This window comes from Carassius auratus, chromosome 28, assembly GCF_003368295.1.
Source record: "Carassius auratus strain Wakin chromosome 28, ASM336829v1, whole genome shotgun sequence".
Lineage (NCBI taxonomy): Eukaryota > Metazoa > Chordata > Actinopteri > Cypriniformes > Cyprinidae > Carassius > Carassius auratus.
The window spans coordinates 12,937,668-13,001,235 of record NC_039270.1 but is presented as its reverse complement, the minus strand read 5'-3'; the positions used below and the strand labels follow the sequence as shown (position 1 = coordinate 13,001,235).

The 63,568-nt window shown below is 37.1% G+C and overlaps 5 protein-coding genes and 1 long non-coding RNA gene across 8 annotated transcripts; 2 read left to right on the top strand and 4 right to left on the bottom strand.

Moving 5' to 3' along the window:
• The first annotated feature begins 3,099 nt into the window (after positions 1-3,099).
• On the top strand, positions 3,100-16,547 carry LOC113047360 (transmembrane protease serine 9-like). The gene is made up of 11 exons (XM_026208723.1): positions 3,100-3,209; positions 5,474-5,494; positions 5,593-5,764; positions 5,844-6,106; positions 6,206-6,345; positions 6,903-7,179; positions 9,473-9,493; positions 13,389-13,557; positions 14,650-14,918; positions 15,015-15,154; positions 15,397-16,547. The coding sequence occupies exons 1-11, from the start codon at positions 3,155-3,157 to the stop codon at positions 15,679-15,681; spliced, it is 1,812 nt and encodes a 603-aa protein (XP_026064508.1). The 5' UTR covers positions 3,100-3,154; the 3' UTR covers positions 15,682-16,547.
• Positions 16,548-20,057: 3,510 nt separating this feature from the next.
• LOC113046836 (trypsin-like) lies at positions 20,058-28,658 on the bottom strand. Its single transcript, XM_026207881.1, has 6 exons — positions 28,553-28,658; positions 27,503-27,523; positions 27,225-27,396; positions 24,034-24,302; positions 23,804-23,943; positions 20,058-20,700 (listed from the first exon to the last, which is right to left on the bottom strand). The coding sequence occupies exons 1-6, from the start codon at positions 28,605-28,607 to the stop codon at positions 20,416-20,418; spliced, it is 942 nt and encodes a 313-aa protein (XP_026063666.1). The 5' UTR covers positions 28,608-28,658; the 3' UTR covers positions 20,058-20,415.
• Positions 28,659-34,707: 6,049 nt separating this feature from the next.
• On the top strand, positions 34,708-36,875 carry LOC113046835 (uncharacterized). 2 transcript variants are annotated; one of them, XR_003276178.1, is made up of 4 exons: positions 34,730-34,768; positions 35,086-35,196; positions 35,467-35,694; positions 36,046-36,875. It is a non-coding gene; the product is annotated as an uncharacterized LOC113046835 (long non-coding RNA). The 2 variants fall into 2 exon arrangements; XR_003276177.1 differs by lacking the exon at positions 35,086-35,196 and having other exon boundaries at positions 34,708-34,768.
• Positions 36,876-40,498: 3,623 nt separating this feature from the next.
• On the bottom strand, positions 40,499-42,161 carry LOC113046834 (telethonin-like). Its single transcript, XM_026207879.1, has 2 exons — positions 41,883-42,161; positions 40,499-41,417 (listed from the first exon to the last, which is right to left on the bottom strand). The coding sequence occupies exons 1-2, from the start codon at positions 42,029-42,031 to the stop codon at positions 41,027-41,029; spliced, it is 540 nt and encodes a 179-aa protein (XP_026063664.1). The 5' UTR covers positions 42,032-42,161; the 3' UTR covers positions 40,499-41,026.
• Positions 42,162-43,477: 1,316 nt separating this feature from the next.
• On the bottom strand, positions 43,478-57,557 carry LOC113046833 (synaptogyrin-1-like). Of its 2 annotated transcripts, none has more exons than XM_026207877.1 (4): positions 57,141-57,557; positions 48,767-49,004; positions 48,236-48,381; positions 43,478-46,541 (listed from the first exon to the last, which is right to left on the bottom strand). In XM_026207877.1, the coding sequence occupies exons 1-4, from the start codon at positions 57,234-57,236 to the stop codon at positions 46,350-46,352; spliced, it is 672 nt and encodes a 223-aa protein (XP_026063662.1). In that variant the 5' UTR covers positions 57,237-57,557; the 3' UTR covers positions 43,478-46,349. The 2 variants fall into 2 exon arrangements, with proteins under 2 accessions (XP_026063662.1, XP_026063663.1); XM_026207878.1 differs by lacking the exon at positions 43,478-46,541 and adding an exon at positions 46,903-47,527.
• Positions 57,558-58,422: 865 nt separating this feature from the next.
• Positions 58,423-61,846, bottom strand: LOC113047359 (protein FAM171A2-like; the record flags this gene model as incomplete). Its single annotated transcript, XM_026208722.1, has 3 exons — positions 58,423-60,999; positions 61,317-61,443; positions 61,669-61,846. Coding segments are annotated over 3 exons (1,851 nt in total), but the record flags the coding sequence as incomplete, so codon positions are not given.
• Positions 61,847-63,568: the final 1,722 nt, after the last annotated feature.

The window sequence follows — 63,568 nt, the reverse complement described above, 5'->3', positions numbered from 1 at the left end:
GCCTCTAGAAGCTTGTGTTCTGCAAGTGAATCATCTCCTGAGGCAGATAGTGTAATGACAGTTTTTTGATTAATCACCTCAATAATTTTCTGATTGATTACATTAGATATAGGCTGCCTGTTTGTTAAGAAATAATGTTACAAATTTTTATGAATCGTGTTATAGTATGATTTGTTGGTAACACTTTACAATAAGGTTAATTTATTAAACATTAACTAATGTATTAACTAACAATAAGTAATACATTTGTTACAGTATTAATCTTTGTTAATATTAGTTAATAGAAATAAAGCGGTTCATTAATTGTTTGTTCATGTTAGTTCACAGCGCATTAAATAATATTAACAAGATTTTAATAAAGTATTATTAAATGTGGAAATTAACATGAACAAAGATGAACAATAGCTATGACGATATGACTTGAGTTGTGATGTAGAGAGACTGAGTGCATCTGTTCACACTGATTTCAATAGCAGATATATTTTTATAATGCCCATGTTTCAATCTTAATATTTTTATGAAAACATGTTTTAAGTGATTTACCACCACTGGCACATCATCGGACCTGTGGTCATCGTGGCCCCAAGGGGTGTCCCCCGCAGGCCTCCCTTATTTTTCTGTATTGAAGGTGGCAACCCTAGTTACTAATAGCCTATATGAATTAATTTATTTGAACTATTATTCATTTTCAAAAAAATAAATACAAATAAAATCAGTTCAATATCCAAACATACTTTATTGACAGGCAGGTACATAAAAATGTGTCACGTACGGGAACACAGGAGACCGAAGATCAAAGTGCAGTGTGGTTTATTAAGGGTAATCCAAATCAGAGTCAAAAACAAGCCGGGGCCGTAACCAACATCAATCCAAACAAACAGGAACAAGAACTCAAGGACTAGGAAAACGCGAGGAAACTAGGTGACGGAAAGTAAGGACTCTGTAATATACTTCCTAATCATCGGGAAGAAGGAGGCGGGAACCGGCGCACAATCAAAATGAAACTTTAATGACAAAAATAAACACAAAACAACGCACCAGCCCCTCACGGACGACTGGTGAGCAGTCCTTCACGGTCGTCGCTCCAGTTTTTTATCCTTCCATCTCCTACGTGGGACTCGAGACCGGCGGTGGGGCGCAGGTGTCGCTGATTTCCCAGTCATTCCGCCGGCCTCACTCCTTGTTCCCACGTCCCTCGGCCCCGCTCCACTCGCCACAGACTCCATGACAAGAACAGAATGGTTTAAATAGGCAGGTTAATGACTATGAAAGTGAAGACACCTGAGTGCAATTAACAGGTGTGTAATTACCGTGATGAAGGGACAAGGCTTTGTGGGAATTGTAGTGCCTGCGGTGAGGTGCCAATGGGGAAGTGAGACCCCTAGTTGACACCCAGGGAAACAGACCAGACAGCGTGACAAAAATTTATACACTGAGGCCAATGGAATCAATAATAAAAATGTCATTACCAAATATAAACAAAAACAAAACAAAAGTAATTGAAACTGTGACCTGTGAATGAGCCATAGTTTATCCTGAAAGAGAACTGACAAAGTCATGTATATTTTCATATTTTTATGATTTGTCATCTTATAAAACAATTCATGTCATCTTATAAAACAATGCAACTGAGTGATTGATGTTGTATTATGACTGTTTGCAAAAATAATACAATTAGATGTTTTATTGTACTATACAATTGGAACCTGCTAAATAAACAAAAAGTAAACAAAACAAAAGGATAAACCAGAATACTTTATACAACAAAAACAGTTTCTCTTACAAATTGATGTATTTGCAAAATAAACACATATTTATTGAACCGTACACAAGAGAATGGTATATCTGGCATGAAATTAGCAAGATTGGTTTTCATGGATGTCAGTTTAGAATTTTTGTAGTGTGTACTTATGACATTGCTGCTATAGAGATGATCAACAGTTTGTAAGAACTCCTGTTAACCATATCCATTGCCTTTTAATGGTTTATTAAATTCTTTATGAAGAGCAGGTTTATAATTGGTAAATATCTAATTTCTCATATTAAGAAATAATGACATAAAGTCACATGTGAATGTGCAGTTAAAGAATTATACACGAGTTCATCACCTGAGGCTATTTAGGTTTTTCCATATAATAAAACTGGTAAAACTAGATGACTAAAGCAAGTCATTATCAATGCAAATGACACTTGACACTTAAAATTATATGAAACTGCCACTTGGTTAGAAATAGTAATAATACAAATAACTTATTTTACATTACATTGATTAAGAGATGTCAGCAACAAGCATAAAAAAAAAACATTTTTAGATAGATTTATATCCGTTTCTTTAAATACTTTTTTGTAGTCCATACATTATGTTTCTCTCTCTCTCTCTCTCTCTCTCTCTCTCTCTCTCTTTCTCTCTCGCTTGAATTTATTAACATAGGCCTATAACTCTGAAATACAACATAACATTCATATACAAATATAAAATAACAAATTCTGTTATTTTCAACTTTCTATTTATCAAAGATTCATAAAATACATTTATCAGTTCTCACCAACAATATTAAGCTGATTTTAACATTTCTCATAATAATAATAATAATAATAATAATAATAATAATAATAATAAATGATTCTTGGACACCATCATCTTATTAGAATGATTTCTGAAGGATCATGTGACACTGAAGACTGGAGTTATGTAATGAAATTTCAGCTTTGCATCACAGGAATAAATTACTATTTAAAATATAATCAAATACAAAACCATTATTTTTAATTGTAATATTTGAGTGTAAGAGTCTTTTCTAAATATGTTCACGGACGTGTTCATATGTATATTTATTTTTTACTATAGCACAAATTAATTTTAAGATGTTGAATAAAATAATCAAAGCAGAGAAGACCAAGATTCCTAGACTTACTGGATGTTTTATTTTTTTTTAGTGCATTGACCTTGAACTGGAAGATAAGTAATCCTTAACTTTACCTGTAAAGGTGACTGGGACATGCAGTAAATACACAATAAAGAAAAAAAAGATGAGTCGCACAATCATGCAGGTTGGGCAGAGCTTGGTAAACACAGCAACACATGTATGCTTTATGTCTCATTAGAGACGAGAGTTAAGGAAACAGCCGTCAGGTCACAGAGCAGAGCAGAAGCATGAAGTTAAACACAGCTTTGAGTGTTGCTGGAACCATACTCCTCAACATAGCAGGTAAGTCTTGGTATTGGTTTTGGTTAAGTGATTTATTGATGCAATAATGTTTAAATGGATTAATTATGACAAATCAACTGAATTCCTGTTGTTAATGAACTCTGTAACTAAACACACTGATACCTGATATGCATAGGCGGCGGGTGAACCAACTCCAGGGTAAGACTGAAAGCAGCCAAGTGTATTAAACATCATAAACCCGTCTTTTTAGCCAACAACCAGACACGAATTTGTATTTAACGTGATTACAATTTAATAAAAAAAAGATTATTGATATTTAGGCTATATAACGTTTCCCTTACACGGTTATTCGAAAAGCGAATAAATTTTTAGAAAGTGACATTATCACTAACATTGATCTATTGCGAGTTTAAGCACTCTCAAAAAAAAAAAGAAAGAAAAAAAAAGAAACTATCTTATAGTCACTGAAGCTGTATACACCGTGAAATTAATATCTTAATAACAATGTAAGTGCATCTGTGCGTTGGTGTTTATGATGAGAGAATTCGCGGAATTCAGTCGGAGAGTGAAACTGATGAGTTTCAGCGATGACTCATCTGAACGCCTCTGATTGGTCAATCTGCATTCCTAAGCTCAGCATAATTGTGTGTGATTGGTGTAAAAAATGGCTAAAATTAAATGCGGTGCGCATGAGCAGATCTTTTAATGTGATGCCATAATCGACACCGTCTGTTCATTTTCACTTTGTTAGCAACAGACGTAATAGATTTAAATTGTTTGTACCGGAGCATTTTTGTCCAATTTAGTGGCATTTTTGCTCCAAGTCCCCAGGGCCAGGGGAAGACGTTCTGGCTGATATGGCAATTAGTGAAAACCATAGACAATATAAAAAACATGTGGAAACACATAAACTACGTGTTTTTCATTATTGTAAACACCTTTTGATTTGAAAATGTATGTCTAAATGACTGAAATTAACAATAAAATGGGCTGCCGACTTTTAACTAGTTATAAAATTCGAAAAAATAGAATGTTTTTAAGCATTAAGCGTACCGTTCACGCCTATTTACATTTATTCATTTAGCAGACCCTTATGTCCAAAGCGACTTACAAATGAGGACAATGGAAGCAATCAAATATCAACAAAAGAGCAATGATATGTAAGTGCTATAACAAGTTTTAGTAAGCTTAATGCAGTACACGTAGGCTGGCAGGTAGCACGTAGCGTAAGTTTTAAATAAATAAAAAGGCTAAAATAACAAGCGTGGAAACATAATTTAGATGTATTGTAGCCTATATATTGTACAAGATTTTTAAATGAAAGCAAAGTTTTCAGAATAGTAAACAATCGTCACAGATTGAAAATAATGAATAAAAAAAAAAGTAATAACGAATTTGTAAAAATTATAAGTATGAATCAAAACTTTAAACACGTTTAAAATCATATTGCACAAAATTTAAATAATAATGCAAATAATGTCTGACTTGGGCACAAGATCACGTTTTCCTTGGTTATATTTTGGTTGTGTTTTTATCTGCTCACAGGCACTTCCTGCTTATATTTGTATTTTTTGTATGCTTTTTTTCCCATTCGCTCTTGTTTCCATGTTCTGCGCTTGCTTTTCCAAATGTTGCGGATTGTTTCTTGGAAAACAGGGCGGGTTTAAGCGTTATCATTGGTCCACTAGTTTTAGATTGACAGCTCCTCCTCTAGCCAATCAGATGAATATGTGACGTCGCTCTAACGCACCTCATTAGCTGCCAAATGCTCAGTGTTGTTCATTTGTACCGGTGAAAATGGACAGCCTTCAGCTGGGAAACATCTTTCCATATCCATACAGGACACAGTTATATGTGTCCGCCTGTCACTGCTTTATGCCTGCTTTATGAGCCGTAGTGAACCTTGGTTAACTTATATTCACCTGTATTTCGCCTATTTTATTATCAATATTATTATTTTACTATATATTGCTCGTAGTTGTTAACTGTCTGTAGGCAATATTTTGACATTTTTTGTCATGTATTGTTTTTGCAAACAGCTTTTCAGATTTTTCTTTCATGCACAGTATGTCATTAAAGTTGGTCTTGGAAGATTTATGACATTTTGTGTTACTCCTGAGATTATAAAATGACAATGAAATAATTTCACAACCAGGCCAACAATCCTTTAACACTACAATCCACGTAAAACTATTATCTTGATCCACGCCAATGGGATGTGCCAACATTTATGTAAAAGGTGAAAGAGTGAGGTTGCTCATCAACTCCATGCATCCATCTAATTGTTTGATCTCTGTCTCCAGGTTTTCTCTGCCAGTTAGATGGTAAGCTGTCATTGATGTAATGACCATAAAACCATCATTCCACATATCTTGTGTGTATTATATCATTTTAATTGTCACATTGTCTTTCCTCTCATCAGAGTGTGGTCAAGCCCCCCTCAACACCAAGATTGTTGGAGGGGAGGCTGCAACGGCAGGGTCTTGGCCGTGGCAAGCCAGCCTTCATATCTCCTGTGATGGGGCTATGTGTTACTGTGGAGGGAGTCTGATCAATAAAGACTGGGTTATGTCTGCAGCGCACTGCTTCCAGAGGTATGAAGTTTAAATACAAATCAAGACACTATTCTGAACTGATGCTAGTTGAATTAACACAGACTTTTCTTATGCACAGCACCCTGGGTACCATTCAGATCTACCTGGGACTTCAGAGCCAGTCAGGATCGAACCCTAATCAAGTTCTCAGGACAGCCAATGTCATCGTCCATCCTGACTATAAAGATACTACCCATGACAACGACATAGCACTGCTCCAGCTCTCCTCCTCAGTGACTTTCACTGATTACATTAGGCCAGTCTGTCTGGCAGCTGCTGGTAGTGTATTGCCTGCAGGGACAGAGACCTGGGTCACCGGCTGGGGAGCACTACAGTCTGATGGTACAGATTTGCTTGCAAAACAACAGAAATGTAAAGCTCAACAATTTACTATAACTGGCCATTAAAAGCACCCAAAACATCCTCTGATTTGTGTCGCAGGTTCGATTTCTGACATACTGCAGGAGGTGATGATACCAATTGTGAGCAACAGTGACTGTGATAATGCGTATGGAGGGGGCATCACAAGCAATATGATTTGTGCTGGATTGTTAAATCAGGGAGGAAAAGATTCCTGTCAGGTAAGACATCAGTCGTTCATGTGAACCTTTATTACAAAACCCTAATTAACATATTTTGTATCACCTGCATGTTTTTCATTACCATCAACAATCCATCAGTGTTGCAAGATGTTATAAAAAAACAAACAAAAGTCTAACGTGCAATCACCACTAACCCAGTGACCATAGCCCAAACATTACAAGTCTAAATTTGCCACTCCCAAAGAATTTCTGTTTGTTTCCCTTATAAACAAAATTATTTTATTGTATAGTCAAATCAAAATGAGGGAACAAATGAGTGCATTAATGAACAAGTCAATAAGAGCAGGTACTGAAGTCGTGGCCATGATAATATCATTTTTTTTTCACCCATGACTTTGAAATGCGTCAGCATGACATCAGAGCAAGACAATAGAGCAAGTCAGATGACATTTGTACATATTTCCAACTGGCATGCATCTTGACCAGTTGATGATTGGTTCTGCACCGATTTTAATAGTCAGTTTTTAGCAGTTGTTCACTTAATATGTTCAGATACATAAATGTGATATATATTAAACTTGTGTTAATCAAAACAGGGAGACTCTGGAGGTCCACTGGTTATGAGGAATGGCTCCTTGTGGGTTCAGTCCGGCATTGTGAGTTTTGGTATTGGATGTGCTGACCCCAAATATCCCGGTGTGTACACCAGAGTCTCTCAATACCAGGACTGGATCACCTCTACCATAGGCAGCAACCCTCCTGGATTTGTCCAATTCAACAACAATGGATTCAGAAGCTCACCCAACCTCCTTTTAATTCCACTTTCTCTCACATTCTCCATCATTCCTTTTATATGTTCCCTATATCTCCTTTCTTAGAGATCATCTGAATGACACTTCTCAGGGTTCTTTGATTAAGAGCACAATTGTGCTGTACATGTTTTCATAAATATGTGAAGTAGGTGCATAGCCATATTAGTTAGTTCTTTATCTTTTTTAAAAATGTACTATTCTTGAAAATCTCTTCATCTTCTTTCCTGCACACTAATGAAGTTCAGCAAGTTTTCCCCTTAGAATTCTTGCAAAATGAGGATGCACTTTCTGATATTTGGCCTAAATAGGAGTCATAAGGGATACTTGCAATTATAATGCATAGCTAATTATTGTCTTCGCTTTAAACAGATTTTTTTGAGAGACTATTCAATTTGTATTGTCTGTATGTAAAAAAAGGGCATTTTGTGTATTAAAGTTTTATATTTTTACAGTAACATTTAATCTCAGGGTCTGAATAGTAATTAACGCATGTGTGCTTTGGATTGTGTTTAGAGATACTGCTTATTGAAAATCGAAACAGTAAATACAACAACAAAAACAAACAAACTTTATGTGACTTCATATTTCTCAGTGTGATTTAAGTCAATAATGGATGATAAAATAATTGATCTCTTTCATGACCTTTACAATGGTAGACAAGGGAGACCAGTCATGTAATTGATTGATAAACCATATAAACCTTATAATCATGTTACAATGTGAGTATCAAATACTATACATGAAGCTTCTGTTGATTGTTTAATTGTTCATGTCTCAGTCATAACTGTATTGCATTGCATTATGTTTTGCCTCTCACAATAAAAACTACAGAGCTTTAATCATAAAACTAAACAATCTGAATATTATTTTAGCAAGACAAATTATTGGGAGATATAGAGTGATAATTGAAATGTATCTTCATTAAGCATCTTCTGCTCTGGTCAGGCTTCTGAATAAAAATGAGTTCCATACATAAAAAAAAGTGTTTCCCTAAAAGTGAGGCCTATTCCACAGATCATAGGACTGATGGAGTCTTGTGGCAACATAATATCCACACATAAACTCAACATAGACAACTATGTTGGCTGGAGTAAAACATGTAACGATTAACTTTCCCAAGGTGCATTAAGTAGTAACATATGATTGGCTTGTGTATGAAACCATTGTATAAAATTGCCATTTAATGGCAGCAGGTCGCAAAGTGACTTTCTGTTTCTCAAATTAGAAGCATGAGAGAAGCATCCAGACATCAAAGATAAGCAGGGTGTGTACTCAAACCACCAGGACCAGGCTGAAAGGAAAAACAAGGTGTGTCAGAGGTAAACTAAACAGGGTCCTGCTGAATGCGGCAGCACTTGCTTTACTTGTCATTAGACATTTCTCAGTAAAGGAAACGGCAAACATTACACAGAAAATTTCACGAGGATGACGTTGTGTAAAGCTGTGTGTTTTGCAGGAGCTATACTTCTTAATATAACAGGTAAGATCCGATATGACATTGCAACAATCCTAGGTTTAACCTTATAACCACCTTAAAGTTGTATTTTGGTTGTAACTATGTAGGCATATTCGCCACAAGATAATGGGACACCTTTTGGTAATTAACTTCTATAATATTTTTTGCAACACCAAAAATGAATACTTAATTAATGTTACTACTTGGTTAAAAAAAATCTGAATAGTAAAGTGCAATATCATTATAATATTAAAAGCAAATGGAATGAGTTACAAACATTTAGAAATATTTTTCATAGCTTGAAGAGCTTAATTATTTCTGATGAAAAACCTTTAGAAAATAATAAGAGTACAATGAAACTGGCTGTTGGCTTATTTCTTTTCATTTCTTCTCTGAATAAAATGAGAGCATTTAAGAGCTGTTTATGAATCACAAAAACACAATTTTCAGGTACAGATATTCTTTTGTTGTAATAAACTTGAAAAATAAAAGTGAGCTCAATCACTGGTAGGCCTACATGTCCTTAAAGAAAGATAGCTAATGTTCAAAACTGTATAAATAAATATCTCATTTTTGATTTTTCATTATATATGAAAATGTATAAAAATAGATGATTCCAATTATCTCCAGTCATGCTGTTTGAAATGACATTAAGAGTAAATGATTTTTATTTTCGGGTAAAGTGAGTCTTTAATGATAATAACATGAATGAAAAGACAGATATACACCACTCAAAGAACAAGTTTATCAGCTCTGTGTCTGGGCATCTACGTCCGCATATCTCTGTGTGAACCAGTTCTGAACTGAAGTCATTGTCTACAAAACTGAAACACAGAATACCACTCTAATCCCCTTTAAACTCAAAATATTTGTTATTTCTCTGTTTGTCTTATTACAGGCTCACTTTGTCAGCTAGATGGTAAGTTTCTGTGCTCTTAATGCCCATACAAACACTTTCAACAAAACATTTGAGTTTAATTGATATCATTTGTGTTTAGATTTAATTTATCTGGAATTTATAAATTGGAGCATTAACAATCTTCCACAATAATAAAGATATCATTCATAATTCTGTATATATATATATATATATATATATATTTACAGTTTTTTTCAGTCGCTAACAAGCATTTGTCCAAGCAGTTGTCACATTTTCAAAACTCTAAACACAATTAGCACAGCATCTGTCTATTGTGGCCATACCATTCACACATTTCATGTCGTTTTCATACAATATGGAGTCATTGAACACATTCCCACAATGCTTACATTTTCTGAACAGACAAGCTATACCTCCCAACAAAATTATGGATCGTTTTTGTAGTATTTACAAACGTTAACACACAACATCCCACAATAGCAAAAACAATGTTCCAAACCTTAGATACAGTATAAAAACCTCTGCTTCTGCAATGATATCAGTTAAAAAACAATATATCTTAGCTGATTTATGTTGTGTAAATTGGGCCAACCACAACTGATTCCAATCTGGCTCAGAGTCAATGGCAGGGGTTATTTTTTTCTATTACATTGACACTTATACAATAAAAGGAGGACTTTGAAGAGTGATATTTTTGGAAACAGAAACAGAATTGTAATGTATGGAACGAGGAAGAGTAAGAGCAAGGGGCCCAGGGAGAAGAGCATGAGCAGTGAGAGGAGCATGAGCAGTGAGAGGAGCAGTGAGAGGAGCATGAGCAGTGAGAGGAGCATGAGCAGTGAGAGGAGCATGAGCAGTGAGAGGAGCAGTGAGAGGAGCATGAGCAGTGAGAGGAGCATGAGCAGTGAGAGGAGCAGTGAGAGGAGCATGAGCAGTGAGAGGAGCATGAGCAGTGAGAGGAGCAGTGAGAGGAGCATGAGCAGTGAGAGGAGCATGAGCAGTGAGAGGAGCAGTGAGAGGAGCAGTGAGAGGAGCATGAGCAGTGAGAGGAGCAGTGAGAGGAGCATGAGCAGTGAGAGGAGCATGAGCAGTGAGAGGAGCATGAGCAGTGAGAGGAGCAGTGAGAGGAGCATGAGTAGTGAGAGGAGCATGAGCAGTGAGAGGAGCAGTGAGAGGAGCATGAGCAGTGAGAGGATTATGAGCATGATCAGTGAGAGGAGCATGAGCAGTGAGAGGATCATGAGCATGATCAGTGAGAAGAGCATGAGCAGTGAGAGGAGCATGATCAGTGAGAGGAGCATGAGCAGTGAGAGGATTATGAGCATGAGCAGTGAGAGGAGCATGAGCAGTGAGAGGAGCAGTGAGAGGAGCATGAGCAGTGAGAGGAGCATGAGCAGTGAGAGGAGCATGAGCAGTGAGAGGAGCAGTGAGAGGAGCATGAGCAGTGAGAGGAGCATGAGCAGTGAGAGGAGCAGTGAGAGGAGCATGAGCAGTGAGAGGATTATGAGCATGATCAGTGAGAGGAGCATGAGCAGTGAGAGGAGCATGAGCAGTGAGAGGAGCATGAGCAGTGAGAGGAGCAGTGAGAGGAGCATGAGCAGTGAGAGGAGCATGAGCAGTGAGAGGAGCATGAGCAGTGAGAGGAGCAGTGAGAGGAGCATGAGCAGTGAGAGGAGCATGAGCAGTGAGAGGATTATGAGCATGAGCAGTGAGAGGAGCATGAGCAGTGAGAGGAGCAGTGAGAGGAGCATGAGCAGTGAGAGGAGCATGAGCAGTGAGAGGAGCATGTGCAGTGAGAGGAGCAGTGAGAGGAGCATGAGCAGTGAGAGGAGCAGTGAGAGGAGCATGAGCAGTGAGAGGATTATGAGCATGATCAGTGAGAGGAGCATGAGCAGTGAGAGGAGCATGAGCAGTGAGAGGAGCATGAGCATGATCAGTGAGAGGATTATGAGCATGATCAGTGAGAGGAGCATGAGCAGTGAGAGGAGCATGAGCAGTGAGAGGATTATGAGCATGATCAGTGAGAGGAGCATGAGCAGTGAGAGGAGCATGAGCAGTGAGAGGATCATGAGCATGATCAGTGAGAGGAGCATGAGCAGTGAGAGGATCATGAGCATGATCAGTGAGAGGAGCATGAGCAGTGAGAGGAGCATGAGCAGTGAGATGATTATGAGCATGATCAGTGAGAGGAGCATGAGCAGTGAGAGGAGCAGTGAGAGGAGCATGAGCAGTGAGAGGAGCATGAGCAGTGAGAGGAGCAGTGAGAGGAGCATGAGCAGTGAGAGGAGCATGAGCAGTGAGAGGAGCAGTGAGAGGAGCATGAGCAGTGAGAGGATTATGAGCATGATCAGTGAGAGGAGCATGAGCAGTGAGAGGAGCATGAGCAGTGAGAGGATTATGAGCATGATCAGTGAGAGGAGCAGGAGCAGTGAGAGGAGCAGTGAGAGATGCAGTGAGAGGAGCAGGAGCAGTGAGAGGAGCAGTGAGAGATGCAGTGAGAGGAGCAGGAGCAGTGAGAGATGCAGTGAGAGGAACAGGAGCAGTGAGAGGAGCAGTGAGAGATGCAGTGAGAGGAGCAGGAGCAGTGAGAGATGCAGTGAGAGGAGCAGGAGCAGTGAGAGGAGCAGGAGCAGTGAGAGATGCAGTGAGAGGAGCAGGAGCAGTGAGTGGAGCAGGAGCAGTGAGAGATGCAGTGAGAGGAGCAGGAGCAGTGAGAGGAGCAGTGAGAGATGCAGTGAGAGGAGCAGGAGCAGTGAGAGATGCAGTGAGAGGAGCAGGAGCAGTGAGAGATGCAGTGAGAGGAGCAGGAGCAGTGAGAGGAGCAGTGAGAGGAGCAGGAGCAGTGAGAGGATTATGAGCATGATCAGTGAGAGGAGCAGGAGCAGTGAGAGATGGAGTGAGAGATTGTTTTTACCCCCCCCCCCTTTTTATCTCGGCTTTTTGCTGTTGTTGTTTTTTTGTTCAGAATGCTCTTATGTGTTTCATGGATATTTTGTTCACTGTAAGCAATACTGTCGAGCCTGTTCTGTTCTATCATACCGTATTTCTACTGTACCTACTGCAGTAAACAGTAAAGAAAAAAAATAGCTTTTTACTGGAATGCTTTTGAATGTGAACATTACTGTACATTTGGACATACAGTTCCTAACCAAGAAATTTAGTGTAAAACAGTGAATTGCATGTTTTGCATGCAAATACCTGTAAAACTGAGACTGGAAAGTCTATGCAGTTTTTGTAATGTCAACAATAGCCAGTATTTTGAAACCTGGTGTACTTTGATTGACTGCATGTACCTTGTGAGGTGAAAAAAAGTGTTATTCTTTGACAGAATAATTTAATTTTGAGTCAGATTTCCAGTGTTTTGGTAAAGTTGGTGTGTGCAGAGAAAGATGTGGTCTATTTTGAAATGAAAATTTAGTATATATTTAACAAAATGTGTTTTTGAGAAGAAAATTATCCATTTGGCCAATTGTGTTTTGTAAGTGTGAGTCTGTGTTAAGAGTTTAGAAAAAGTATCTGAAGTATGGTTAAGCGCTTGTTAGCGATTGAAAAAAACTGTAAATTTAAATTTATGCATTTAGCAGACGCTTTTATCCAAAGAGACTCACAGTGTATTCAGGCTATCAATTTATGCATTTAGCAGACGCTTTTATCCAAAGAGACTCACAGTGTATTCAGGCTATCAATTTTTACATATCATGTGTTCCCGGGGAATCGAACCCCCAACCTTGCGCTTGCTTGCTTGCGCAGTACTCTAACAGTTGAGCTACAGGAACACTATATATATATATATATATATATATATATATATATATATATATATATATATATATATATATATATATATATATATATATATATAATTTATTATTATTCAGAAAGAAAATTCAATTCATTTTGAATCAGAAAAATCAGCCTTCTTTCCTGTCATCAGTGTGTGGTCAGGCTCCTCTCAACACCAAGATTGTTGGAGGACAGGCTGCAGTTCAGGGGTCTTGGCCCTGGCAAGCCAGCCTTCACAGAATTACATCTGGAAGTCATTTCTGTGGTGGGAGTCTGATCAATAAAGACTGGGTTATGTCTGCAGCTCACTGCTTCCAGAGGTATGAAGTACTAATTAATATCCCTTACGGAAAATAAGTTTATTCAAGTGTGCTATTAGTATACTTTCTTTTAAACTAAAAATAAGAAAGTATGCTTTTAGTTAACTTTTTATGTACTTCTCAGAAATATACTTAAAATTGCATTTTAGTATACTTGAGTTATACTTATAAAAAGTCTAAATATATTTGAGCTATACTCCTAGAATCCGTGTTTTCATTGTTCATACAGTAGAGGGCACTAGTACACATCTTCTGCACAGAATTAAAAAAAAAAAGAAAGAAAACATAAGTGAAGAAGAAAAAAGAAACAACAGATACTAACACATGTAATCTATAACGATCATCTGATTGATGAAGAGGTTATAATTACAGTCAAGCTTTAGGGTGTTGATCGATTTTCGATTATCGTTCTGAATCAAACTAATAGTTTTTCACTTTTTTTGTGTTAAAAATTTAATTTCTTTCTTTATTTTTTTTAAGAGACTTACCACAATTAAAGTGTTTAAAAAAAAATGCATGAAGTTAGAATACAATGTTTTTGTTTACAAGCAGATACTGTTCTTTCTTGGGATGTTTTGTATGCTCAGATATTCATATAACAAAATATATACACATTAAAACCTAAATAGGGACATAGTAGTATATTTAAAGTATGATGTAAAATTCACTTAAAGAAAACGTATGAGCATACTTGCAGTATAAAACTACTAAACTACTAGTTTACTGAGACTATACTTCAAAGTGTACATTATTTAATCAGTAAACCTGTAAGTTCACTTTTAGTATAATTGCAGTACAAACTACAAACATATAGATAAACTAGTTGTGTACTCAAACAGTTTACTACCGTTATCCTTAAAGTATACATAAAAGTATACTTTTATATACTAGAAAGTGAGCCAATTTAGTCCCACGGAGTATTGAAACAGTAAATTTACAAGTATACTACTAGAACACTAATATTTGTATACTTGAACAATACTTAAGTATATTTAGTAAAATAAACTTGAAGTATAAAACTTTTTGGTAAGGGATAACACTATATAGATAGATGGTAGAGGAATTAAGACTGATATTTGTCTCTATTTACAGCACCGCTGCATCTAATGTAAAAATCTACCTCGGCCGTCAGCTCCAAACGGGCTCAAACCTGAATGAGATCTCCAGGACAGTGACTCGGGTCATCACCCATCCCAGCTATAGCTCAACTACCCAAAACAATGACATAGCACTGCTGCAGCTCTCCTCTTCTGTGACGTTCACTGATTATATTAGGCCAGTCTGTCTGGCGGCTGCTGGCAGTTTATTTGGTGGAGGTACTAAGAGTTGGATCACTGGATGGGGCAAACTCAATTTTGCAGGTGAGTTTAATCAAACACGTCTGTGATTCAAACATTGTATGTAACCACCCAAAAAATTCTTTACATTTTTTTTCCACCATGCAATTTATGTAAAAGACACCCAGATTCCAAACATACTGCAGGAGGTGCAGATACCAATTGTAAACAACAGTGAATGTAGTAAGGTCTACGGAGCAGTCATTACAAACAACATGCTGTGCGCTGGACTAAACGAGGGTGGAAAAGATTCATGCCAGGTATAATATCACTTCAACTTTTCACACTGGCTTATTCCCTGGCTTATCATCTTTCTAAACCTTGCTTTTATCCCTGGGTAAAGCAATCCCGGGGTTATGAATCCTCGCTCCGGACTGCAGTGTCAAACTTTGTGCAGTGAGAAATGAGTGTTTGATTCGGTTTAGCCCTGTTGTGAGATTAAATTTGCTTTACCTTGTATACTGTCAGAGATATTAACATTACATGATCTTAATCTATGCAGGGAGACTCTGGAGGTCCGATGGTGAATAAGAACAATTCCCAGTGGATTCAGTCTGGGATTGTGAGTTTCGGTCGAGAGTGTGGGATACCCAAGTTCCCTGGTGTTTATACCAGAGTTTCTCAATACCAGTCTTGGATCAGCTCTCAAATAAGCAGCGATCTACCAGGATTCGTCTCATTCACCTCCACTGAATCAAGCTCAGGCGCACCCAGTCTCCTCTTATTTTCCCTTTCTCTCACATCATCAGTCATTCCTCTGATTTTCTCAATATTTCTATTTTCTTGATTTTTTATTATTTCATTTTGGTTATGCTTTACAACATTAGAGTATTAGTACTCTTTAAAATAAATACTATTAGTATGTATATGTGTGGTTAGGCCTATACACACACACACACACACACACACACACACACACACAGCCGTTGTCTATTAGCACTGTGAACCAAAAATTGTATATAGACCCTTTGTTAACATAAATAAGAACAAATGCACTGCGGTCACTTAGAATTTTAATAAAGTTTTGCTCAATTACAATTACCGTGTACTGTAATCTAATATTTTGCCCTTAATAAATAGGGAAGTGTAACTAATGCACACTTATGGTCCTAGATGTAGAATTTATCTGAAATCTGTACTTGATTTTCTCTTTTTACATTTTATATAAACCAAATAAATGAGAAAATGCTATTGAGCTATGAGATGTGGGTCAAATTGCGTTTAGTCAGAGCCCGTCCACAGAGAGCCTTCCCACTCTCTGTAATATTAAGTCCAATTGTACAGAATTTTATGTTGCAGTTCCACCAAGGTTCCACTGGGGGCGATCGCCATGAGTGCAAAATGAATGGGAGTCTATGGGGCTAGACGGCTAAATTTGTCCCTTTCACCCGATTGCTGTTGAGAAATCTCAGATCTGATTGTAGCTCTTGCAAGTTCAACAAGGTTTATAGGTCGAAAGTTGAATGAACGAGTACTTATGTCCTTTCGATTTCTTACAGGTTGAGTTGTTGTTGCCCATAACACGCTAGCATTCTGCTAATGAACGCTGATTGGTCAGTGAAGGACTGATTACGACGACAGATTCTTCTTTTCAACGCAGGAATTTTTTTTTTTTGGGTTGCTGGCACTATCTGCCTATTGTTATGTATTTACTGGAAAATAAATAGAATTTGAGTACTTGTTGTGTTAAAAAAACACAATCAAATGTCACGCCCAATAGTGCTAAATATCAATAAAAATGGAAAATGGAAAAAAATGCCTTGCAGGAGTGCAATGATAAATTGGGCAAGGGTTGTCCTATTTCTCATTTACCAAGGATGAAAAAAGGTAACCCATGTGGACTGTGTTAAATGTCAATGCCTACCTGAATTTACAATGGTTCAGGTGGGAGGGAAAGTTGGCCAAATGCAATGTCCAAAATCGGCCAGGTTGCGCAGACTAACGCAGCACAGATAATAATAATAATAATAATAATAATAATAATAATATATTTCTTTTGTATAGCACCTTTAAAAGCAACTTTCTCAAATCTCTTTGCAGACAAGCATAACAGCAAATGAATAAACACAATGTAAGTACAAGAAAATAAACGCATTAAAATCAAGTTAATGTAAAAGCAATCCTAAAATAAAATGTTTTAAGAAGAGATTTAAAAGTCACTAATGAATTTGCTTCCCTGATGTTTGCCGGGAGAGAATTCCAGAGCTTAGGAGCATAGACAGAAAATGCTCAGTCACCCCACGTATGAAGCCGTGTCTTTGGAACAACCAAAAGACCACTCTGAGAGGAGCACAGATTGCGACGTGGTGTGTAGGGGATTAATAAATCAGTTAAATACTCAGGTGGCAGATTGTGTAGAGATTTATAGGCCAGCATAAGGATTTTAAAATCAATACGGTACCTAACAGGTAGCCAGTGCAGGGACTCCAAGACCGGAGTTATATGGTCCCTAGCCATGACCCCAGAAAGTACTCTAGCAGCTGAATTTTGAAGATATTGCAATTTATCCAGTGATGATTTAGATACCCCAGCTAGAAGAACATTGCAGTAGTCAATGCGCGAAAAGACAAAAGAGTTAATCAACTTTTCAGCTACTGAAAAGGATAACATAGGACGTAGCCGGGCTATATTTCTGAGGTGATAAAATGATGTCTTAACTGTATTCTGGACAAAAGGCTCAAATGACAGCGTGGTGTCAAATATGACACGCAAATTTTTTAATTTGGACTTAAACTCCAGTGCAACGCCATCAACAGACAGAGTAGGAGACCCAACCTTTCGCAGTTGATGTGAAGATCCAAGAAGCATGACTTCTGTTTTTGAGCCGTTTAGAGATAGAAAATTATTGGACATCCAAATCTTTATCTCAGCAATACAGTTAGAAAAATGCCCAACGTTCACTTGCTGACCCGGTCTAGCATGGATATAAATCTGTGTATCATCAGCATAAAAGTGATAGTTAAGGTTGAAAGATTGTAATAATTGACCAAGTGGAAAGATGTACATACTAAAGAGTAGAGGACCCAAGACTGACCCTTGTGGAACACCCCTATGAACAGAACCAACCTTGGACCTATAACCACCCATAAAAACAAATTGACTACGGTCAGTGAAAAAGGACTTGAACCAGTCAAGAACAGTCTCTGACAAGCCAAATACATGTTTGAGGCGAATAAGTAGTAGGGCATGGTCAATAGTATCGAAGGCTGAACTGAGATCCAAGAGAATGAGAATGGACGTGGAGCCGGAGTCGGAGGCAATTAGTAAGTCATCAGGGACTTTCACCAACGCAGTCTCAGTGCTGTGTAATTTTTGTAATCCTGATTGATGTGGCTCAAATAGTTTATTTTCAATAAAGTGTTTGTTTTATTGAGCTGCAACCACACCCTCCAAGATTTTAGACAGAAATGATAGATTTCATATTGGACGATAATTTGACAGATTTTTCACATCAGAATTTTGCTTTTTTTAAACGGGAGTAACCGCAGCAGTTTTGAGTGCTGCTGGCACCTCCCCAGTTGACAAAGAGTCATTTATTATAGCAAGAACTGAGGGACATAAAGGACCAAAACAGGCTACCAGGCATGGGATCAAGTATGCAAGTCGTAGCTTTCATACAGTACCAGAAACCTGGTTGCAGAGCATCTCAGGTTGTAATAAAGTAAATTTGGATAAAGTAATGCCAGAGAACCTAGGAGTATTAACTGCTAGATCTGCAGAATGGATATTTGTGCGAATATTGTAAATTTTTTCACTGAAAGATTTGAGAAACTCATTACACAGCCCGTCAGAGAACTGACCCCATCTGCTTTAAGCAGACTGTTAATTGTATGAAAGAGCTTCCTGGGATTGCTTTGATTATTATCAATAATGTTTGAGAAATAGGCAGATCTTGTAGGCAGAAAATAGGTTTCAATGGCATCGTAAAGATAAGTGTTGTTGGGAGGGGGACTCTTCCCTTACACGATTGATACATACAAATTGTTTTGTTAATATGTTAACTACTTCACTGAATCACCTTCTACAGACTGAATGGTTTTTTTTAGGAATTACCCAACGGCTCTGGAAATCACCAAAGTGACTGAAGAATTGATGTAACGCAGTATCTCTGCTCGTACGATGTGTATGACGTCATCGACACTTTAAAAGACTTTTCAAAGCAAATAAGTGACTCTAAAAAATCTAACACCCAGCAATGTGTAATTTCTTTGAATCTCCTTTCGAATACAACATTCAAATTAATAGACAAAAAATTATATCCTGAGAAAAGTGGATTTTGAGGGGTATACCGCCATTGCCCTCCATTCATTCTGCACTCGTCCTGTGAGTGCCCTCATATGGAATCAGAGTGGAACATGCAACCAGTTCAGAAGCCGGAAGTGTAGTGAGAGTGAAACTTCTCGCCATATTACACATTCTACGGTTTAATCTAATTGTTGACTGGCAGATGACGCCTAGCTGATTTTGCTTGGAGTTTAGTTAAGACTGCCATCTAGTGCTGTGGCAGAGGACCTGCAGGCTAAAACTCATTAACTTTGCACATGCAGGAATGTTTGCTTTGATAAGAATTAATGTTTCAGCCTCAAATTCTGCCCATGTTATCACAATAAAAAAAAATAAAAAAATAAAAAAATAAAAAACATGTCGACATCATTGCTAATATGTGAAAAAGAAAACCAAAAATCAACAAATTATACACACACTTAATGTATTAATTAATTAAAACCATTTAAAGCCATTGATAATGTCTGTTTACCCACCTTGTGTTTGTAATTTTTATTTCTGTTCTAGTTTTGCATAGTGGGCTGAACAAACACACACACACACACACACACACACACACAGAATAGATTTAGAAAAAAGGTTTAGAAGATACACAAAACAGTTCTCCAAACATACAAACATTTAAAAGATCTTAAATATTCCAAACGTTTAACACACACCAAGTCCCATTAAAACATGAAAAAGCAAAGTGTGTGTCAAAAGTTCTGAATAGTTAAGATCTTTTTAAATGTTTTGTATGTATGGAGAACTGTTTTTTTGGTATCTTCTAAACCTTCTTAATCTTTTTGGAAATTTGTATGTATCAAATAATCTTGAAAGATTTTGTATCATAGCATATCACAAAAATAATGAGTCAGTATGAAGAGAGAGACAACATGATAAAAGTAATTAAAGATAATTTAATTTTTAATAACCACATTCCCTGATCACATTGCAAAGCCTCAGACACTATACACTGGATCTGCATATTGATTATCAGACATATAAACATACAAATAATTGTTATAAAAAATCTATATTGGCTGATCAAACATCCTAAATCTCACAAGCTGCAAGCATGCAACTTCATTAGTCTATGCTTTTCAATGTCATTACCATCAGCTTTTCAAGATTTTTTAAAACAGAAAGAGTAAAGGGACAAAATAACAATATAACTACTCTTTTCACCTATGAGAGCAAGTACATTACAACTGTTTCCTTCATCAAAGAACCCTGAGAAATTCTGTTTAATCAATCTTTAGAAAGAGCGATAGAGGGAGAAGGTGAAAGGAATGATGGAGAATGTGAGAGAAATGGAAAATAAAAAAAGGTTAAGTGAACTTCTGAATCCATTGTTGTTGAACTCGACAAATCTAGGAGGGTTGCTGGCAATGTTAGTGGTGATCCAGTCCTGGTAATGAGAGACTCTGGTGTACACACCGGGATATCTGGGGTCATCACATTTGACTCCAGCAAAACTCACAATGCCGGACTGAACCCACAGGGAGCCATTCCTACTGACCATTGGACCTCCGGAGTCACCCTGTATTGATAAACATTTAGCAGTTATATCTCTGACTGTACACAGCAAGCAACTTTAACAGACATAAGTATGGTAGTGTAACACAAAGGATATAGTTATGCTGACTGTGTATTCTCCTTGAAGCATTTTTTAATCTTTTTTTCCCAAGGCAGTGTACTTTTTCAATTGTTTGTCAGTGTAGGAGGTTTTTTCTCATTGTCATTGAGAGAAAATGTCCGTTCTCAAGAGGAAATCCAAAGCATTTTGAACCTCCACTGGTGGCTGACTAACCTACATTTTTTTATGTATGCATTTATTCATTTTATTTATTTACTTGTTAATTTTATGCATGACTGCTGTGATGTAAGTGTCTTTATCAGCACAGTATGCACAGATTATTAGTGAATTCCTTATAGACTGGAAGTGTGTACTATATTGCAAATACAGTAAATATACATTTTAAATTTTTTACTCGCCCTCAGGCCATCCAAGATGTAGGTGAATTTTTTTTCACTCGGCAAAGAAACATTTTTTTAATGCTGAAATCACGGTAATTGTTGATTTATAAAATGCATCTCCACAGCTACCATTATTTTGAAAGTGAAAGGCAACACAAAATTAATACCTGTGTCTCCTTATGAGGTCTTATGAAGTTAATTGATTGGTCTGTGCAAGAAACTGAATATTATTACCGTATTTTTCAGAATATAAGTCGCACCGGACTATAAGTCGCATTTATTTAGACCCGGAAACCAAGAGAAAACATTACCGTTTACTGTGCTGCTTAGTGTAGACTACAGGAGCACTGAGCAGCATCTCTGGCAGCAAAGAGCGCCCTCTCGCTGCTGTAAACCGTAATTTTTTCTCTTAGTTCATTTCTCTTGTTTCATGTCAAATTAATTTTGATAAATAAGTCGCACCTGACTACAAGTCGCAGGACCAGCCAAACTATGAAAACAAAGTGTGACTTTTAGTCCGGAAAATTCGGGTAATGACATTATTAGCACAAACCATTCATCATTAAGACTTACTGTAAATATATCATCATATTTATTTGCATGCATTTTAAATGTTTAAAAATGTGGAAACCACTCACTGCATCACACCATCTCCTAACTGCATTATTATTTGTAAAATAGGGGCTTTATTTAGAGTGTGTATACATAGTTATAAGTATAATAGTTTATATTTCATTAATTTAGTGAAATGAACAAGTGTCTCAGCCCTCTAGGGAGTATTTGGCCAACCAGCTTATTCCTGCTTGAAAAGCAAAATGTTATTGATAGTGTAAAAAACATCAACTTTGAAGCACATGCTGATTGATGGATTAGTATTACTCAACTTTACTTGCTACCTTCCAGCAACGCTACATTCAATGAAAGTAAAATAGTAAAAAATATAATAATAGTTCATTTAAATGGAACCAAAATCGTAACCTGAAAATGTGTATACTGTAATATATGTTGAATTTTGACATTGGCAAGCTTTAAAATAAGTTGATAGTAAGTAATAAACAGTATTGAGTGTTAAGCAGTTGAGTATTGTGCATTTTTCCTTACCACAATATTTTTAATAGTTGTTGATTTGAATGGAACCGGAACCATTTGGTGGAACCGGAACCGGATAATTTCTAACGATTGCCAACCCTAGTAAACAATGACATCCTCAATATTGCTTATCAATTTGAGCCCGATTGAGATGCAGAGAATATTAATTAAGAGGATCACACCGAACCTGTGCAAGAACAGCTCTTAAATGATATGTTTGTTTGTTGTTGTCTCATATTTCGATACACTGTTGTTTGCAAATGCTACTGCCTCTATTAGCTTTTAATATATGGTTTTATTCTGATTAAAGCTTTAATACAGCACAGACTCAGGTAAAAGGTTGAAAAACTCAAGCCGACCATGGCTCACTCTAGGCCTCCAGTGTGTGACACTGTTTTGCTGCGAAACTACTTTGTTTGGGCTTCCAGAAGGGGACACGACTAGAAATCATGTTTATATTATGTATATAATGGGTTTTATGTTTATTTCTACCTGGCCAATCACAGCACACCTCATTTTTCAGACTGTTGAGCTTTTAAAAATCGACACATTTCAGAAGGCGGGGCATAGAAGAGAAACGATAATGTACAGTATGTGGAAAATAAATATCTTTTTTAACCTTACACCACATAAAAACATTTAATTACACCAAGTACACCAAATAATGTTATTTTTAACAGCATCATATGACCCCTTTAAGAACCGCTGCTTTAGAACATTAGTTTTGAAACTTGTGAATCCATTAGAAATGCTAGAAGACAGAATCGCAATTCATATTTGAACAGATTTTTACGTGCAGGTCGTGCAGCCCTTGTTTTCTTTTCCTCTAAAGCAGCACAGCATATTGCTGCATGTTCCCAGGGGCGGGGTTTATCTGGGTTTGTGACATAACAGACCTGGGAAGAAGCTTGTTGTAGTCCTTACCAGCCATTTTTGTATCCATTAAACTGCCAGAATTTTAAAAGATGATATCTCCGTTTGCATTTAACTTTCAGAGCTGAAACTTTGCAGATACTGTTTATGCTCAAACAGCAACATTACAAACTAATTAATTAAAAAAAAGTGATATTGAAATAAACCTTCCCTTTAATTAACTGCGTGTAGGCACTGAGCAGTATAATGTGTGCTGCATAATCCTAGAGCTGCTGTCTTTAAATAAATTTAGATTTTTACCTACCTCAAAAGCACAATTGATTTACTATGTATCTTTGTTCTGTTGTATTCATGTAGGCCTGATTATTTTTAAATGGATCCAATCCATGTTCATTAGAAGTTATGTGATGATGCAGCAAAAAAACTGCTGATATAATGTAATACAGGTGTTTTTGAACTTTGCTGATTTAAAACATGATCACGATTTTGCCTGTGTTGTTTACTCTATTGATATATAGTCTGCATTGCAACTCTTTCCTTTGCAGATCAGGTATAGTAAAAGCAGTCATAGTGTATTAGTTCATGATCAGTGGAATAAAGACTGAGCTTAATTAAGCAACTGGCAGTGTAAAGTTTGCAGATGACCAAAAAATTTGTTTTGCAAATTACTTTGGATTATAAACATTAATAATTTTTTGTCTTACTTGACATGAACCTTTGTCCCCCTCTTTTATCAATCCAGCACAAATCATGTTGTTTGTGATGAGCCCTCCATAAGCATTATTACAATCACTGTTGCTCACAATTGGTACCTGCACCTCTTGCAATAGGTCAGGAAATGGACCTGTGACACAGATCAGAGGACACATTAATGGCTTTTAAAAACATAGTATTGTTTTGTATTCAGTTAAATGGCAGACAAATCTTTACTCACCTCCAGACTGTAGCTTGCCCCAGCCAGTGACCCAGGTCTCTGTACCTGCAGAAAAGTTACTACCAGCAGCCGCCAGACAGATTGGCCTAATATAATCAGTTAAAGTCACTGGGGAGGAGAGCTGGATCAGTCCTATGTCATTGTCATGGGTAGAACTGTTATAGGAAGGATGAACAATGCTTCGACTCGCTGTCCTGTTTGTCTCATGAGGGTTTAAGCCTGATCTTCTCAGGCGCCCGAAGTACATCTTAATATTAGATGTATCAAATCTGTAAAGAGAAAGTCTGCTTTAATCCCACTATTATTATTATTATTACTATTATAATTATTATTTACTGTTGTTTTTTAAAGGGGTGGTTCACTGTTTTTTTATAGGTTTAATTGTGTTTATGGAGTGCAGTCTAACATGTGTTCGTGCTTTGTTTTTAAAAAACAAATTATTTTTCACATTATTTACTTTTATTCCACACCAATTTCTCCTTCTCTGAGAAACATGCTGATTGGTTCCTTTTCTTATGAAGCCTCTCCCTCAGAAATATGCAATGGGCTCAGATTGGTTAGCTGGTCCAGTGTATTGTGATTGGCTAAACTGCCTCTAGTGCACGTCTTAATGTCCCACATCTCACCTCAGTGGCATGTGCTCCGGTTGTATTGTGTTCAATGGCATCTTAAAAGGGGGGGTAAAATGCTGTTTCATGGATTCAAAGTTATTTACACTGTTAAAGGGTTGGATTCTCATGCAAATTTAATTTTTTTGATCGAGGCTCTTCATGATGTAGTTAAGGGTGGAACTCCTTATATGGGCATTTCTCCTGGAAAGTCGTGCCTGCGCATTCATCGACCAGAGCGAGATTTATATTTATTTGCAGAGCAAGTTCAAGATACTAACAATGAAGTCCTTTCTGTCTCAGATCCAATCCGAGAATTGTTTTGTAACCATCGATCTAAAGGATGCATACTTTCACATCCAGATTGTCAAGAGACATAGGAAGTTCCTCAGGTTTGCTTTCGAAGGCAAGGCTTACCAATTTTGTGTTCTTCCATTCTGTCTAGCCCTGGCTCCTTGAACGTTTACAAAATGTTCTGTCGCAGCTCTGGCCCCATTGCTGCTCCGGACGAACCAAAGAGTGTCCTGAAGCCATGTCAGCAAATGACCTTTTTGGGGGTAAACTTGGATTTGTGCATGATGCGGGCGTGTCTGTCTCCCGCATGTGTGCAGTCAATACAGGCTTGTCTAAGTCAGTTCAATACAGGGCGCCTAGTGCATGATGTCTCAGATTGTTGGGTCTTATGGTGGCAGCATCCTCTGTGGTTCAGTTGGGCCTGCTCCACATGCGACCGTTTCAGTGGTGGGCAAAGAGTCAGAACATATCACCTCATTGTCATCCGCTTTGTAGAATTACGGTGACACGCACAGGCTTTCGTGCTCTTAGCCCGTGGGTGAGACCCAAGTTTATTCAAAAAGGAATCCAGCTGGGTACGTTGAGTCATTTCAAGATGATCACTATGAACGCGTCCCTCATGGGTTGGGGGGAAGTGCATCAAGGTCGTCCAGTCAGTACCGTGGCTGGCACATAAATCGTTTGGAGATGCTAGCTGTCTTTCTGGGTCTCAAACTGTTTTTACCTCAGCTGAGGGGTTGTCACGTGTTAGTCAGGATGGACAACATGACAGTTGTTTCGTATCTCAATTGCCAAGGAGGATTACATTCCCGCCCCCTATCCAGGCTGTTTAGGCTTGTTCTTCTTAGGGCACAGACAAAGTTTCTGTCAATCAAGGCAGTCTATGTCCTAGGTTGCCTGAACTCAGGAGTAGACTTGCTATTGAGACAGAGTCTGGAGGAGGGAGAATGGAGATTGCACCCTCAGGTAGTGGATCTTATATGGCAGAAGTTTGGCCGAGTGTACTTGTTTGCTTTGAGCATGACTACGAACTGCCCGCTCTGGTTTTCCCTGTCTCCCCTGTCGCCTCTAGGTATAGATGCTCTTGCCCATGAATGGCCCAAGACCAATCTTTATGCTTTTCCCCCAAGCGTAATGCTTACTGCTGGTAGCCCCGTGGTGGCCCACTCAGTTGTGGTTCTCAGACTTGATCAATCTGCTGGCCGGCCCTCCATGGGAGGTTCCCCTCAGACACGATCTGTTGACACAAGCTCGGGCATGATTTGGCATCCTCTACCTAACTTATGGAAGTTATGGGTATAACCCTGGAGCAAGGTTGGAATAAAACTCTTATCAATCGTATTGGAGGGCCTGCTAATGCAGGTTGAATAGCCTGAGTCTCTTAGGATCTATGTTGACCGCACAGCTCAGTGTCGTAGGTCTGATCAGTTATTTGTATGTTTTGGTGTTAAAGCAGAGGTTCTGCAGTCACCAAACAACGTATGTCACACTGGATAGTGGAGACTATCTCTCTGGCCTATGAGGCACATAGTTTGAATTCTCCTCTAGGGCATGCTCATTCTACAAGAGCAGTGGCTTCTTCTCAGGTCTTCTTCAAAGGGTCCGCTTAAGCAGATGCTTTCCTTGGTCTTCTAGCTTTCTAAGGTTTGTCAGGCTTTATGGTTTAGCGTTGTCAAAGTGATGACATCATCGCAGCATCAAAGTGAACCTATGAAAGAGAACATCTCGGTTACGTATCTAACCTTGTTAGATGCTGCGATGTGGGCCGTTCCATACTTCCTTTGTAATAAGTGGAAATCTGATTAAATAGTGCACACCACTCTGATTTAGTTCACTCACGTGCGCGTTTGGGCGGTAAGCACTATTTGGCCAAGAAATTTGCGTGATGGTATAAGGACTTCAGACATTCGTCACACCAAAGGTGTGCCCAAAGCTATGACATTATCTCAGCATTTCGTTCCCTATTCAGGGAAACAAGGTTACATACGTAACCTTCCTCTTTTCTGAAGCAGCGCAGCATGGCATCGCCCCCTTTGTTGCCTTTTCCGGAGGGTGGAGTTGAGCTGGGTTTGTTACATCAAAAACCCGGAAAGTAGATTGTTGTAGTCCCTACCAGCCATTTTTGTAGGCATCAAACTGCCAGAATTTTTTACTTTTTAATTTTAACTTTCAGCTTCGTAGCTTTGCACATATCGTATATGTTCAAACAGCAACATTACACACTAATGCTAAAAAAAGTGAAATCGCAATAAACCACCCTTTTAAGCCTTATTTAAGGTTTCAACATACCCCTGCAAGCAGTGAGCTGCCGTTAAAACCCAGTCTTTATTGATCAGACTCCCGCCACAATAACACAGTTCCCCATCACAGGAGATACGAAGGCTGACTTGCCACGGCCAAGCCCCTGCTGTTGCAGCCTCCCCTCCAAAGATCTTGTTGTTGAGGGGAGCCTGTCCACACTCTGATGAAAGGAATGTTAATGTGAGAATTCCCTGAAAAAATTACTCACTCTCATGGAAATAAGTTCTGTGTGAAACAAGACTTTTGTGGTCATTATGACAACTTACCATCTAACTGGCAGAGGGAACCTGTGGTAGACAAATACAAAGTTATGTAGACAATCATTTTGGACAGAGCTGATAAAGTGATGTATGGAACATATTGAAGTTTCAAAGTATCAATGACTAAAGTGTTTTAAATATGAAATCTTTTTTGTGAATCATGCCATTGCTTTGTTACCATGAACTCTATTTTATTTAAATAAAATCTGTTTTACTCTTTTTTTAAATCTATTTTATTTCAATTAACAATAATTAATAATAAAATCATATTTCACAGATTTCATGATTTGAAATAATGTCAATATTGCTTTTTAGAGCTGCTGTCTACATAATTTCCATATGTTTCCATAATTGATTATGCCATGCAAATAAAATATAAATATGCCATAAAATGGTAAAAAGATTGTTTATTTTTAGACGTACAGCAATTTAGCAAGCAACCTATGAAAAATTAACTAGCTATAAACTGTCATTTATTTATTTAAAACTATTTATTATTGAAGTATGAAAATATTACAATTATTACAACATACAGTATACTTGCAATAGTAAAATATAATTTAATATACAGTCAAAAGTTTGGACACTAGTCTTTATCGCTATTTATGATTTATTTGGAGACCAAAATGTTAAACAAAACAAAATCATTAGTTTTATTTTAAAATTATAGCTTCTTTGAAGTCACCAGCTGTTCATAATTCAGTTTTGTACACTGTAAACACTATCTCAGCCCACTCTGAGCTGCATCCTCAGAGGCTTTTTTTAAACAGTACTGAAGGAATTCACATGTATTAAACTGATCCATTAAAATATCTACATACATTTTGCATGTGTAAGGAGATAAAAATGCACAATTTAGATTTATCTACAAAACCAATTACAAGTATTTAACCATGAGTCTATCTTTAGATGCATTTTTTTTTACAATCATAAGAAACAATGTTATGTACTTTTACAAAGGTTTTTATGAATTCAATTGCTTGTCAGTTATTAAAAGAAACACTATTAAAATTACATTTAATTTTGTAATGTTACAGATTTTTAGAAAGATCTTACCTCCTATGGTGAGAAGAATGGTTCCGGCAACAATCAAAGCTGTGTTAAAGTTCATGCTTATCTTCTGGTCTGTGACCTGACTGCTGTTTCTTCAACAATCAGGTATCTAATGGGATGTAAAGCAAGAACCACCACATTTATCAACAGTTGTTAGGCCCCACCTTCCATTACATCTTTCTTTGTTTTGTTTTAGTTTTTTCCAGAAAAAAAGGCTTTTACACAACACCAATTCTGAGATTACTCATAGATGTCTGTTGCGGATGTGGGTGGGACTTGTCTCCAACAATTTATAAAAACTAATTCAAGCTTGCAGAAGCATATAGAACACAGAAAAAAGAACATCTCCAGTCCATAATTCTTTATCATTTAATCCATACATGTATTATAAAATACATACACTCATTTAGTGGTGTGATTGAAGTGATGAAGTCCCCACCAAGTCTAACATTCACAGACATATATTCCATTTAATTTGCAATCCATCTCTGTATGGATGGTGGTTTTAATATATAACAGATGAAAATATCAGCAAAAGTTTGTGTTAACCAGAGATCTTTAAAAGTGCTTTCTGAGACCTAACATGAATCAAATTCAGTTATCAAAGTTTATTTTCATTTTTATTTTTTTATTCAACACTGTTGAATTACCGTAAATGTCAAAAATAAATATAAAAGTTTTAAATATCTTGCTTAATGTTTGAAGTAGGCAAATTGTTATGAGCAAATTAAGCAAATTTGCATAACCGCTGCCTGGGAACTATGTCTATGTGTATAACCGGCTCACACTGAAAACACACACACCCCCGTTTGTTTTTGTGAAAAGTGGGGACATCCCGTAGGCGTAATGGTTTTTATACTGTACAAACTGTATATTCTGTGGCCCTTCACCAACCTACAACACCTAAGCCTAACCCTCACAGGAAACTAATTCTCATTTTTACTTTCTCAAATTTTTTTTTGTTTTTTTTTGTTGAATCGAATGGACTTTGTGTCATATTGTTGTGAAAAAAGTGAGTAATGTGTATTTATGTTAGTTTTATTGTCCCAGAAATTTTACAAAATGGCTAGCGTTGTGATTTGTCTAATGTATTCAAGGAGATTTGTCACGTATTTCATCTTGAGTGAACTAAACATATGCCAGAACGTGGTGAAACTTGTAAACAATAAGAAAGGCATTATTTTTTATATTATATTTATGTGATTTGTCACAATTACATCTGCAAATACAAACATGATTATTATTGTAGTATTGTCGCAGTAATCGAAGTGTGAATTGAACTTAAGTTAATCACCTTCTTCCTGCTGTGAGAGCAGGCGCGACCAGTTGTAAATTCTATGGGTCTTGCTTCCAGGCTCATTTGCTTCCAGCTACTTTTAGCTGTACAAAACTGCACGTATTGCTGATTGAGAGTGCAGATTGGTGTGTCTTACCATATTGTTTTACTTAATCATGAACTTAATTATGAACACACTGATTTGTAGTGCAATTAGTTTTATAATTTACTGCACATTGCAGCTTGATTCTTCTCGTTATTTTCCTATAGTGAATAATGAACAACAAGTATCGCCCACAGGCTTACTTTCACGTCAAATAATAAATTGGATATATTTGTAAAAACACTTTTCTGCTAAGATATGTTTTTCACATTAATAAAAGATACTGATATGTATTAATAAAGATGTTGACATGTTAAGATGGAGTAGCTGCTATCCTGCATTACCTCTCTATTTCTCCTGATCATTCACGACTTTAATCTGCGAATTAGGACTTGCAGCATGTTGTAACTATCTTTTTGTATGATGATATCCTCAAAATAAAATAAAGTAATATGTCTTTGGCAAAAGCTGATGCTGTAACATGACTATTTCCTACACAAACATTTGTGGTTAGGTGATAATTATCAATAGAGCTGAGAAATATGAACATTATTGTAACAAAATATTTACATAATATTGTAAAATAATGTTACACAGTACCTAGGACTCTTCAACATTTTTATAATCAGTGAAAGAAATTCACAGCTTATTAAATGTCTGTAAATGTTAGATTTTGTTTAAATTGAAATAAAAGAAGAAGTTATAGAAGCACCGGTTGCTAAAAACGTGTGTGAATATTAAAAATGTATAGCTATCCAAAATGGTAATATCTTGCTAAATGTTTGAAGTAATGAAATGGTTTAAAATTCACGCGATCACTTAACTGTGATATTGTGATAAAGTAAATGGGATAAAATAATATATTCCTTTAAATGTCATGAGATCAATAGCCAATATATTCAAACATATTTACCAAACCATTGCCCTGGTTATGAGACTTGTGGTTTATGGTGGTTTACCAAGACAGAGAAAAGACCATTAAGTATCCCTTCACAATTTTAAACTTGTCAGACCTGTATGTTTTCATAATTTTGAACTAGACACCATTGTTAAATGTGAGTGCAGTGGAAGTCGTTTAATTTTTAAAATAGCAGAATAGTTAGTCATTTTCAACAGATTCTTGTGTTCACAGGTTTTTGGGTCTGGGGGTGTGTAGAGTAGTGACGTCAGATACCGGTTGAACCAGTTCTAAAAAGCGGATTGAATCGTTTGAAGCGTTTGCATCTCCAGTAAACACTAATAATCCACAAGTGACTTAAATTATTAACTTTTTAACGTGACTAACAGTCCCTCTGAATCTAAATAAACTAATATTCCGGAGTAATTCATTTATTCAAACACACTGACTGAACTGCTGTGAAGAGATAATTAAAGATGAACACGAGCAGAGCCACGCACGTTAGTGGTGGGTGATAATGCAAAATGTGGTATCGATCCGATACATATAGGGTCAGTATTGCCGATACCAATACAAAAAAAAAAAAAAACCTTTGTGTTGGGGAGTGCAGTAGGTCTATGTCATTATTTCTGAGGTGAATGAATGATTAAGTATTTAGGCAATATTTTTTTATTAATGTATTGAAGTCCACAAAATTATTAGTTATTAGGCACAGAATGAATTCTTTACAGCCTTTTAAAAAAAAGAAAATCTCTCCCTTTTTTCTGGTTTTAAAAGCAAATTAAATAAAGTGCACACAATTATTACTGAAGAACAAACATAGAACAAATATACCTGTGCAATTACATTCCCTGAGGCTGAGCCCCTTCTGAATGTGATATCAGCTTCGCTCACTCTGTTCGCTGCTCCTCGGCGCGTTGTGTCAGTGAGTCACGTGACGACACAACAACGAATCACAGCAGGGCAGCAGGAGGGGGAGGAGTAGCAAAGTGGGCCAGGATGTGAAAGCAGCGTTTGCTCAGGATTGTAGTCAGAGGTAGAAGATGAGAGATATTTAAACTATCTATCGATATTGTATCGATCCAATACCATTACCAGTGTTGGCATCGATACTATTGATATTTAGATCGATCCGCCCACCCCTAACGCACGTGCCGGGTCACGTAGGCTACACGCCCACTGATGGAGCGGTTTTCGATCTCGAGTCTAGAACCGGTGTTGTGCCGTATTCTGCACCCCTTCTAGATTATGCATCCCCTTGTTGAAATCGCTATTTGATTGCCCAATCCAACCCCACCCCTTTATCCTAACAGCGCCCCCACACCTACTCCGAGCAGAGCAGGTGATGATACCTGACTGCAGCGTGCTGGTTAGAGCGGTTCTCGAGTCAAGGACCGGTTGGTTGCATCACCAGTACACTGAACCGTAGGCGTAATTTGCGTCTGTGACATGTCCCCACCACTTTTAAGTTACGCCACTCACTAGAACCGTTTATTTCGGACACGTCCGATATGAGAACTGATATGGAAAGCCGTTTTAACATCTATAAACCATACTAGTATTTCATAGTACTAGTACTAACATATGTTCCATTGTTTTACTGTATCATCTGTTTTGTTTATTTTATGTTTATCTTTTGCTTAGCTTTGCTGTGATAAATGTGCTATATAAATAAACTTTACTTACATATTAATATTAGTGCTTATTCTTTAGCTACTAGTGTTTATTCTTTAGGTACTAGTGTCTTAAGTTACTCTTACACTCTTGTGGTCTACGTGCCTCCGGTCTGTGATTTCTGCCGAGGGTATGGCTGTGCAATTTGAAGATTTTTGATCGTGGACAATAAAAATGTCTTTACGATCTGTTTTTGAAGAAATATCATTGTATCGTTCTACAGTGCACATTCTGTCATTTGCAGTTCTGGCGCCTCCCTTCAGTGTCTGGATACTGCACAATGCCACATACATTAACATCTATAATGTTAACTCCGCGGTAGGGTCACTCTCACAGGACAATGCACTTATAAAGTACATTTTCTGCATCTGCTTTAAAGCCTTACTGGTTAAACGTTTCATTCATGTGCTGTTCTGACTAGCACTTTTTCTGAGCACTATACTGTCAAAACACACAAGGTTAATATACAGACTATATATAGAGAAATGGATGTGTGCTTGTATATTAGATGTGTGCAGGTCTTAATGGGACAGTACATGCTGCCATCTGTAATTAAAGGGATAATTCACCCTAAAATTAAATTTCTGTAATTATTTATTCACTCACATGTTGTCCCAAACCTATATTAATTTCTAAAGTGCAGTGGTTCTGCATTTTAATAAATGCATTTCTTGTCATTTGTAAAAGGGACATAATTGCAAGCTTTCGTCAGTGGTGATCTTGGCCACCCTTGGATCTGCCCTTGACAATGATATTTCTTCAAAAACAGATCGTAAAGACATTTTTATTGTCCACGATCAAAAATCTTCAAATTTCACAGCCCTACCCTCGGCAGAAATCACAGACCGGAGGCACGTAGACCACAAGAGTGTAAGAGTAACTTAGACACTAGTACCTACAGAATAAAGTAGCTAAAGAATAAGCACTAATATAATATGTAAGTAAAGGGCTGGGTTAAAATCGTACGTCTCCAGTGCAAGCAGACGCCATTTTCTCAGTGTGAAAGAAGCGAGAAGTGAGTGAAAGACATTGTGGTAAGTAAAGATTCAAAATGTAAAGTTATCGTTTATTGTTTACCTGGTTGTATGAAAGCCAGAAGGTTTTATGAAAGGCGGAAAAAAATGAGCTTAATGTTAAATATATATATAAAAAAAGTGGACGCGTCTTAACAGCCTCCTTTAACGTTACTGAATGGAATAGGTGCTTTTAATATAACGTCCGTGAATGTATTTTGTCATATTTACATAAGATTTTACATTATCTGCACCTTTTGAGGTGTTAATAGACGGTTATGGTTACGGTTACGCTCATGTTAATTTGTTATCTTATTTTTCGCGGTTAAACTGAATGTACGTTAGTCTCCTAAAGGAAACGGCATCATGTAATAAAGACTAGCATAATCATTTTGAGACTGCTAAAGTGGTAATTGGTAAAAGTATGTTTTGCATGTAATATTTCAGACTTGTTGAGCTTGTGTCTTCATTGTCCTCGCGCCGAGAGTTAAAGACACAGAAGCTGTTTGTGTGAGAGTGACTGACTGTGTGAGGAGGAGGTGTTCTCAGCTTCTTCTGAAGAGAGAGACAGACGGTTTAAGGAGAGTTAACTTCAGAAATCTGTTATCTTTAGTTATACTAAGACTAAAATAATGTTTGTTTTTGTAGATGTTGAAATCCAGAGACAAGATAACTTCATTCTTTTGAAACTGATTTTTTTTTTTTTTTTGAAAATTAATGTTTCTGTTGTGTCCTGCCTGTTAACTTCACATTTTGATGCAACAACAGTGTGAATACATGTTAATATTTTATTGAAACCATTGATGTCCCTCTTTGCAGAACTCAAACTAACTTTGGAGCTAAGGACACAGAAGTCTGCTTGTGTGAGGAGGAGGTTTTCTCAGCTACTTCTGAAGATAGGGAAAGATAGTTTAAGGCAAGTAAACTTCATAATTTTATGTTATCAGTTATCAGTTCTTTTTTTTTACTAAGAGTAAAATAATGTTTGTTTTTGTAGATGTTAAAAGCCAGAGACATGGGAAAGCATCATTCTTCTGAGATTTTATATAAGTTATTTTTAGAAAATAACTAGAAAATAAATGTTTCTGTTGTCTCCTGCTGGTTTACTTCTCATTGTGATGCAACAACAGTGTGATTACGTGCTCATTTCATTAAAACCATTGATGTCTGTGTTTTTCACTGCAGAACTCAAACCAACTTTGGAGTTGTCTTGTCTGATTTGGAGAGTCATCATTCTTGGTCTTCCCTCTTAAAGGTACATTTCACACACACAATAATTTAATGATTTTAAATGCCATTCCAAACATGTCTTTACAACACAAATTAATATATTTTTCATTTTCTCATATTTTTGTTAACCCATTTATAGTCTAGATAATCAGTATTTTCAAGCCTCATATTCACAGAGTTATTGTAGAAGTAATTCATTCCGATATTAATATATGAATAAATCTTAAATTATATGATAGCAAACATGTATGTTCAAAATAAAATACTGGTCTCCCAGACTAGCAATGGAGGACACAAATTAAGAGTATTAAATATATTCATATGTTTTCCAAAAATGAGCAGAGTTTGTGTTGGCCTGGAACAACATGGGGAGAGTAAATTATGACCATTTTTATTATTTGGTGAACTAAACCCTTTGAAGAGCAGTCCTCCACATACATGAACATTTGTGAGGTATGTGAATGTCATGTCTGTTTTAATGTTTCAGTAAAGAAGCTTTCTGAAAGCAATATATTTATTCAAACAATATTCCATGCCCTCACACTAGTGCTGCCATTATAGACTTCTGGAGCGCTGTGGTGGACTGAGACATTAAACAACCACACAAAGTGTTGAAACTTTAAAACAGATTATTTACCTGTCCTTACGGATGTGAACACCTCTATCTGAAAATGGATAGTTTAATTAAATGTTTTCTTTTTTCAAATGTGTTTCTCTTTTTAGGCCACTGATGAAGACCAGGCGGTGACTGGGATGAATGCTGGTCAGAGAGGAAAATCTTCTTTCCCCCAATCTGATGCAACAGTGGTTTTAAAGGAAGGACACTGCCCTGGATGATGTCGTCACATACTGTGCTGATGAGGCTTCTTCATGACTACATCAATTATGCTAAAGAGATTATGAAAGTTGACATTGATGCATGATCTTTATTCATGGACTATGAAACGAACTGTAAGTGTATAATTTGTCAAAACAATGTTAAATGTTTGTTCTGTGTTTAGTAGAAGAGTTTACACTCTGTCATTCATACACATGCTCACATTCTTTCACACACACGTCTGTTAAACGTTATAATATCAATATTAATGTTGTGGTTTATTTTTGTACTGTCATGCCAGAATAGTTGGTAAAGAACTTAACTTATTGTACATTTATTGTATAATAGTGATTTTGCGAGTGCAACGATGATAGAAGATATCCCTCTCTAGAAAATTTGTGAAATATGTGTTCTGTGTGAATGACTTGGTTTCAGTTTTGACGTAACCAAAATCTTCTCCACATTCTCTTTTTCGCAATATTTAGAATGAACATCGCAACAGCGCTGGATCCTAGTTGCTTCATCTGTCTAGTCTGTGTCAGACGGAACAGAACGCAGAATGTGAAGTATATTAAAGCGGGCCTTAAAGCTGCCTCCTTAACGGACACCTACAATTCGCATGCAACATTTTTGCATTCGAATGTGGATTTTTAAAATTTTTATTCTACGAATATTCGACATTCGATTTAATTTTTTTTTGACAGCCCTAGTGCTAACATGGTAGCTCAATATAAGAATACACATCCGATCATCTAATCACTTGAATGTCCAAACCATAAAACAAATACAACTGACAAAGTTTAGGGAAGACACAAGGCCATCGCTATGTGTTGAACTGGCTTTCACCTTCATGTTTTGCTTTTATGCCATTGACTGGATGGGGCAGAGTCATGTGGCTACACACGCAGTAGTAGGCTTTTAAGGGGGAAGTAATAACAGGATTAAAAAAAACGAAATAACTGACATGGGAAAATTACGTCGGTTAGAAGTACTGAATTTCGGTTAATGGTACTTTTCGATTAATGGTCCAGCTCTACTCACACGACCTGAAAAGTGAAGCTGTGGTCTTTGACTGCCCCTGGTGGCTGGCCACAGTACATGTCATAAACCCCGCCCTCTCCATGTAAACAAATAGGACACGAGTCCAAAAAAATAAAAATAAAATTAATAATTACACAATTACAATACATTGCAATAAAAATAAAAAAATAAAAATAAACGGGCGTGTCGTTATGGTTGATTGGGTCTGTTGGAGTTTGGGTGGAGTTTGAATAAAATGCATGACCCGATCGCTCATAAAAAAAAAAAGAAAAAAGAAGGAAATAAGAGATGGACGCAAAAAGATATGGTGGAATACACTGGGATGCTGGGGAATGGAATAATTGGGTCTAAGTTATGTATGTAAATACTTTCAGACACATTCAGTATCATTACTGTCTAGATGTTGTTGTGAAAAAACATGCAGGAATACCTACTCTTACCACAAGAGGGTATGCATGTACGCATTTCTCACAAATGCACAAAGGGGTTTTAAATGTTAAGTCACATGTATTAGTCTTGTGTGGGTTAGAAGAACGTGTGCTTTGCAATGTAGTCTTTGCCCTTTACTTGCAGAGATTGTGTACTGTCATCACTTAGACTTGTGCCCCGTGTATACAGACACACACTCTTAATGTTGAAGTGCCTAGCAGTAGTGTGTATTACAGGCTGTGTGTCTGTAAAGCCTGTTGTAGTGATGACTGATGTATCAGATCTGCTCTCTTATGCAATATAATTCTCCACACCAAACCAATCAAGCACATGTAGTTTTCTATTTGGAGTTATAAGCATGTGGAACATTTATTTGAAGGAACAGAAGTCACGCTGTTTATAGTGTCTCACAAGCATTCGAAGGGAAAGGAAATCTGTTTTACATAGATATACTTGCACTTTGGATTTTGCAGAAAACATCACAACAACACTCGTTCTCTAAATAAATGTGTATCTGTGTGTGTTGCCATGCAATGACTCATAACACACATCTGTTATGCTTGTTATCTGAGAGCTCAAGCACATTAATGATGCTGGCACATAATGGTGAAGATTCTTCATAAGCTTCCAGGAGACAGACGGGGGACAAAATAAAATCAGCTGACTACCCACCCCACCAAAACTTCACATGGCCAAACATGCTCTTCAAGCTGGTGTTTAAACAAGATGAACAGTCATGTACCAATCACTTCCAGAATCATAATAAAAAGGCGTATATAGCAAGACTACAAGTAATTTGAACAATTTCATTTATAATACAGCTTAAAAGGTCGCATGAGGACCCAGCTTCTTATTTATTTTTCTGGCATGCATTAAAAAAAGTCTTTCACTTGACACTGCACATGTAATTAGAATTTTAATTTCTAATAATTACTTTATTAAAAAAATCTGAAATACTGACAATTTTCTACAATATCATACAATATAGTCATTAATTATGTAACATGTAATGTTCAGTAATCAGAAATAAACTCCAAGGCTGAGTTTTCCAAAACTGATATGTTGGGAAAGAGTGTGGCGACATTTGCAGCAGCTGAAAAACCATCCGCAGAAAGAATGCGAACAAGCAGGATTAAAGGATCAGTGGAGGGGTGCAGAAGCCCCCTGTCACCACCAGCACCAGCACATCTCCTCCCTCTCGTCCTGTTAGTATCTTGTCCTTGCTCTGGCACTGTTTATTCAACTATAAATATCTAATAGCCATCAGTGGGACACCAGCACATACTGAGGATAATGACCATGATTACAACTAGAATAAAAGGATATCTTTTAACTAGATAGTAAAGTTTGAAGGCAAACTTTAAGTTGGCTTGAAAAACCCTAGCAAGAAAGTTTGAAGTAGTTTTAAAAGCTTAAAGATTGAAGGTTTTCAGTTTTAACTAATTTAAAGTAGTTTTAAAGTTTTGAAGGCAATGCAGACATATATTAGCAAGTTATTAACATGTCACTAGCGTGTTTCCAGCATGATAAGCATGTCACTAACATGTTGCTGTCATTATTAGCAAGTAACTAGCATGTTGCTTGCATGATTAGTAAGTGACTAGAATGATTAGCTAGTTACTAGCATTTTATTAGCATGTTTCTAGCATGTTGTTAACATGATTAACAAGTTACTAACATGTTGCTAGCAGGATTCGCAAGTGTAGCAATTGACTAGCATGTCATTAGCATGTTACTAGCATGTTTCTAACCTGATTAGCAGGCTACTAGCATGTTGTTATCATTTTTCTATGCTAATCCAGCTAAAACAGGTTAATTCAGTAAAAAAAAAAAATCCCAGCTAAAAACCAGCTAAGACCTAAAAAGGGGCCAAAACCACTTTTAAAGCAGCTTGGGAACCAGTCAAAACATTCCGTCAGATCTGGTTTTAGCTGTTTTTTAGTATGGAGTTGAATGAGATGAAAATGTTGTCATTAATCACTAACCCCCATGTCGTTCCAAACCCGCAAAACTCAGTTCGTATTCGGAACATGCTTTACATACTTTTCTGGACCTTGACACTGTTATTTATTTGGCAGTCTATGGGACAGTATCAAGCTTACCGGTTTTTATCCAAAATATCTTAAATTGTGTTCCGAAGACAAACAAATCTTTTACGATTTTGGAACAACATGGGGGTAAGTGATTAATGACAAAATTTTGGGGTGAAGTAACCCTTTAAGCTTTGCTATGGCAGTAGACAGCTTAAATACACCATAAGAATTTTTGTATAAAAGTTTTCACTTCGTCAATGAAAGTCTATGGGATTTTAGGTGGTTTTGATAGTCTGGTTTACGAAAACCGTAAACTGGATCAGTTCGAAAAGATAAAGTAACCTGAATCAGACCAGTCTGAAAGTTTGGTGGTTGTAGCTCTAAAAGTCTAGGAGGAGATACATTTTAAAATTTAGTTTCAGAAGAAGAAGAAGAAGAAGAAGTTTAAAGTGTATCGGATAAAGAAGTTTCTCAGATTTCAGTAAGTTGGTGCGAGATCAGTAAGAGAAATAAAGTGTGATAGAAAGAAATAGTACTGATACTGATGCATTCGAACAAGACAGTGTGTCCTCCTGACGATGACATTTTTGGCACAAAGTCACAGAATGCCGAAGCAGACAGCATGTACCAGAGTCACAGCACAGCTTCACCCTTCTGTCCTTTTTGAAGCACTCGGTTCTACCAACGAACACTTCTGATTTGTTATTTTTATAGACTAGACTTGTTTGACATCCATCAAAAAATCTCAGCTCCTATATCATTTATTTCAGAATTCAATTACTCTGTTCTTTTTTCAAGCATGAAAAAAAAAACCCAACAACAACAAAAAATCTTTTAGTTAACACACTGTAAAAATGGCCAGGATTTGTTGCAATAAAATAAAGTAAAATGAGTGCAGACACTTCCTTATAATATACTACTGTAAAAAACAAAAAAACAACCAGACAGATAAGGCTGGAACACCCATAAACTAAGAAAGGAACAAACTAATGAGAGTGGCACAGATGCCAAGGAACTGTCTGTTCTGTCGCTACACAATCCATTCCTCCGTCTTTTCATTTCCCATCCCAGAACTGATAATCATATTACAGAACATAGGCACAGTCCTTCTTTATATGACTTTAATTATCTATGTGTAAAATGTATATGTAAAGTATTCTTGTAATCGGGGGCATTTAAAATGTTTGTCCAGTGAAAAGCTCCCTAGAAGCCCGATTTATACTTTGAGGGTCAGGTTGGATTTGGCAGGAGATTCTTTTTCGTTTCGTTCATCCTATCGTGTTTACTTACAGAGATCACTATGACGGCATATTATGTTACTTGATCAGACACATATTTTTTTTTTCCGGATATTTGCCTTTGAGTGACTTTCTCGTCATACTATTTTTCTTTCTTACTTCCTTTTCATCAATAGCAATATAAAAGCAAAACAAAATTGATTTCCTACTAATAAAACTTTATTGAACTGATTAAGGTAAATAGCAAATATCAACTATCAATGAATTCAACAACAAATACAAACTGTCAATAAATAGTGCAATATCTTATGTTTAACAAAAATAAAACTTTTCTCTTTTACATCTTTTTTTGTTTTTGTTTGCATAACTAAGCTTGACAGCATGTTAAACAAGTCAACATGAGCTCAAAATTAAACCTGTGCACATTCAGTTAATGGCAACCGAACAAAAAAGTGCTGTTTTTAACATAATAAACGAAACAAGCAATTACTATTTACAACTCAAATTGTCAATACATTATTCCTGTTGTCAAGATCATTTATCAGGACCATCAACTTTCTTATTCCCATCATTTCATTATTTGAATTTTCACTCACTGTACATGCTGTTTGACTATCCCTAAAAACCTGTTTCTACTTGCTTACCCCCTCAGTCTCATCCTGCCTTTTGTCTCATTAATCAATAATGTCCATACAGTCTTTGAGTCATATTTGTCTTTCTGCTTTTCAGCCCCTCTGGGCCTCCTGAGATATGGACCGGCCCAGGGCTCTGGATGCTTTGGCAAACTCCATTCGCATGGGTTTGACGGGAGGCAGGTCCCTGGTGATCTGTTCCACTGGTCTCTTGTCTGGACAGGCTCCATCGGGGACCCTGGCGGGGGGCAGATCTTGCAGGGTGTGTGGGGCTCCGCGGCCGAGGCGGATACCCAGTTCAGCAGGCTTGAAGATGGGCAGGGGCAGGCTGTTCCTGTAGGGTAAGAGCTGGTGCTCCCTTACACCTGTGTCCACAGTGCCCACTCTGATAACACCCGATGGGCAAGCCTGGTTCAGAGGACGCGCCTGCCAGTAACGGGACAGGGTCTCCCGGCGAGAGTCATCTGACATCAGCATCGATTGACTGGACAGGGAGAAAATGTGCTAATTATGAATGAAAGTTTTGACATTTGTATGCTTATACTTATTTTATGCAAGCTGCACTGTAAAACCTCAATATTATTATAGTAACAAATATGAAATATATTAAAGTGTTTTTTCAGTTAAAAAAATTAGATGCTTAAATCCAGATGAAATGAACTGCAAGATACAAAGATATGAAGATTTGTTTTTAGAGTTTGAATACACCTTCTGGTGCTACTTAGACACGTCATCAGTGAAAAACTGAAAGAATTTATTTTCTTTCTGTATGTCAAACAACAAATTGACTATTTAAAATCCTGTCAAAAAAATGTAAGCGATGCGTTTTAATATTTTTTAATCTGTTTTAAAAGATTTTGAATGCTTTAATAGAGATCCTTGACATTCAATTAATTCTAAATAAATATCATCCATCTAGTTGTGTAGGTGTGAATGTCTATGCACTCACCGATCCTCATGTTGAGTCTTCATGTTAATGCTGTGCCAGTTAGCGCTGTAACTCTCTCTCTTATTTGGATTTTCCTCCTTCAAATTGCAGCTGAGCTCGGCTCCAACCACACATCCACCTTTCTTCTCCAGGACTGTGCACATCGGCATCTTCAACTTCTGACTGTGAGCCGCTTAAATACTTAGTTTTAAAGATTGGAAATTGTTTTTCCTTTTTCTTGATTCCTGAGGGTGGGCTCGTCTGTCTGTCTCCTGCTCTGTCTGATCGTCTGTCTGCGTGTGTCAGACCTTTATAGAGCTCTGCTGCTATTTCTGTCTGATGGAATCACTCCGTACTTTGTCTACAATGACACCTGACACTCACACACCCACATATCAAAACGTTCACACTCACACTGCAGCACAGCACTGAACACCTAAGAAAGGTTAGGTTCTTGAGACCCAAGAAATCCCCAGCAACTCACATTTCCATGACACATTCACAACTATCTAATTAAATCTAACCTGTCTATCTATCTGTCAGTTAGTATCTATCTATTTATCTGTAATTTCTATCTATCTATCTATCTATGGATTCTGTTGCTGATGCTCAAGTGCTTGATCACACTATCAGAATGACATTTGTTCCTCCTTGAGCCTATTAACGGACATCAAAAGGCTTTCAATGGAAAGTAAACAGTGTTCGGCTCTGGAACCAGACAGGAGATTATAAACATGTGGCAGCAAACGTTCTGTACTTATCTTCTTTTGCAAATAATAATCCCTTAAATAAACATTGTTTAGATATCACATAAAAGAAAATAAAAAGATGTATGCGGATTAAATATGTGGTTGTAAAGTTGTAGAAAACTACCACTGGTTAATGATCAATAACTTCAAATCTCATCACGTTACTTTTATTTCTTTGTCTCTTCTCAAACAACCACTATAAAATATAGTTATTATGGAAAAGCATGGTCATAGCATGTGTTCGGTGATAGAGCAAGTGAGCGCGGTGCTGTATTCACTCATCAGATGAATATAGTGCTGTGTGGACAGAGGTTGTGGACAGTCATATTCTCGTGTTACACATACATTCTGTCCCCTGTCTGTCATTGACTGCTCTCTCAGTGACGCACCGGACGATTAGAGGAACTGATCTCACCCTTGTGCCGTCCCTCTCCTGCAATGTGGCCACTCAGCACACTATATGGTATGGAAATGTAGAGTTACACAAGCATGAGAACCAGGAAACGCCACATCACTCCAGTAATGAAGCTTATCACATGCACACTTAATTTGTTTCCTGTCATGCATGTTCATACACTATACACAGAAATTATTTGGATTACCTTTTTTATGTATGGTTCAATAAATATTTTTATATGGTAGTATACAGTAGTAATTAAACATTTTCATAAGGTTGTATAGGCCTATAGTGTCCCTGAAAAGTAATGTAAAACACTTTCAGACAGTACATACTAGTACCTTATAAAAAAGTTTACAGAAATTCATGAATTGCCATAATTTGTGTATATTTAAAACTTAAAACTTAAAATCGACATTTTTTTTTTTTACAAACCCAGTTATAAACAGAAACAAGAATGGGCAACAATGTCCATCAGTCAATTTTTTTCTTTTATTTTCAGCTATATCAGACATCTTACCAGACAAGCAACATACAAGACAGGACAAAATACACCGAGCCATTTTAATCTAGTGATTCAGTTAATGGACAGTCACCACATCAAAAGAATATATTTTTTATCCCAGCTCCATAACTGCACATATACATTATATAAGAACACATCTGATACATCACCTATATAGTATATTGATTGTATTGAAGCTTTCCTTGTTCAGGAGTTTCAACAAAAAAATAAAATAAGAGAAAAGTTTCCTGATTCAGAAAACACTATCACTTTCTAAACAGATAAAGGATAAATGTTATGCTACAACACTTATAAATGCAAAATACACAATTAATATTATTATTTATGACAGTTATTTTGGTAATAAATCTATAAAGATATCTTGTGTAATTAATAATATATTACATCTTTGTCATTAAATAAAAATATGCTGGTTTTATATATTCAGATACATAATTATGAACAATTTATATTTTTATTTTAAACTTAATTCAAAATAAAAAATAATTTCTCTGTAACGCAACACTGCTGCTCTAGTGCAAGAGATTTTACAGTAACTATGATAAAAAAAAAATGGAAATGATAAAAAAAAAAAAAAGATTGCAAGAGAACAATATTAGGGGTGCTACAAAGGAACTCATTAGCGTACATAATCATGAATACTATTTCCACAAGTGACAGACCATTATAATGACAACCATTTGCCCTAAAGGTTTGACACATTAGCATTAGCATTGAAATGAAGTCTATTAGTCTGTTCTTCCTAACAGGATTGTGAGGTATTGGCTGGGTTTGTCTTCTGTAGTCATTAGCACTAATTTGACATATTAAGACAATGTGCTAATTTTTCATGCTCAGGGGCTCTGCCTCATTTTCGTTCACATTTTTAGAGTGACGCATAAAGCATTAGTAAGCAGCCTAGTGTTAGCCTGGCCATTTTCCCTCACAAAAAGTTTCAAAAGTCTAGGGATGTTAGTGTTGCACCACATTGTTTACATTCGTGATTAAAAGCCTATTAATAACAACGTCAAACGTCATTATGTCTAGTCTAGATAAAAATGTAAACATTTACCATGACGAAGATGACATGCACAGCGGTCCTAAATCATATGTGGACTCTTAAGTCACACTTTAAAATGCATGAACTGACTCGGAGGTGATTGTAGTTTATGTAGCCCAATTTCACACAGGTTTTTATCATATTAAAGGTGTGGCTAAATTCAGTCATTTCAAAAGAAATTCACACGATCAGGAGTTTGGAGTGAGGGGGAAATATCCCACCAGATTTCACATTAGGTCAACACGAGTATATCCATTCACTAACAGAAGATGCACTGGTTTCACACATCCCACCCTGCCAAAACTCATTTCAGGGAGGTTGAGGTGTGACGTCTGTTTGAATGTGGTTTCTGTGTGGGCTGTGCTTTGTCTATTGATAATCTATCGCCGATAGACATGGGAGCTTTCTGCCCATGCAATTTAGTTTATTTGGTGATGTCTTACAATTGGTCCATAGTTACAGAATTTATAAACCAACAAATTACTTTGTGTGAAATCCTCGGCTTGAAAAGTGTGCCTATTATGTCTTTCTTTAAAATAAACAACATTGGTTTGATATTTTGTGTAATTACAGACATAATGTTGCTTAAGAGTCCAACCACTGTGCACATGAAATGATGCCTTTCTGTAAAGAAAAATATCTTTAATAATGCAACCATAGCTGCACAATTAAAAAAAACAAAAAAAAACCTTGCAGTTGAGCAGCTTTCAAAATAGTTATCTCATTTTTTTTCTCTCAATATTTTTCACTCTCTGTATTACATTACAGGCTATATCATACAGTTTCTCTCTTGGTACAGTGCAGAGACTGATTTAATCCCAAACATGATACTATTAAAAATGATCTTTTAAGATCCCTGCATTGACAACATGGCAGCAGAGAGCTATCAATGCAGTATCTGTTCTAGTGACAGGTGAAGGGTTAATGATATACAGTATGTGACCCTGGACCACAAAACCAGTAATAAAGGTCAAATCTTTTACATTGAGATTTATACATCACCTGAAAGCTGAATTAGTAAGCTTTTCATTGATGTATGGTATTGTTATGATCGGACAATATTTGACCGAGATACAACTATTTGAAAATCTGGAATCTGAGGGTGCAAACAAATCTAAATCTTGAGGAAATCGCCCTTAAAGTTGTCCAATTTAAGTTTTAAGCAATGCATATTACTAATAAAATATTACATTTGAATATATTTATATTAGGAAATTAACAAAATATCTTCAAGGAACATGATATTTACTTAATGTACTAATAATTTTTTGGCCTAAAAGAAAAATCTATAATTTTGACCCATACAATATATTTTTGGCTATTGCTAGAAATGTACCCCAGTGACTTAAGACTGGTTTTGTGCTCCAGGGTCACATATAGCCTATATTTCATTGAAGCGCCTACATTTTACCTACAAAAAGACATTGTGGTCTTTAGAAATATTTAGTTTGGTCAGGTTTATTCCCTTCGACTGTATGGCCAATATTAAGCTAGTTAGTTCCTATAATTGTTTTATAGACAAAGTTCCATAAGTTTAATTTAAATTTCTTTTCACAAATCTGGATAAAGTGTACTAATCCAGCATGGACCCACATCTAGATCAATCAATCTGATTAACCTTTAGCACCAAACAAACCCCTGAATTCCTGTCAGCCTGCTTTGGTCCCCATATTCTACCCCAAAATAAGTTCCTTTTCATCCTAAATATTTAGTTTTCCCTATGTAACCCAGTCAGCCTAGCTTGTTAAGGCTGTTGTGTACATCCTTATACTCAACTCTAGTAGTCTTGGTTCTGGTATCCACCAGAGCCGTCATAATTGGCCTCCATGTCAGGGCTGTATCCGGTGTACTCGGTGCCTGCAGCAGGCACTCCTGCGGGATCCTGGCTGGGATCAGTATAGTCCTGAGAGAAGAGAGACGAGCTCGCACCTAACTTGTACCTCTGGAACGCCAAAAAAGCTTGACCGGCCTTTAGGAAAATGAAGATGCCCAGGAGGAGAGGTTTAGAGGGTGGGATCAGGGGGGATTTCAGCAACAAGAAAGGAGGAATTTTCAGTTTTGATGGTGAAGAGTGAATGAAATGGTATTAGTGAAGGGAAACAGGTAAGAGTTAAATGAAAGGAATTAACAAGAATGACATGATGGACCAGAGAGAGAGAGAGAGAGAGAGAGAGAGAGAGAGAGAAAGAGAAAATCATTAGTTTGATTAAAATAAAAGATTTAGATGGTTAGTCAGAGCCGTGAATACATTTAGCTAAAACCTTTTAAAACGAACTCTTTAAACATACACTTAGAAAACCTAAATCCAAAACAAAACATAAAATCAGAACTTGAGACAAACTTAAGACATTTTAATCAAGCAAATCTGCCAGTATACATTATAAGATCAATCACAGGATAAATACACATGAAAGATTTTATGCAACAGCAGCAGCTCAGCTGTAAACAAACTGTATTAAAATAAGATCATGAAATGCCAGGACAACAACAGAGGTGAAGTATCAGGCCACAAATCCTGTAGAGTAGACAATCTTACATAGTGTTACAAAACAATTCTGTAGAGCTCGGCTGAACATTTTAATGTGCGACTGGTCCCCCTAGTCAATCAAAAGTGTAACTGCAATTAAAATACAAACGATCACAGAGAAAGCGTAGATTTTCTAGCACACAAACTACAATTCAAAAGTTTAGGAAGGAAATTCAGGGTGTGATATGGCACTGTAACAAAAAACAAACCACATATCTATAAAAAACATCTCATCTTCATTGGTCTCTATGACTGCTGGATTTTGTGAGGGGTGCTTCTGTAGTGGATGTCTATGGCATAGTAAACAAGTATGTGTGCAGTAAATGCTAGACATATGGAGGTGGCGTATGAGGGGTGAACAGCTGGTTGTACTCCTCTTCAAATGAGACTTTCTTTAGGCGCTCAAGGGCCAGGAATGTAAGAAAACCCTAAAGAAAAACAGATCAGCCAAAGCCAACGATAAACATAAAGAATGATGGGAAAAAAACATTTGAACAACACTGGGTTAATCTTATTGATGCAGCTGGGTGTTTTCTGTAAGAGAAGTGCTTTACGGAATTAGAGATTAGAGAGAAATCTGCAAACAGCGAAGCAAAGATTACTGGGGTAAATAAGTGAATTCTCTGGAAAAGAAGCTAGAGAGCAAAGTACAGGAAGAAGATTAGTGAGAAGAAAGCATGACATGCATGCAGTCTAATTAAATCCAATTATTAGATGAAAAAACTTCAAAGAAAATTTGAAATATTACCATGGCAAAAAAAAAAAAACAAAAAAAAAAAAACTAACATGACTAAAATGAAAATAATAGAAGTATGTTTTTAAAAAACAACTATTGGAAGTCAAACTAGAATGAAATGATAACTGAAAATATCAACATATTAAGAAAAACTATAAAACTAAAGAAGTAATACGAATATTACTGGTTCATCACAATGTAATCAGATCTAATTAAAGGGAAGAGCAAGCAGCCCAGCCATCATCTATATAATAAAATAAAATTTCTGACCGAGAAGAAAACGTAGACATTGAATCTTGCACATTAAATATGATTCAGATCAATTATATTGTGTAGGAAATATTAACTGAAAATGAAAAATGACAGAAGAAGAAGAAGATTTAACTAAGTCAGTACAGACCCAAGTAAATATGGAGAAGAAGGCGAAGGTGATGGCTGCTCTGGCTGCGTCTCCGCCCTCTTTCAGGGGGTTATCTTCTGGTTTAGCCACCTGCCACTGATTGGCCAGGAAACAGAATCCCACAAACCACACGAAAGACCAGAAGGCTGGGAGAAACATGGGAAGGTGCAGATTTCATATCAATAAAGCATTACAATAAATGAACTGAAAATAGAGTTATAGCACATTGTAATGGTGAGCTGATCAAAGCAGTCAGTTCATACTTCCATGCCGAGATGGTGCTGATGCACCAGATTCAGCACAGGCCTGCAATAAGTCTAGCTGGAGTTACATTTTACCAATAGAGGCCAGTGTAGCTCAAGTTAATGCTGCAGTAGCAGAAGTCCAGATCTAGACTCTAGGGGTGCTCTTGAGCCAAGAACAACTTCAAATCAATTGTATATGGGAAACAGTACCTTCCTAGAAAGACTTGCAGTAAATGCATTGTTATTACTGTTAGAAAAATATGGACATGTAATATCAGCAGTTTACCTGAAACACCAATATCAGCTAACACAGCCTTCTTGCGGTCTTTAACGCTGCTTATCTGAGGAAAGTAGACGTCCAGTGCCATAAAAACAGCACAGCAGAGGAAGGCCAGGGATCCCATACCCACGGCATAGTTGCAGGCATTCTGGTTGCGGTTAAAGATGCAAAACTCCTCCACCTCGTCCGGACGGTTCACATAGCCCTCGTTAGCAATGCATCCAAAGATCACAATGGAAAAGATCTGAGGAGGGGAAAGAAAAGAAGAAGAAGATGAAGGAAGAAGATGAAATGAAGGTGATATGGACTTACAGTATCACACTTCATTTCATTTAGTCTTAGGTAGTCAGGTTTTGGGGGTTCTCCCTGTACATTAATTAACACACATGCCTTTACAAGACACTTTTATCCAAAGCAACTTAGAAATGATAAACCTATCTAAACAACTCTTCATAAAAGCCAACAGTATCCATAGTATGTAATACCAAGTTTTAAGTGTAAGCTAGATTAGTACGAGGTGGAGAAGAGGTGAAATGCAAGGTACCAGATAAATACAAGTGCTTTTGAGGAAGAACGAATCACTGGATTTGGAAAAGGTTCAGTTTAGTAGCATCAAATCTCTGAAAGACAGCCAGAGTTTTGATTGAGGCATTTAAAAGCCAGTCAACTAGATATCTACAAAGAGAACTTTATTTTTTGCCTTGTTTTCTAAGTTGAAATACTGAAGTATCAGTAATTTAATAATAATTGAATAAAAAAAAAAAAACAGTGTTTTTTACACTGTTTAATGTCTGGATTTTGTCTGCGAAAATTTGCTGAACAACAGTAAATGTGACCACATCTTTAATTCAGGGTTAAAAAGAAACATTAAGAATCGTGTCAAAAGCGCTATGGAGCCAATTAAAGTTGAAAAAATATTATTTATGTCCACTGTAGTGCTGATTTAAGCTTTTCTAGTAAACAAACAAACACAAATTATATCGTTTCTTAGCACCCAACCACAAGTTGTTGCTCAAAAATATTCAGATAATATGCAGATGTAATTTATCACCACAGATGCCATTAAACGTGTCTGTTCTTAATTTCACTTTCTTGCTTGTTGTCACTGGGTTTGTTTTTTACAGGGAAGCTAGGGTAGGTTTGACACTTCCATAATAATAAGTGGCTTTTTGGATTCAGATGAATAGACAATCTTCATGGAGGCAATTTTTGGCAAAGGCCAGGGTTTTAACAGCTGGCCTGTGCATCTGTACAATATGTTTGAATGTGTGAGAGTTAGAAAGAGACACTTCATTACTCCACTCATGCAATTAAGTTAAAATGCTCTTGGCTACCAGCAAACTGTTCCATAGTTATTCCCTAATTGTCAGCTACAAGACCTTGATTTAAACCAGGGAATCAGCTTTATCTAAATCTAATGTTAAGGGGTTTGGCAACATCCAATCCAATAAACACAGACTCTTTAAGATAAAGGTTCAACGTCTCATTCAAACCTTTATCTTAATCTTACCAAGCACATATAAACAAGATATCACCACGGCTGACTTGGGGATAAATTAAGGTAAAAGCAAGCCCTATAGTATAATATAGGACTTTAATCTCGGTTTATCACATTTTAACATTTAAATCCATTCCATGGGATTTACTTCCAAATCCTCAGCACTTAACAGTGTTTCCTGCATTGGAATTTAGAACTAAAAAACTGAATTGTGAATGTAGGCCTGTATTGACTGTCATGCAATTAAAGAACTATGTATCTCAAACTGATGGCAAGAAATGTCTTTCTATTGCGTCGTTTTTGCAGGATGAACTCAGAAAGAACATAATGCAAATGATACAGACTGATTCAGGAACTAATGACAGTATGAGCTTGTGTCTTCTTACAGTTTATCAAAATCATAAAGTACACCCAATGTAGCCCAAGTCATGAACAACTGACTCTTTTGAACCACTTCTTTTTAGTGAATCAAAAACATATCAAGCACAACCTAGACCGATTCATAAACAAATGATGTTCATGAGCCCAGGTCTTTTTTAGCTTATCAAAAACATACAGCGTGGCCAATGTAGTCTGATTCACCAAAAACAACAATTAATCAACATCTGACTTCTTCAGCATATCTTTATTTCTTTTTCTTTTCCAGATTTGTTTTATTTTTATTTTGCCCGCCCAATCATTTAAATGAATGCAAATAAGACTGTAAATGCAAACATGATTGTAAGGTTAGAGATGATAAAGCAGTGCTTACTGACCATAAAAAAGGTGCTAAAGGGAAGCATATTTCTCTCTTGGGTCTGTGATTTTGGATCACAAGGCTCCATGGGCAATGAGTACATGAAAGCAAGCATTGTTACAAGAAGCACACAGGATCTGGATCTTGTGATCATCAGGAACAGAGCTTTGCATGCTCCGTTTCAACCTGATTGTAGTGTTTTCGGCACATGTGTCTGTGAAACAAGCGATGTCTCCTTGTTTAAATATGACAATGAGGTTTTCTCAAGTCTCTTTAAATTAAAGCATAAACTGACCCATTCTCGCACATTTTCTATATCTAACATATAAATTCAATCCAGAAGAACTGTGGCAATGTCTTCAAGAGGCCTACCTGCAAAGCTAGCGGAGTCAATGCACAAATGCACCGAGGGCAAAAGCTGCTTTCTTAAAGCGTCTTAGAGATGTTGCCACAGCTCTTCTGGATTTAGTCTGTCTCAGCTTGTTCTGTTTCTTCATGTCACTCCAGACAGACTGGATGATGGTGAGATCGGATCTCTATAGCACTGGCTGTTGTCAGTCTCCTTGTGCAAACAAAACTCTCACTGGATTATTACAATGAATGGCAAAATGAATGTTTGCAAATGTAAACTGATATTTTCTAATGACACACTACAGCAAAAGATAGAAATAATTGACGAAAAACCATTTTTAGTTGGTGAAAACACTAGTGGTTAAAACTATTTTTTACCACCACTGTACATTCATTCATACACCCATTTACACTTCTTCTCTTTTCAATTCAAGTTTATTTGTATAGCGCTTTTTACAAAACAAATCGTTACAAAGCAACTTTACAGAAAATTATGTTTCTACAATATTTAGTAGTGGCTAGTAGTTTGTGCACATTTGACAGGATTTTAGAAAAAATAAACATTTTCACCAGCTTGTCATCTTAGATATTAATATGACAATAACATTTATTCTCCATTTTTTATTAACTTATATTGTTCTGTATTGTACTGCATTTATTTCCCATAGTGGATTGCTAAACAATTTTTCCATTGAGGATTAATAAAGTGCTACCTTATAATAAATATTACATATATGTCATATTTTGTAGAGGTCAGCGCATCCCACAAGGTCAGTATGTCATATTTTATTGGCTTTCATTGGTCTTCATATTAATTTATGGTTCTTCAATCATCCAGACATATCAGCTGTGGATGGTTTGGGCTTGTGCCATTTTAGAGCCAGTAACTATGGCTCACCCACCATATAAATCAATCAACACCTTGAAAGGAAGAGAAATACAGTGGAATAGAGCTGTCCAGCGCTTCAACAGGGCTCTTTACACAAGCCCTTGTGTAATGTTAGATAGTGGGCAGGACAATGACAGGTTAAAGTAAACCTACTATAGAGTAAAATGAATCTACAGCTCAGCAGTGATGCTCTAACATCACTATACAACAATTGAGAAAACTGAGAATTCTGTAATGAACAAATCAATATTTTGAATGAATCAGTGATGAATTGAGGCTGATCTGAATCTTGAGTGAATACAGACTTCAATTTTGGCATGTTTGGCCTTAATGGATATATGGAGCATTTTTATGATTCTTTTATGGTGCATTTGTATTCATTTTGCATCCATTTATTGTAATTGCATGGGAAAGAGCAACCATTCCAGATCACTAATGGTCTGAATGGTGTAAGTTATTGTTGAAAGGATGTCTTCCTGAGCACTAAAAAGACATAGTGCCCCTCATCATTTTTCTCAGTCTGTTACATGCCTGCCGAGCTTCGCCTCCCTCCCTCTCTCCCCTCCCCCACCAATCCCTCGCTTTTAATCTCCCTGACCTTGTGTTCACTATGCGGGGAAAGAGAGATCACGAGAGAGGGAGAGAGACTGAGTCATAAGACTACAGATGAAGACCGCCTATACATCTGAAGTGCTCCCCCACAGTCAACCTGACCACTGCTTCACAGCATTCAGAAACCATGCGTCCGTGATGGTAGAAACAAGATTAGGGTATTCACAAACATCAGTCATATGTAGAGCAATAGGTGTGCTTTGCTATAAACAGGAAAGTTCAATTAAACTGCACTGTAACTGCTCTTCTATGTTCCCTGGAGATATTTTGAAATCTAAATCTAAACTATAAATATCTTAACTTACATTTTGATTAGTAATACGTATTGCTAAAAACTTAACTTTAAGGGCGATTTTCTCAATATTTAGATTTTTTTTGCATTCTCAGATTTCAGAATTTCAAATAGTTGTATCACGGCCAAATATTGTCCTATCCTAACAAACCATAAATCAATGGAAAGCTTATTTATTTATATTTAGTTATTTCTTCAGCTTTTCAAAAAAAAAAAAAAAAGCTTTTCTGGTCCTGGGTCATATATATATATATATATTCTGACATTCTGTAAATTCATTAAAATGGACATATGAGATCTGTTTGACCTATTAGGCTTCTTAATAGGAGTGCAAGATATAATAAATGTGGATTAGGTATGAGACACAATGCAGGAGTTTACAGTGATCCATTGCCAGAATATATCATAACCAGACAAGGGAAAATCCTGCCAGGAAATAAATGAATCACAAACTATAATAATATTGTTAGAGGGATAAAGAGGCTCTGCAAACTCTATTTTCCCTCTTGACGTAATGACTGTGCAGGAAAAAAGGTGGACATATGGAGAGCGATGGAGAGTAAGTCGCCCTGCAGCAGTATTCAGCTGTACCATTAGTCCCAGAACGCTCCACGGTAAAATAACCTGCTATATTTAAAGCATCACATGCTCTTTGTAAAGGACCGAACAGCCAGGGTTTTCACCATAATTCATATTCGTAACTGCAACAGACAAGCTGGAAAATGATGCGGCACTTCTGTGTTTCAGAGAAACAGACTGCAGTTAGATGCTAGATGAATAGTGTGGAAAACAAATGAAAACTACCGATTCTTGCTTTAAAGTGTTTTTAATGCCCATGTTATCAAACTCTGTCTGTGAAATATGTGTCAGAGAAGGTTCCTGTGGGAAAGAGACTGCTTAGGTAAGTCAAAGATCCAAAAGATCATCAATTTTAAAGCGAGACCTTATTTACAAACAAGAAATGAGAAAAGACTCAAAGGCTGAATCAGACATGATCCATCATGGTATATACCAGAATTGAAACATGACTAAGGAGATTGCTTCACACTAATGTCACAGTTTATAGAAAGAGCCAAAGAGAGAATACATGAAAGGTTCAAATCCAGAAATATTCTAGAGGCAAACCCATTAATGCCTTTTACTGTTTTAATCATTTTCATTTTCCTCATAGTGAGCCTGTTAGTATCCAGCCTGGGGTCTCAGATAGTTGTCATGTCAACGCAGAAGCAGCACTCACTCAGCCAATCAGAGTATGAATCAGAAGAACACACCTCCAGTCCCTCCTGAAGATTCCTCACAGCAGACTGCACACATTCGGGCAAATCAACAGTTGGTTGCCTCTTAAAGGTGAAGGTTGGCATTTATTTGCATATACAGGAACTTAGGGGTGGTGGAAAAACTGATTCACTTATAAATCACGTTTCTATCTTGTGCTGATTCGATTTGATTCACAAAAAAAAAATAATAATAATAATAATTTAACTAGTGCTGTCAAATGATTAATCGCGATTAATCGCACACAACATAAAAAGTTCTCAAATAAAAATAATTTCTCAAACCCACTCGTTTAAACACGCCCCCACGTCTACATCACTGTGTGGGAAGATTTGCATAACACTGCCCAAATGTTCACGCAAAGAAAGAAGGCGTAACCTCTGATTCTCGCTGCCGCCGCCACCGCCATGTCGTGGAGATGCTGTGTGTTTCATTGTGAAAGCGAAACTACGACGCGTTTCAGAAAGGCGAGGCATAGAGAAGAAACAATAATTTACAGTATGTGGAAAATGCATTACACCAAATACACAAATTTATTTTTAGCAACATCATATGACCTCTTTAAGAAAAATGTTTTTTTATGTATTAAATGTATTTATATATAATATAAATTATATGAATATAAATATTTATGTAAATACATGTAAATACTTTCAAAAATACATACTGCATGCATTTATAATTATATATATTTAACAATATACACAGTACCCACACATATATTATGCAAACAAAAACTTTTATTTTGAATATGATTATTCTCAATTAATCATTTGACAGCTCTAAAAATGTTACGATTTAATGTTTTTGTTAATAACATGATTTTGTCAAGACAGAGAAGGCAGTGCGGCACCTGGACAGTTTATAGAGACACAGGGCAGGCTTGCAACAGGATAAGCATTAAAAATGAAGCATACATGACAAAAACCAAGAATCAAGGTAAATGAGACTAAAGTAGCTCAGCTTGCATACTAACAAATATCCAAGATATATAAAAGACTCTACATGGTCACAATGACCAATAATATATCTCATAGGTTTATCCAAAAGCCTAAACTTTCCCAATGGACCCAATTTCCCAATTGTTTCTCAGCAGCGGATGTCATCATAGTTGGGTTAACTTGAAGAGCAGTGAATGGGAGAGTACCACAAATATATTTTTTGCATTCCCATTTTCTCAAATAGCAAAAGGAAAAACTCCACGATAGTGTTTTCATGACTTTCAATAAATAGAAAAAAATTGATAGTGATAATGGCAGTCAGAAGAGAGAACAATGTCAAATTTACCATCCCTCCCATAGACACTGCATTACAAACACCCTTGCATTAGTGTTAACAGTTTTTTTGTAATTTGATGCAAAGGTAATATAATACAAACAACAGTGTCATCACAGTTTTGTGAAAAGGGGCATATAAGCTATCCAATACAGCCAAAATCAATGAATTTCCATGACTTTTTCAGGTGTTGACTTTTTCAGTTGTTCGTGAGAGTTCGCAAGAGTTTTTTAAGCTCATTTATTTTTCTAAACTTCATTAATTGAATATCAATATCACATAAAAACAAACTACGAAAACGAGAAACACTGCCTTGGCAATTAACTGAAACTGCAAACTGAAATATGTTTAATTATTAAAATAACTAAAACTCAAATAAAGGACATGACAAAATGATACGTACTATAATAGAAAAAAGTAATCATTCTAACCTTTATATAAATAGCATAACCAGAGAATTGTTTCATAAACATTTCCCACGACTTTTAGCATTTTGCTAATGTCTGTTGGCAATGAATGCAATTTTTATAGACAAGCAATGAACCCCTAGTCAGTGCTCATTCATGATATATAGATGTGGCTTAATCACGGATTCAGACACCTGCCCAGCCCTCCCCCACATCCGCCTAATCTCCCAGCACCCCCACACCATGTGTCTCTACACCAAACGGTTTTATCACCAAATAGTGCACGCATGCTCGATCATGCAAGGGCCAAATGTTTCAACAAACCAGGAGCCACTTGATTGAATCGAGATTGAGGAAATGACCAAAGAAACAAAGTGTTAAATGTTGTTTAGTTAACAGACAGAAACATCCTCTATGAAGGTTTAGCAGGGCAGCAGACATTGCCAGGTTCCTTTATGAATATTGAGCTTCTTAAGCTTCTGTCACAGACTGGCCCTTGCTTTCCAAACATCTGCATGCTTTATTCTTTATATAAGTTCCATTAATGCTTTGTGAGTTGTTGTTTCTTTTTTTAATAAACATAAATAGATAGGCTACATTAAATTGGAATTAGCTATAAACATGTAGCTATTTAGGTAACATAAATGAGTGGTCTGTTATAGCTAGTTAGACAGTGTTGCCCTGGACAAGCCATTATACAGCAATATTTGTATGCCGAATATCACGACTGACCAATCAGTAAAGAGAATTCCAGAATAGTTTAAAAAAATCAATCTAATTTCACCTCAGGTCTCATTTTTTCAATTCAAATGTGATGCACACGCTGGTTAGTACTGAAAGATAGGATTTTATCTCAACATTTTCATGTACATGTCTATTTAACTAGAAAAAAAGGAAAAAATAAAGACCGAAACAACATATTGTAAACGACCAGATTAGCGGGAGATTGTGCATTTAGGCGGCAAAGCCTTACTTGCCGTTAACGCGTCATCACATGACGCCCGGGCTCGCGCTTAAACTATGCAATTAGCAGAATGCCTCTCACCCATGACACTATTCGAAGAATAATCTGCGGCTGCTGAAAGAACGTGATTGGATCGAAGGTGCCGCCAGCCTTGCCAGCCCCGTATGCCTGCTCCATCCTCAGAGGTTCGTGATTTCTCCGTGTCTGAAGTTTTTTTTTTTTAATAGAAAGATAATTGACCTTGGTGTCGAATCAATTGTTCCACGAGCTACACCTGGACTCTTCGCGCTTCGCCCTCGTCTGTCGCACGGTCTTGGTCTTGGATGTCCGTTCGTGGAGGTTTTCTTGCAAAACGATGTCCCTTCTACTCCGTACCTCTCTCATTTCAAGGGTGGAGAGACGAGACTGAGTAAACACGCATCCGGGGGAGCACGGGAGCGCGCATTATGCTGTCAAGCTTGATGCGCGCTCTCGAGGATACTTAGGCGCGCCACCGACCACGTGCCCTCCAGAACATGAGTAGTTAGGCTACTGTGTTTATGTGGAAATGAATTTGAACTATGCATGGATTACTGTGGTAAACGTCAACGGTGTAAAAAGCAATGTTTCCTAAAATTATGGGAACCTATAGAAGGTCATTACAGTGCACTTTAAAATGACAAATCCTTGTTACCTTGTGCCACCTAGTGACTGTCTATAGCCCACACCCAGAGGACAAATGCTTAGTCATATGTAGACACACGATATTAAATAAAAATATTTATTTCGTTTAAGCAAAACCAAAAAATAAGGATAGGGATGCACCACAAACTGTATATACTTGCCAAAATCCGTTATGTAAGCAAACAAAAAAAATCAATTTAACAGGTGGTGCTGGACAAATCTAAATGATAAGAAAATGTTTTTAATGTATATTAAACCATTATAATATAATATAATATAATACATTTTTCAGCACAACTTCTGTAATGAGATAGGAACATTAAGGAAGGAAAACTATATATATATATATATATATATATATATATATATATATATATATATATATATATATATATATATATACTTTTTCCAGGAAGTTCAGGACACTTGTGAAAATTCAGCAGTTCATATGAAGAGGAATAGTGAGAGACTACTGGTGGTACATGGTAAATTCTCTTTGAATTTTAGGAATACTGTAGGCCTATTCAATAAATATCTGCCAATGCTTCACATGTTAAGAGGGTAAGGCTCCAAGTCAGTATTGCAGTAAAAGGTCAATTACTGAATGAAAATAACAGGTACAGTGTGTAATGAACACTTTGGCTGATAAGCAGAGGACGATGGTGATTAGTAGCCAGAAATAAAATGCATAAGACTAAAGTGAGAGTGTAAATTTACTAAGTTGTTATTTACAAATAAGTGGTTAACAGAGTTTAGTAAGCAATACTTGTTTTTAAAAAAATACTTGGTACAATATTTTTGTGTAAATTCATCCATGCACATCCATTTTAAGCACAATCTTTATCTTCAGTCACACACAAAAAGTCCATAAAAGAAAAAGGTTTAGAATTGTACTTCCAACAGTTAACAGAGCAGAGTTGTAGTGGTTCTGATTCATGGCAAAAATTCCAATGCACTGCAGCAAAGATTATTGTGAAAACATTTTCACAGGTGTCCAAGGTAAGTCCCTCAAAACACAATTCCTACTGCTGCACTGAACCAACAGGAAAGGCTTATTCAGAGTACAAAATGAGTTCTGTACAGTATACGAGCAGAACCTTTTATTCATATCAAACAGCAGCTTTCCTAACCCAAACAGTCTCCTTAAAACATATACAAAACCTGGCAACACTGGTTTTAGATAAGTACAAAAGGGGAACTTTTACCAGTGGTACAAAATACAGTGTCATTATGTGTCAACCACGATTTGATAAGTCAAATTGGACTAAACACACACACATTTATTCAGCAAACATTTCACTTCTGTTGAGAAATCTACAACCTCCACACATCTTAATGGTTCAGCTCTACATAGTAATATAAACAAATGAAATATTTGAGTAAACCACTACAATAAAAGTCATTCTAGACTGATAAAATCTTTCAATCGCTCTTTTTTCACCTATATCACATTGAATATTCATTTTTATTTATATCTCTTTTGAAAAGTAAAAGCTCTTTAAGGCTTACGGATTGCTTCCCAAAGTTTAAAATGGCTCATGGTCATTCTTACAAAAAATGGGTGTCATTAAGAAAAGCGATGGTTGGAACAGATTCCTATCACTTAGGTAAGTGCCATGTCTCTTATTGTGCTTTTCATCTGAATCTTTTCCAATGCTGCTTCTTAATTGCTAGTAAGCTTCTAAGGTATAGCCAAGATGTTGCCATGACCGGTCCTGGACAGCATGCGAGTTACTTGGCATTGAACACCATGAGGGGCCTTTCTTCACGCTTTTGCCAGGGGCTCTTCTTATTCTCTCCATCGTCATCTTTGTCGTCAGCTTCATTGTCTTCATCAGGACTGGTGACAGAATCTCTGTGGACCTCGCTGGCACTACTGCGGGTGCTGTTCTCCCGACTGCGTTTTTTACGAGGGAACGTCCCTCCTCTGGATTCAGAGGTCTCGTCAAGCAGTGGTGCTGTGGAGTTCTCCTCAGGTGAGTACATGGCTGGATGGCTCTCGCTGCTCGAGTCTGGCGTTTCGATAACGGGAAGCTTGGAATAAATCTTTCCATGAGCTTTTCTTTCACCTCCGTCCTTCGCTTTGCCCTCGTCTTTTACTTTCCTATGAGTAGATCTCGCTGATCTCACGGGGAGTGCTTCAGAACGGTGGTCCTGGGATAGACTGCTGGGGCCCACGGGTGCACGCAAGGCTTCATTGCTTAGCTCAATGTAGGAGTGTCTAACAAGAGAGTTTGAACGGCCGTCAAGGGAAACGAACCAGGCACGAGGGTGTGGCTTCACTCCGAGCTCCAGCAGCTTCTTCTCCGTCATCGCTTGCAGCTCTCCATTCATTTGCGCAATGGTGGAGTCATTGAAAAGCACAGGAATACGGACGGGGGCAGTGGATTGATCCGATCCCCAGTTCTCCTCTGAAGGCCCCTCTGCTTTCTGGCCAGAATCTTCATCTTCCTTTTCTTGTTTGGTCTGCTGCTGCTGTTGTTGTTGTTGTTGATTTTGGTGTTGACTCTGTTGCCGTGGCAGCGTCATGCTAACCTGGATGCCCTCCATATCATGCTGCAACTGTTGCTGCCTTTCCATTGCCTGCTCCACCGCTGAAAGGTCAGAGGACAGATGCATATAATGTGCAGGGATGACCAGCGTGGGCACCATGCTGTGGTACATGCTCTCCTTCATCTGCTCCATGGAGTGACAGAAGATCAGCTGGCCAGGCTGGGTGTTTACGGAACTGGGCCGACTGAGGGGATCCCCTGCCGATGCATAATACTCTGGTGGCTTGCTGTCCCGACTGTGATCCTGATAGTGGCCAGTAAATGGTGGCAAAAGTGGAGGTGGTGATGGTGGGTCTGATGAATAGCCTTGGTTGTCTTTAGCATTGTGATGATGGTATCTGCGCTCATCAGAGTCCTCCGCAGAGCTGTAACCTTTGCTAAAGTCTTCCTGCAGGAGTGGGTCTCGAGTTCCTGTCTTTGAGGAGTGAGTGGTCTTCAATGGGTAGCTCTCTCCTTGCTTTGTGTCAGCATTCATCCTAGAGTTGCGTGGTCTCTGGATAGGGCCATGTCTAAAGAAGTCCTCTCGAGAGCTGTGGAGATCACGGTTGGAGGAAAGGTCAGATCTGATGCCATCATGGTCGGCAGCCGATGAGGCCGTCTCCATGTGTCCACCGCTGATGAGATTTAGCTGGGAAGTGGATGTCCCCTGGTCTCTCTTTGAGCTTTCAAGAGTGGATGAGAGGTACATTTTACGGCGATGCTGCCTAGGTTTTAGACACCGCCTCCTGAAACATTATAATAATATCTGTTAGATATTTATACCAAATATGCATATAAAGATAAAGAAAACATTTATTACTCGTGTTAACATAGCTACTTACTACAGTTTTACCAAAATAATGACAAATTCAAATATAGTTTGTTGAATTGCTCATTTTGCTTATGGAAGTGGTCTTAAGCTCATGGCAAGACTTCTGTGTATGCCTATATAAAAGTCTTGCTATGACATGGGTTGTACATCTTGCTAAGGCCAAGCCTACAAGAATAAGCTATTAATCACTTTTTCAGGCACACAACAAATGTACACACAGAGCAACGGTACCTGCAGTAGTACAGTAGCAAACACAGCAGAATAAGCACTAGCAGGGCCATGGCACCCAGAATCGCTAGCAGGAAAATAGTGTGGTAGGTAGTGATGTCCCTTAGACCAGAGGTGTTCAGGCCTGCTCCTTTAACACAAAAATAAGATTTTTTTTTATTCTACCCATAATATATAACTAATTAAACCAAAAGTAAACCAGGCAGATGAAAATAATGTAATATAAAGATGAATATAGATATTAAACCAACATTTCTGAATTAACTGATTCTTTAAAGTAATTTGGTGTAATTTAATGGTTAGTGATCAAGGAAAATGTAAATACTTCAACCGGTGTAACTGCTGCTGGTCTCACCTGAGGTTGAGGGAAATGCTGCAAGCCAGTATCCTAAATTTGGAGCCACAAAACTCCAGGTCATCTGAGTGCCCTCTTTTTTAATGTATCCAGCACCACTTCTGACCCACAGACCTGCAGCAAACCAGGACTTTATTACAAAATGAGCAGACAGTGATAAATGCAATGAAATCTTGCTTCAGCTTACAGGAAAGGCTCAATTAAATGTGAATGGGCAGTGCGCCAGGGACAGATTAGACCCAAACTGTGCCAGATCACACATTCAATAGCTTTTATTCATTAAAAAGTAATTTTAGGATTTACAATCTAGGATGAGTCTAGGTTACCTTTCAATATTCAAAATCACACAGATAATGTAATGTGTTGAACCAAAGCTGGACAGTAAGGAGCACAAATTTTGCAACAAGCCCTAGGGCCAAACAAAAGAGAGTTAATATGTTCTGACAGGGTGAACGCTGACAAATATGATTTCAAATGTCTCCCTCCACTGAAGACGAAATGCTCTCTCTGTGCAGGAATTTACAACTGGAGCATACAAAATGAACTTGTAACTATAAATAAATATTATACCATTTGTGAACCTGGAGCACAAAACTTAAGTCACTGGGGTATATTTGTAGCAATGTCTACAAAAAATCATTGTATGGTTCAAAATGATTGATTTTCATATATGCCAAAAACCATTAGGATATTATGTAAAGATAATGTTCCACAAAGATATTTTGTAAATTTCCTACTGCAATTATATCAAAACTTAATTTTTGATTAGTAATATGCATTGCTAAGGATTCAATTGGACAAGGCGATTTTCTCAGTACTTTGATTTTATTCAAATCGCACCCTCAGATTCTAGATTTTCAAATAGTAGTGTCAATTTTCTGAAATTGAGATTTATACATCATGTGAAAGCTGAATAAATAAGCTTTCCATTGATGTATGGCTTGTTAGGATATAGGACAATCTTTGGCCAAGATACAACTATTTGAAAATCTGGAATCTGGAAATCGCCCTTAAAGTTGTCCAAATTAAGTTCTTATCAATGCATATTACTACTAATATATATATATATATTTTTATATATTTATGGTAGGAAATTTACAAGATATCTTCATGGAACATGATCTTTACTCAATATCCTAATGATTTTTGCCAGAAAAGAAATAATAATGAAATAATTCTGACCCATACATTAAATAAAAAATATATACCCCAGCAACTTAAGACTGGTTTTGTGGTCCAGGGCTACATAATATCCACAATAACATTGAACTATTTTATTGGAATCTTATACTTTTAAATTAAATTAAATACTGCTATTTATAATTTCATATTTCATATAAGTACCAGTTACCTACGGTACAAAACAAGACCAACCTAGGCAGCTGCATGCAATGTGTAATTAAGCACACTAGAAGGTGCTATATGTCCAGCTCAGCAGGGAGACCTGCTCTCCAAAGCAGGGGGCTTTCCCAGTATAGTAACCCCCTAGAAGTACCATATGTATGTGCATCCGGCTCTCTCTGTATGGGTTGTTTTGTCTGTGATCTGTCTCCAAAGCAAACAGGGTCTTAGTAGCCACATGGCAGATTTCTGGGACACAATGAATGTTTTCATAATCTGAACACACTGGGGTGTTCAGGCCCCACCCTTTTTAGATAAAACAGCTGGCTGGGACTGAGTAGTCAGTGACATCATGTATATTTATGCTGTATTAGTAAATGGGACTCGGAGAGTGACTGAGGGCTCTTGGTTGTGCTGTGAGAATGCAGCTGCATTCTCCACATCCATGTTTCTTCAGTCTACAGAGCAAAGTACAAGACAATACAGACTTTCGTAGTTTTCGGCCATGTGAATCTATCACATGGTCAAAAACACACTCGCCCACCACTCAGGAATACAG

Excerpts from the sequence above, each read along its gene's own strand:
- LOC113047360 (XM_026208723.1), top strand. The coding sequence starts at position 3,155 with ATGAAGTTAAACACAGCTTTGAGTGTTGCTGGAACCATACTCCTCAAC. Across the intron at positions 13,558-14,649 it reads GCAGCTCACTGCTTCCAGAG|CACCGCTGCATCTAATGTAA; the intron begins GTATGAAGTACT and ends CTCTATTTACAG. Across the intron at positions 14,919-15,014 it reads GGGCAAACTCAATTTTGCAG|ACACCCAGATTCCAAACATA; the intron begins GTGAGTTTAATC and ends TTTATGTAAAAG.
- LOC113046836 (XM_026207881.1), bottom strand. The coding sequence starts at position 28,607 with ATGAACTTTAACACAGCTTTGATTGTTGCCGGAACCATTCTTCTCACC. Across the intron at positions 27,524-28,552 it reads CATTCTTCTCACCATAGGAG|GTTCCCTCTGCCAGTTAGAT; the intron begins GTAAGATCTTTC and ends TGTCTACCACAG. Across the intron at positions 24,303-27,224 it reads GCAGCTCACTGCTTGCAGGG|ATTTGATACATCTAATATTA; the intron begins GTATGTTGAAAC and ends TTCTCTTTACAG.
- LOC113046834 (XM_026207879.1), bottom strand. The coding sequence starts at position 42,031 with ATGCCGATGTGCACAGTCCTGGAGAAGAAAGGTGGATGTGTGGTTGGA. Across the intron at positions 41,418-41,882 it reads AAGACTCAACATGAGGATCG|TCAATCGATGCTGATGTCAG; the intron begins GTGAGTGCATAG and ends CTCCCTGTCCAG.
- LOC113046833 (XM_026207877.1), bottom strand. The coding sequence starts at position 57,236 with ATGGAGCAGGCATACGGGGCTGGCAAGGCTGGCGGCACCTTCGATCCA. Across the intron at positions 49,005-57,140 it reads TTCTTCGAATAGTGTCATGG|ATCTTTTCCATTGTGATCTT; the intron begins GTGAGAGGCATT and ends TCCCCTCCTCAG. Across the intron at positions 46,542-48,235 it reads TCTTCTCCATATTTACTTGG|GCCGGTCAAGCTTTTTTGGC; the intron begins GTCTGTACTGAC and ends ATTTTCCTAAAG.